Raw genomic sequence first — 72089 nt, 5'->3', positions numbered from 1 at the left:
CTTACAAGAATAATTTACAGAAGAATGTAAAAGAAAATTGAGTATGTGCTAGGTGAAGATCAGTTTGGCTTTCGAAAAGGTAAGTGCACCAGAGAGACAATTCAGACGTTGCGGTAGATAATGGAAGCAAGAATAAAGCCAAATCAAGACACATTCATAGGATTTTGGAAAAAAGTTCAACAATGAAATATGGTGCAAGATGTTAGAATTTCTGAGAAAACTTGAATTAAGCTGTAGGGAGAGACAGGTCATATACAATATGTACAACAGCCAAGAGGGAATAATAAGAATGGACAACCAAAAACCAAGTGCTGGTATTAAAAAAGGGTGTAAGACAAGGATGAAGCCTTTCGCCCCTACTGTTCATCCTGTACATCGAAGAAGCAATGATGTAAATAAAAGAAAGGTTCAGGAGTGGTATTAAAATGCAAGGTGAAAAGATGTGAGTGGTACGAATGACTAATGATGTTACTATCCTGAGTGAAAATAAAGAAGAATTACGTGATCTGCTGAACGGAATGGACAGTCTAATGAGTTCAGAATATGGATTCAGAGTAAATGGGAGGAAGACGAAAGCAGTGAGAAGTAGCAGAAATGAGAACAGCGAGAAACTTAGAAGCAGGATTGATGATCACAAAATGGATGAAGGAATTCTACTACCTAGGCAGCAAATTAACTAGTGAGCAAGGGGACTAGCACTGGCAAACAGAGAATTACTGGCCAAGAGAAGTCTCCTAGTATCAAACATATGCCTTAATTTTCGTAAAAATAGAACGTCAGAGACAGAGAACCTCGTGTCCCTGCTGCAAGTAAGATGAGTAAACCGTTTGTTTGTTATATATTTTTACGATCGTCCAACAGGAGCGGCTGCAGTAATGGATAGGAACTGTGGTTGCTGTATACAGATGCGAGCAGAGTTGGCGACCCATTGCTCACAGCTCCAGGCTGTGTTAGCTTGAGACTGCTGCCTAGGGGCATCACTGTAGGGGGTCGGACGCGGGAATGCGATGGACGTCGTGTTCGTTCCATGTGTCCACCGATCGGTCCACTGCTGTGGCTGTGCCAGGTGGCTGTCCCTGCACTGATGTTGACCCCTTACCTGTGGTCGAGTGGGAGGTCATTCCAAAGTCTGGCAGGCAGCGAAACACTTTCCAAGGGGCCGAACGTAGAGCCTCCCCAGTTCGTTTGACGAACAGAGGGTGGGTTTGTTGGTAGGTGGGAACTACAACGTTAGGCGCGTAAAGGTGTCCCTTAGGAACACGGCTGTCAAGGAGAGGGAGGACCTCAGTGTCCACTCTGGGGGGAGCTATTCCGGATGTGGAAAGGGTGCTTCCGGATGCAGTGAAGAGTACAGGGTGCAGCCAACTGCCGATAATGATTCATGTTGGTACCAATGACATGTGTCGTTTTGGATTCGAGGAGATTCTCTCTGGTTTCCGGCGGCTAGCGAAATTGGTAAAGTCTTGCTTCCAAGATAAGGCGGAGCTCGCCATCGTCAATAGAACCGACTGTGGTCCTTTGGTGCAGAGCCGAGTGGACGGTCTGAATCAATGTCCCAGGTGGTTGTTTTGTTAGGTGGCTATAATTTCGCACCTTACAAGCATTCATCTACATACTTTGCCGTGATTTACTATCGGAATTAGGTATCATTTGATAAGTTGTACATCGTATATATGAATATTTAAAGAAGACTGACACTGTCACGTTGTTGTTGTTGTTGTTGTTGTTGTGGTCTTCAGTCCTGAGACTGGTTTGATGCAGCTCTCCATGCTACTCTATCCTGTGCAAGCTTCTTCATCTCCCAGTACCTACTGCAACCCACATCCTTCTGAATCTGCTTAGTGTATTCATTTCTTGGTCTCCCTCTACAATTTTTACCCTCCATGCTGCCCTCCAATACTAAATTGGTGATCCTTTGATGCCTCAGAACATGTCCTGCCGACCGATCCCTTCTTCTAGTCAAATTGTGCCACAAATTTTTCTCCCCAATTATATTCAATACCTCCTCATTAGTGATGTGATCTAACCATCACATCTTCAGCATTCTTCTGTAGCACCACATTTCAAAACCTACTATTCTCTTCTTGTCCAAACTATTTATCGTCCATGTTTCACTTCCATACATGGCTACACTCCATACAAATACTTTCAGAAATGACTTCCTGACACTTAAATCGACACTCGATGCTAGCAAATTTCTCTTCTTCAGGAACGCTTTCCTTGCCATTGCCAGTCTACAATTTATATCCTCTTTACGTCGACCATCATGAGTTATTTTGTTCCCCAATTAGAAAAACTCATTTCGTAATCTAATTCCCTCAGTATCAGCCGAGTTAACTCTACTACATTCCATTATCCTCGTTTTGATTTTGTTGATGTTCATCTTATATCCTCCTTTCAAGACACTGTCCATTCCATTCAACCGTTCTTCCAGGTCCTTTGCTGTCTCTGACAGAATTACAGTGCCATCGGCGAAACTCAAAGTTTTTATATCTTCTCCATGGATTTTAATTCCTACTCCGAATTTTTCTTTTGTTTCCTTTACTGCTTGCTCACTATACAGATTGGATAATAACGGGGATGGACTATAATCCTGTCTCACCCCCTTCCCAACCACTGCTTCCCTTTCATGCCACTCGACACTTATAACTGCCATCTGCTTTCTGTACAAATTGTAAATAGCCTTTCGCTCCCTGTATTTTACCCCTGCCACCTTTAGAATTTGAAAGAGAGTATTCCAAATGGTTCAAATGGCTCTGAGCACTATGGGACTTAACTGCTGTGGTCATTAGTCCCCCAGAACTTAGAACTACTTAAACCTAACCAACCCAAGGACACCACACACATCCATGGCCGAGGCAGGATTCGAACCTGCGACTGTAGCGAGAGTATTCCAGTCAAAATTGTTGAATGATTTCACGAACTCTACAAATGCTAGAAACGTAGGTTTGCCTTTCCTTAATCTATTTTCTAAGATAATTCGTAGGGTCAGTATTGCCTCAAGTGTTCCAACATTTCTACGGAATCCAAACTGATCTTCCCCAAGGTCAGCTTCTACCAGTTTTTCCATTCGTCTGTACAGAATTCGTGTTAGTATTTTGCAGCAATGACTTATTAAACTGATAGTTCGGTAATTTTCACATCTGTCAATATGTGCGTTCTTTGGGATTGGAATAATTATATTCTTCTTGAAGTCTGAGGGTATATCGCCTGTCTCATACATGTTGCTCACCAGATTGTAGAGTTTTTTCAGGGCTCCCGGTAGTTCTAATGGAATGTTGTCTACTCCTGGGGCCTTGTTTCGACTTAGATCTTTCAGTGCTCTGTCAGTCTCTTCACACAGTATCATATCTCCCATTTCATCTTCATCTACATTCTCTTCCATTTCGATAATATTGTCCTCAGGTACATCGCCCTTGTATAGACCCTCTATATACTCCTTCCACCTTTCTGCTTTCTCTTCTTTGCATATAACTGGGTTTCCATCTGAGCTCTTGATATTCATACAAGTGGTTTTCTTTTCTCCAAAGGTCTCTTTGATTTTCCTGTTGGCAGTATCTACCTTACCCCTAGTGATACATGCACCATTGTCACGTACACCTCGTAAATAGTTGTTAACGCTTATTGCATGAAAGTTGACGGAGTGTCTTTTTATCAAAACGGCGTAATGATTGATTACATATACTAGTAGAGGATGGAAAGCCAGTGGAAATGAAACGGCAGGCGTAACTCAAGCTCTGGGTGGAAAATCCCGCACAGGTGTGTCGGTCCTGCTTGACACAAGAATTAGCCAAGAAGGAAGGTCGGGGCACCTGAGCGCTGAAGCACAATACAGCGGCGGCCGGCCGGGTTTTTGTGGCGGGGCCAGAAGGATAACAGGATAATACTGCGGAAACTCTGAAAATCTTTGACGCAGCAGAGAGGAACGAGGAAGTGTTACCTCGGAAATTACGCAGGCTGGGTTATTTCCGAGGATTTTTACGCTGAGAAGCGTACCATTGTATGTATTCCTAATTAACGAGGATAGGTATTTCATCGCAAACTTTCCACACTGGTCGACAAAAGACGAAAATATGGTTGGTCGGCGTTCGGAAGAATCTGTACAGAGAGAGAATATTCTGTGCTTTCGAGAATATGATTCGTCTTCTGCGGTTACGATGGAGGGGAGCCGAGCTTTGCTGGGAAGCCAGGGGTGGAGAGAAAGTAGTCTTCCGTTTTGAAGGCCCGTGTTTGACAGTCGCTCAGTATCAGCTTTGTTTGGTACAGACGGATTTGCTGTCTTTGCTCTCGGGATATTTTGTAGCTAGAACGGTTAGGCACTGTAGTGTTGCGAACTTATACGATTCTGGGCTACGCCTCCGGGTAGGCAGTGGTCGTTGGTGCGCAGCGTTCAATGATTGAAAGCACTTCTTCTGCCTATACTCACGTTGAGACGTTATCTGAACTCCGTCCTTGTGGCTGGGAGTTCGCGTTTCTCGTCTGCAGAACACAGAGAGGAGAAGACAGTATTAAATTATACTAGTCAGCGGACCACGTTCTGCCACCCTAGTGTTTGAAAGAGTTTTTTTATTTTGTGGCTGGCGTTCTTCCATCGTCGCAGACGTGTACGAGAACCATCACTCCACTGCACCGGACGCAGTACATACGGTGATATTGCTAATTGCTTCCGCTTATTAGGCCTATGAAGCTAAACAGGTGTGATTACGTAGGTTTTATTTCCACTGAGGTTGCACACCGCTGTAGATCGTTTTTGAAAGTATTGTTTTCTAGTGTCTGGCACGTAGATGATGTCAGTCATCTCGCGTTATTTATATTAGATCGCGTAGCCATAAAGAGTGGCACATTTCGGCAACTGATCAGTAATATTAGTTAGGAGATTCATTTGTGTCTGTTTATGTTCACTGGGCATTTATATATAAACATTTGTAATATATACAAGAGGTTTTAATCTACATTAAATGTATAAGCAGAATCAACATTTGTCATTTTGTAGTTACTAGTTCTCTTAATCATTCATTTATGTAATTTATATGTTACAGAGCAACACTGAGGAAATAATATCACCATTAAGAGATCCAAAGATCTGCTTCAGAGTGTAGTCAGACAGAACCAAATCTTCATTTTCGCATTCAGTATTTTCCGTTGCGCACATTCATTTTTACACCCGCCCGGAGCAGATTTCTTGACTTCCGCCATCGGGTGGTGGGTTTCCGGGTTCCGCTAAATACGTCATGAGTTCATTACACACAGGAAGCAGCTACACGGGTAGCGCGGGCTGTTTGGAAGGGACTGGGCGGTCTTTTAGGTTAGAGGGTCTTAGGGAACCACAGAAAGGGTATCCATCTAAAAGGGCGCAGGTAAAACCCAGTAAGGTAGTTGTAGAAACGATCGGCATTGTAGTTGTAAATTGTCGTATCTGCGTTGGGAAAGAACGAGAGCTCCAAGCCTGAAGCTCAAATAGTTATAGATACAGAAAGCTGGCTAAAGCCGGAAATAATTTCAGCCGAAATTTTTCAAACGATCTAACAGTGTTCAGGAAGGATTGATTAATTACAGTTGGTGGTGGAGTATTTATTGCTGTCAGAAGTAGTATGCCTTGTAGTGAATTTGCAGTAGATAGTTCCTGCGAAATAGTATGGCTAGAGGCTATACCTGACAATCGGACTAAACACCCAATTGGATCGTTTTACCGACCGCCCCCCCCCCCCCCCCCTCCTAAGATGTAGTTGCTGAACAGTTCAAGGAAAACTTGAGTCTAATTTCAAATAGGTACCCAACTCATACAATTATAGTTGGTGGTGATTTCAATCTACCCTCGATGTGCTGGAAAAATTATACGTTTAAAGCCGGCGGCAGGCATAAAACGTCATCCGAAATTGTACTGAATGCTTTCCAAGAAAATTATTTTGAACAATTAGTTCATTAGCGCATTCGAAGCGTAAATGGTTGGGAAAGCATACATAACCTCTTAGCAACAAATGATTCTGGACGAATAGCGAGTATCTTGAAGAATACGGGGATTAGTGACCACAAGGCAGTTTCTGCTAGTATATCTATTTAAGGTGATAAAAATGCACTTAACGCCTTTTTAAGAGACAGTCTTCACTCCTTCCGATCTGATCATGTAAGCGTAGAAAAGTTGTGGACGATTTCAAAGAGATGGTATCGAAAGCAATTGAGAGATATATACTACATAAATTAATAAGTGAGGGTACTGATCCCCCATGGTACACAAATGGGTCAGATCGCTGATGCAGAAGCAGCTAAAAAAGCGTGCCAAATTTATAGGAGCGCATAATCCCAGACACTGGCAAAGTTTTGCAGATGTTCGAAATTCAACACCTTCAATGCGAGATGCTTTCAGTAATTTCCACAACAAAATTCTGTCTCGAAATCTGGCAGAAAACACAAAGAGATTCTATTCATACATAAAGCACACCAGTGGCAAGCCGTTATCAATACCTTCATTGCGCGATAACAACGGTGGAGTCACTGATGACAGTGCAACTAAAGTAGAGTTTTTGAACAAGGTTTCCCGAAACTCCTTCACCAAAGAAGACGACGTAAATATTCCTGAATTCCAATCAAGGACAACTACCAAGATGAGAAACATAGAAGTAGATATCCTCTGTGTTACAAAGCAGTTTAAATCACTTCATTAAGCCAAGGCCTCCCGTCCAGTTTGTATACCAGTCAGGTTCCTCTCACAGTATGCTGATACAATAGCTCCATATTTAGCAATTATATACAACCGCTCGCGCACATAAAGAGCAGTACCTATAGACTGGAAGATTGCTCAAGTCACACCAATAGCCAAAAATGGAAGTAGGAGTAATCCGATGAATTACAGACCCTTATCACTAACGTCGATTTGCAGTAGGGTTTTGGAACATATACTGTATTCGAACGTTATGAATACCTCGCAGAAATCGTTTTATTGACATATAGTCAGCACGGATTGAGAAAATACCGTTCTTGCGAAACACGACTAGCTCTTAATACTCATGAAATAATGAGTGCTATCGACAGAGGATGTCAAATTGATTCCATATTTTTAGATTCCCAGAAGGCTTTCGACACCGTTCCTAACAAGCGTCTTCTAACCAAACTGCGCGCCTATGGAATATCGCCTCAGTTGTGCTACTGGTTTCGTGGTTTCCTGCCAGAAAGGTCACAGTTCGCTGTAATAGACGGAAAGTTTCGAGTAAAACAGAAGTAATATCCTGCGTTCCCCAAGGAAGCTTTATAGTCCCTCTATTGTTCGTGATCTACATTAACGACACAGGAGACAATTTGAGAAGCCGTCTTAGATTGTTTGCAGATGATGCTGTCATTAACCGTCTTGTAAAGTCATCAGATGACCAAAACGAATTGTAAAATGATTTAGATATGATATCTGTATGGTGCGAAAAGTGGCAACTGACCCTGAATACAGAAAAGTGTGAAGTTACTTACATGAGTGCTAAAAGCAACACGCTAAATTTCGATTACGCGATAAGTCACACGAATCTGAAGCCTGTAAATTCAAATAAATACTTAGGGATTACAGTTACAAATAACCTAAATTGAACGATCACATAGATAATGTTGTGGGTAGAGCAAACCAAAGACTGTGATTCATTCACAGAACACTTAGAAGGTGCAACAGGTCTACTAAAGAGACTGCTTACACCACGCTTGTCCCCTTATTCTGGACTATTGCTGTGGGGGTGTGGGATCCGCGTCGGTGAGACTGACGGATGACATCGAAAAAGAACAAAGAAGGGCAGTTCGTTCTGTATTATCGCGAAGCAGACGAGATAGTGCTACAGACATGATAAGTGAATTGCAGCGGCAATCATTAAAACAAATGCATATTTTTCGTTGCGACGGGATCTTATTATGAAATTTCAATCACCAGTTTTCTCCTCCGATTGCGAAAACGTTCTGTTGGCACCCATCCACATAGGGAGAAATGATAATCACAATAAAATAAGAGAAATCAGGACCCGCACAGAAAAATTTAAATGCTCGTTTTTCCTGCGCACCGTTCGAGAGTGGAATGGTAGAGAGACAGCTTGAAGGTGCTTCATTGAACCCTCTGCCAAGCACTTTATTGTGAATAGCAGAGGAATCACGTGGATGTTGATGTTTATTTGGGGAAAAAATTTCTGAGAATGTACGTTTGGAGTACAGCACTGTATGGTTGTGAAACGTGAGCTGCGGCAAAAGTGGAACAGAAGAGAATCGAACCATTCGACATGTAGTGCTACAGACAAAATTTGAAAATTAGGTGGACTGATACGTAAGGAATGAGGTGGTCCTGCGCAGAATCGGAGAGGAAAGGAATATGCGGAAAACACTGAAAAAGAAAAGGGACAGAATGATAGAACATCTTATAAGACATCAGGGAATGACTTCCATGATACTAGGGGGAGCTGTAGAGGGCAAAAACCGCAGAGGGAGAAAGAGATTGGAATACATCCAGCGGGTTTCTCAGGACGTAAGTTTCACTTGATACTCTGAGATGAAGAGGTTGACAAAGGAGTGGAATTTGTGACAGGCCACGTCAAACGAGTCAGAAGACTGATGAACCCCCCGCCCCCCCCCCCCCCCCCCAGAAAAAAAGTAGTATACAGATTGAGGACAAAAAAGGAACAATCGAAAATAACCGACTTACAGAATAACAAAATGTCCCCAGGTAGAAAGTCGACATGAAATTACCCAACATCCTTCGACAAAGTTCAGCTGGTGTAAAAACATTGCTTTAGATTTGAGGAAAAACCTACGGAGATAGTAAGTCTGGAGAATAATGGAGTGCAGATGCAAAACACGGAGAATAAGTAACTACGAAAGAAAAAATGTGAAGTTTTGATAGGTAGTGTTACAGAGTGATACTGCTAATTAAATACGCAAATAATATACCAAATATGGAGTTTGCTAGGAGAGAAAGGAAGGAGACCATATTTAATGAGAATACTTAAGATAATAAATGAGAAATTAGTGGATGGGATGGAAACATATGCAAGAATTTTTAAGTTATTACCACAAATATAAGTAAAGAGAAAACGTTTTATGGGCACGAAAAGAGTATGTTGGGATCTGGGAAATGCGACCATTCTCAAGTACCAAATCGTCCGAAGAAGAGATCGAAGAAGGCCGGGGCGAAGTTATCCACTGCGAACAATGTACAGGGTGTTTCAAAAATGACCGGTATATTTGAAACGGCAATAAAAACTAAACGATCAGCGATAGAAATACACCGTTTGTTGCAATATGCTTGAGACAACAGTACATTTTCAGGCGGACAAACTTTCGAAATTACAGTAGTTACCATTTTCAACAACAGATGGCGCTGCAAGTGATGTGAAAGATATAGAAGACAACGCAGTCTGTGGGTGCGCCATTCTGTACGTCGTCTTTCTGCTGTAAGCGTGTGCTGTTCACAACGTGCAAGTGTGCTGTAGACAACATGGTTTATTCCTTAGAACAGAGGATTTTTCTGGTGTTGGAATTCCACCGCCTAGAACACAGTGTTGTTGCAACAAGACGAAGTTTTCAACGGAGGTTTAATGTAACCAAAGGACCGAAAAGCGATACAATAAAGGATCTGTTTGAAAAATTTCAACGGACTGGGAACGTGACGGATGAACGTGCTGGAAAGGTAGGGCGACCGCGTACGGCAACCACAGAGGGCAACGTGCAGCTAGTGCAGCAGGTGATCCAACAGCGGCCTCGGGTTTCCGTTCGCCGTGTTGCAGCTGCGGTCCAAATGACGCCAACGTCCACGTATCGTCTCATGCGCCAGAGTTTACACCTCTATACATACAAAATTTAAACGCGGCAACCCGTCAGCGCCGCTACCATTGCTGCACGAGAGACATTCGCTAACGATATAGTGCACAGGATTGATGACGGCGATATGCATGTGGGCAGCATTTGGTTTACTGACGAAGCTTATTTTTACCTGGATGGCTTCGTCAATAAACAGAACTGGCGCATATGGGGAACCGAAAAGCCCCATGTTGCAGTCCCATCGTCCCTGCATCCTCAAAAAGTACTGGTCTGGGCCGCCATTTCTTCCAAAGGAATCATTGGCCCATTTTTCAGATCCGAAACGATTACTGCATCACGCTATCTGGACATTCTTCGTGAATTTGTGGCGGTACAAACTGCCTTAGACGACACTGCGAACACCTCGTGGTTTATGCAAGATGGTGCCCGGCCACATCGCACGGCCGACGTCTTTAATTTCCCGAATGAATATTTCGATGATCGTGTGATTACTTTGGGCTATCCGAAACATACAGGAGGCGGCGTGGATTGGCCTCCCTATTGGCCAGACATGAACCCCTGTGACTTCTTTCTGTGGGGACACTTGAAAGACCAGGTGTACCGCCAGAATCCAGAAACAATTGAACAGCTGAAGCAGTACATCTCATCTGCATGTGAAGCCATTCCGCCAGACACGTTGTCAAAGGTTTCGGGTAATTTCATTCAGAGACTACGCCATATTATTGCTACGCATGGTGGATATGTGGAAAATATCATACTATAGAGTTTCCCAGACCGCAGCGCCATCTGTTGTTGAAAATTGTAACTACTGTAATTTCGAAAGTTTGTCTGCCTGAAAATGTACTGTTGTCCCAAGCATATTGCAACAAACGGTGTATTTCTATCGCTGCTCGTTTAGTTTTTATTGCCGTTTCAAATATACCGGTCATTTTTGAAACACCCTGTATAAGTCGACTGTGGTAATCCTTATAAAAATTCCACGTGATACGGAATATCGACAAATTGCCAATGCTTCCTCTCCAGACGTTTAGTGGACGCATACATGCATGTGGTATGCAACTTTCGCAGCAGGCGTCAAATTCGTAGATGTGGATGAAAACCTACTAGAAAATTGATCATTATAACATTAAAGAGCTGGACAAAGGGTTATAGACAAGTAGCTGTTGACACAACAGAATTTGAATAAAATAAAAAACTGCCGGAGAAAATAGCACACCCTTTCAGAGGTTTCCAATTCATTTAAGACCCATTGTTGCAACAGTGCATATGGAGTATATTAAATTCTTACAGTTACAAATCAATAGCACAAGCGAGTCTGAGGAATCACGTATCGACTCATGGTGAAATACCTCTTTTAGCACGTTGGTGTAGCTTCCTCTGGCAGCAATGCGGGTGCTGACTTAGGCATCTACTCGATCGCACAGATGGCGAATACTATCCTGGGACACGCTATGCCGCGCCAGCTCGACCTGTTCCTGTAGTTTTGTGAGAGTTGTTGGCCGATGAGTCACACGAATCACTTCTTGTCCCACCATATCCCACACGTGCTCGACTGGAGACAAGTCAGGGAGGTTGCTGCACATCTTGCGGAGGACGTTGAGATTCATGAGCAGTGTGTGGGCGAGCATTATCATGTTAGGACAACACATAACCTTTCTGTTGAAAGAAGGGCAAAAGAACAGGTCGAACAACGTTCCGCACGTACCGAGCGATGGCTAGCGTCCCTTTCAGAAACACTAACGGTAAACGAGAGTTGAAGCCTATCGCATCCAGGACCATAAGGCCTGACGTGGGGGTAATGTGTCATGGAGGAATGCTCTCTATGAGACAGAACTCACCAGATCTTAGGGCGTATGAGAAAACTATCGTCACTTGGGAGCAGGCAGAATCTGCTTTCATCGCCGAAGATCACGGCGCGCCATTCCATCTTCCAAACGATCTTCTGACGGCACCAATCGAGGCAGGCACGTCGATGTCATCACGTGAGTGGAAGATGGGCTAGAGATGTGCGTTCCCATAGTCCCACAGCTAATATCTGGTTCGCAACAGGTCGTGTTGACACGTCTATGCTCACAAGCCTTCGTACCTCTGCTGTGGTAGCTGCCCTTACAATACGAGGAACCTCGTCTATGGGTGTCAGAATATTCACGTGACCACTGATACCAGCAACGTTGCACAACTGAGCCAGTACGTCCAACTTGTGTGGGTAGTAATTCCCCGAAAGGACCATCCTGCCAGTCGGAAGGCCACAATTTGAACTCTTTCAGAGCTGCCCAGTTTGCTGTAGGACGCACGAGTGTGTCTTCGTGGCATTGTTGCCTGCGTGCTTCACACGTTTGCACCACACAGAGCCTTCTGGCTGTGAGTATTCCCTATTAAAGGATAGACACAGATGGAGCCCTGGTAGTTATGCCACTACGCTCTCTGTTGACGGACGACGCTGAAACCATTATCAGTACACTTACTATTCCCGCGGTTTCACATACCGTCTTCGAATCAAAACTGACGTCGTCTTTCCATGGTACTAATTTTTTTCCGGCAGTGTGGAATCGTTTGGGAAAGGATTTTAGCAACAAACAACCTTCAACTTGCCCACGATTTGCGTACTTCGAAGAATACAGAGTGGAAATTATCAACATCGCGCCTATCATTTTTAAGCTAGTCTTCATCTACGCCAGCGAATTATCCAGTGCTGTGCTGTGCAGCGAATTATCAGGCGCAGTGCTGTGGTACTGTAATTCCCACACCATGGTGTTGAGATTACGTCAACTTCAATTCTATCATATTTTGGACTGCTGCAATATTCATGTCAATCGTGTCTCAGGTCTCCAGTAACTATTGCATACTAACTTGTGAGCTGGAATACTGTTTTATTTCAGTTTGAATGCTGCCACTGTCATTGACATGTTACCTGTCTTACGCGCGAGATATTGTTTCCCAGACGACTGTGGACCATCTCTCTTGGGTATGAATGCCTGTGAGCACCTGTTTACAACAGATACTCACCGTTGGGTTGAAATTGGGAGATCCTGTCTAGTGACCGGAACGTTTGTCGAATGTGACTGAAAAGCACATATTCCTATGGTCTTGCATGAAGTCGTTGGCATATGGAACCCAAATATAAACTGTAGAGAATTTGGTTTGTAGAATCTAGCTGCTTATTACATCATCGATATCTCAGTGAGGGTGGCAAAATTTTATACTTTGATCTTACACATGTATTGAGACTGGGAGATATTCACTTTTTGCAGTTGTTACAGGCTTAGGTTGTTAATGCAAGATGCAAGTTGTTGCAGAATCCTCTACAATGCATACAGTTTTTATGCTTGAAAGTTGTTTGTTATATTACCAACTTTCATGATTTAAGTTTCATACGTCTGTTACCCACGAGCCTGTAACATCTGCACGCACTAATTGGTTATCTGTGCAGTCGCAATCGTTCTGCTACGCTGATGTATCTTACCTAAGATCTTTGAGGCAATTGGGGCTCGGCCAGTGAAATTGTAAGGCGCCTGTTGAGGGAAAATGGCTTGGAAATTTGAAACATATAATGTTTTCCTTGTTCGTTGTTGATGGTTCTGTGTTACAATAAGAATAAGACTACATGAAACATATTGAGAATGAAATAGTAATATAAATGTAGCCAGGATTTGTATCATTGATGATAGTAATAAAACAGTTCCGAACTGCATTTCCTCTGCAGACTACTGGCATAAACCAGGTAATACTGCAGCAGTTTGCAAGGTTTGCGAACAATGTTTGAAATGAGCAGTTCCTTCTTCAATCCAGTAGTGGTCATATATTATGAGGCTTGCAGTTTTCAATTCACCTGGGCCAGTCTCGCGTATTCTATGTCGTGTATTCTTTCGTAACCTAAACGAGTAGAAAAGTTACCATCCATCCGGAAAGTTGCCGCTTTTTGATGCTTTCAGAAAGCATTTGTAAACGACGTCTTTCTTTGACAGTGATGAAGGAACCACGTGGTTCATATAAAACTCATTTTGATGTTCTACGTAAAGAAACTGTACTCTTTTATCTTTAATAACAAGAGTTTAATTTCAAAGCTTCGATCATTTATATTTGTTCCCTCGCCAAATTAAATGAAATCGTACTTGCATTGATGCCTCGTGTAGATGATATTGGAGCATGGTCTTGTGCCCTGAACACGACATTCACTTCGATGAGAGCAGCTTCTCATGTTGTACAAATCATAAACATTATCAAATCGATTGTTGTCAGTTTGTCGGAGATAGTTTCGTCTGGAGAACTTTGGACCAGCAGTTGTTACGCAATGTTCCATAACGCACCATATTAGCAATAAAATCTTTCCTTGCTTGATGTTTGATTTTCACCATTGCGACCCAGTCAGCCTGTATACAGAACTACTGATTGTTATAACAATGGTCGTCTACCTGCTGAATGATTTTATGCCACACTTATAGTATGCTACATATACAACCATTATGCTTATTGTGAGCATCTGTATCGCGTTATTCTTCAGTGCAGTCAGATCACGTCATGACACATTTTTGGGGCCACTATTCATATTGTGTTGTGGGCACCTTTCATCGGCGACAACCTATGTACAACTTTTTTGTCCACTGGTTTAAAATTTATAATGTACGGACACCATACACGCTTAAGGCCTGGGAGATCCTGTACGTGAAATCCCTACCCGACACTGCCTTTCAATGTGATTAACAAGTGAGATGCTGTCTACGGCAGCTCTGCAAACAATTAGAGAGCCGCTGGACCGGACTCTCCAGTGTCCGCTGGAGGAGGCAAGGTCGTGTGGAGGGTCGCCGGGCGTGGCTCTGCAGGTATATAAACCCGGGCCTTCCTCTGGTCTGCACAGTCTGCACTGCCGACACAACACACGCAACATGTACAAGCTGGTGAGTCGCAGGCAGCCTCGTCTCCTACAGGCTTCATTAGCTTTAATTCACTTTCATATTACAGATAGTCGCAGGCGTGCACGTGAATCGCAATACTAATCAACATAATGCCGACAACGCCTATTATTACCAAGCAGTGAAATGTTCGTTAAATGTTTTGGTCCCCTATTGTAAAATACATTGTAAAAGTTAGATTACTTGGGTCTTATTTGCGTCATAACGGCTCTTGGAGGACTGTCAAATTGAGGAATGAGATAGAACAGTTTCTTTTTTTAATGGTGCTTTCTTTTTTCCGCTTCAGGAACATACTTTTTTTGAGAACGTGCTCTTTAGCGACCGTTGCTATATACAAGGTGGTCAGAAAATGTGTGAAACGCTTGTGGGGATGTTACAGGGCAGGTTGTACTGAGACATAAATCTTAAGAAAGAAATTCGATACGTTGCTCCGTTTCGGAGTTATTTAGCATAGAAGTTAGCCAATCGCGGCGTCGCGCACTCGCATTCAAGCGGCCTGCCAGGGGCGGTGTTGCCCAACGAGTGCTTTGTCTCGTTAGCTGAAGCTTGAATTTACGCGCGCGACGATCTGATAGGCTAACTTCAATGCTAAATAACTCGGAAACGGCGCAACGTATCGAATTTCTTTCTTAACATTTATGTCTCAGTACAACCTGTCCTGTAACATCCCTACAAGCATTTCACACATTTTCTGACCAACCTGTACAGTCAAACTTTCCCTAGTATGTGATTGAGATGCAGTGTAGTTTTATAACTTGACTCTTCGGTCACTGTTGCAACAAAGGCGGAAACGATGATTGATAAAAATCCATGACGACGTGCTCGCATACCGAGAAAACCTTGACTGAATACAAATCTTCTTCATCTAGAAAAATTTTCACTTACCATCTTTACATTAACAGATTATCAAATTGCATAAAAATGAATCTTGAAGGAAACGCTCACCTGACTCGTTTCTCATTTTGTCTTGCTAATGATACGAAAAATTAAACAGAAAGAGCACTAGCAATCTGATATTGCCTCACATTTCTTTCTTCAAATTCTCTTAAAGTTGTGTGTGTTATTATGTTACGGTGTTTACAAGCTATTTCCTCCAAACGTGAAAAATAAAGGCATTCTTACAAATGCCTCGAAACACTCAGGCAATTGATTTATTTGCGTTTGCTCATGTGTGATCCTACTTAACTGTACCACTCACATATTTCTCCCTGAACTACAGAGGTAGCAAAATTATTCCTTTATGTATCACAGCCACACAAAGTGAATAGGTTCTTTGCAGTTAATTTTCCTGGAATTATGAAGTTATTCTAACAACAGAATCGACGCAGTTTACAAATAACCATAGGCTTCCTAGTATTGCACAATTTTTTTAATTTCCAGGAATTTTTTTTTCACAATGCCAACTGTACAACAATTTTGGAACACAACGACGTGAGACGTGTGCTGTGTGCTTACAGGTGATCCTGCCCCTGCTGTTCGCCGCCGTGTCGGCCGGCTACCTGGGAGGCGTGGCCGTGGCGCCAGCGGCCGTCGCCGCCCCCGTGGCCTACGCCGCCCCCGTGGCCTACGCCGCCGCCCCCGCCTTGGCCGTAGCCCCCGCTCTGCGCGCCGCCCCTCTGGCTGTCGCCGCCCCCGCCATCGCCGCTCCTCTGCCCTACGCAGCTGCGGCTCCGATCCTCAAGATCCACTGATCGACAGGATTACTGCAGACGTAGAACCATTTGTAAATACGTAAATAATACGAAATACATAACCAAACAAGTCTAATTTATTTTGTGTTCTTTTTTACAAAATCTCCTGAAAAACATGGTTCTGAGTTTCAGGGAAGAATACACACTGTAGTGAAGTTTCAACAATAAGTTGTGAGCTATCACTTTCAAAGATTAACTCTGAAGCTGAATCGCTGACTCATCTCTCACCTTACAGTCGCATGGATGATAATCATTTGAAAAGCCAGAATAATATTTTATCAATATTATTGACACTACTTGTCTGCATATCTGGAAAAATCGTCGCACCACGGCAGAATACAAACAAATACTCGAAAACTATATTATATTTACGCTGCAATTTGGAGGTCGCAAGAAATTTTAACCAAAAAAAAAAAATCAAATCGCTCTCAGGCATTTACCTATGCATCATAAAGTGTTGCCGATGGAGGAAAACGTCTTTTTGAGGCGGAAAATTGTTCTTCATAGAACTAGTTACCTAAAACAAAACCTGAAGGAACAGAGTAAAACATAGATACAGATTATTTGACTCTAATTACCGAAACTGCAGACATGCAAAACCACTTCCTCACCGTGTATAAGATACTCGTACATTTCACAGGTATTACTTCACTGTTCGTCGAGACCTCTCTTAGTTCGGCAGAACTGTGGTGTCAGCCCTGTTTACTCTTTGCTTTTTGTTTGTGGTATGAAGGTTATGCATGCAGTGGCTGTTTGCACAAAAGAGGCAGGCTAGTGTATAGCGTTTACACGTAGAAAGGTTTGATCTACAGTATCTTAGTCCTCAGTATTGTCTAGTACTGTAAAAGTGCTGATTAGATATTCCTTTAAATTTCGACGTTGCAGATGGCGTGATCCCAAGCGATGTGTGGAGTTGTAAGACACGGAACTCGTACTCGTTAGAGGGGCATTTCTAATTCCCTCTGGCCACACAGATGTATCTCTCCTGTTATTTAAGCCAAATCACCGAAAGCAATTTCAAGTAATACGAATTCGACTATCACTAAACAATACCAAGTCTTTTGCTTAGTAATAATCTAATTACAGAGTTGGACTCAAGATCTAGATGTTTTTTTTTTTTTTCATTTTCTCATTTTAAGCTGTATCTGGCTCCTTAATCGTTACACATCAACTACAGAAAGTCTTATACAAAACATGTGCAACTATTTAAGATCAACACAGAAATGAGGGGGCAGTATTACTACATTTTTTTAATTTTTCCGTATTTACAGATACATTTTGCCTTTGGACGTCTGCCCCATTGTCTTCCATGCACTAAACCTTTCCATACTTCACGGCTCATTGTTAGAATTGACTCTGCTTTCTTCAGTTACACTTCTTCCGCGCCTTCTCTATCGCTCCACCAAAGGAAGAAAAATTCACCCCTGTCCTTTGTTGTCCCTGCTTCTTACGTCATATGTAGTTCTCTTGCTACCATGCGAAATCACTTAGTCAAATCGGCTAAAGTACTGTTTCAAACTATATCATCAACTACATGGAAAGTCAGCTGTCATTATGTCCTCTGCCATTGGTTCTGGCGATTCGTACCATCACTCAGACTTGCCCTCTCATGATCACTGCATTTATTAAGGATCATTATGTTGTAGCTAGTATGCGTAGCACTCGCTTCACAGGTAACTGCAGTTACGTTTATTCTTCTATGTCGATGAATGTGGAAGGACTGGTTGAGCGCTTCCGTGCTGACCTTGTAACTGTGGAGCGGCTATAGTGATAAGCATTTAGACAAGCACGAGCCATCGAGGCGCTACAATTTTACGTATGAAGGGAGGTCTGTTTGAGCACCTACTCTGAAGAATATGTACGTTTTCCGAGAAAATTATTGTACTTGATAATCTAAAATTGGCCAGCCACAAAATGCGAGACTTCACGCGTGCATCGTATGCGAGCTGCCTGCCGGTCAAGGCCTGGACTATCCCTCGGCTTTATTTGGGCTTTCCTGGAAGTACCCGGAGCAGTCCGACATTGCATTTAGCATTGCTGTGCGGTATTTTTCGATGGCAGAACTCTCTTTTTTCGGCAGAACTGTGGTGTCAGCCCTGTTTACTTTTTGCTTTTTGTTTGTGGCATGAAGGTTACGTATACAGTGGTTATTTGCACAAAAAAGGCCCGCTAGAGATCCATCGTCACTGGCCTTTAAAATGAATGGGCCTGACAGAAGAGGGGAATGAGAATTCTCTATTCCCATAAGCGACGCGTACTGCTTATTTGCTACGAAAGAACATCATAATACCATGAAAAAAAATTACAATGAAAGTGAAAAAAATTACGACGATCATCAGATATGATTCATTGTTCTGCACATCAAGCAGCAATTTGTGCTAAATTTGCAGACCAGGGGCACTGGAACAAACTAGTGGTACCACTAGTAAAATTTCTGAAGTCACCAGCATTATTCCACTGTCAGTTGGAACACTTTTCAGTAGAAATGAATGAAGAGTATGGAGGCTTCATATATTACAGCAAAGTATGTTGGTTATGTCAAGATTCATACCTGGAACGATTTTTAGATTTCAGACTCGCTGTTGGTGAATGTATGAAGAAAATGAAACTCTAGGAACGAAAATTAAATCATCCGGAATGGATTGCAGTTTCGGATTTTAAGTGGACTTGACTGCACACGGTCCACAGTAAAACACTGCAAGATAACTTTTTCTGGTTTGATGGGGACGCATTTAAAAAGAAATTCGCGTTGTAGAAGGGACACATTCTAATAGAGACATTACAATTCCCTAAGTTCATTGCCGTTCAGGCGACGTGTGAAGGCGTCACTGTGGCCTTAAAAGAATTACTAGTAATGTTTTACAAGGAATTTGGGGACACTGTCAATCTTACTTGTGTTTTCAAGCTCTTTTCGAGACCGTTTATGTTGAAAGCGCCCTGTTCATCGTAATTCCAGTTTTAATGACAGATCTCTTAACGATAAAACTGTGCAGGATGTCTATATTTCATTCCTCAGGTGGATTTTCCATATCTGCACAATGAGATTGCAAAAGTGCTACAATACTTCGATCGAGATATTTGTGCAAAAAAACTTTTTTCGATTATGAAACTAAATAAGTCCGATTAGCAACTTGAGCGTGAAAGGCTGTGAAATTGTTTGCGTCTGTTGTCCGTATACCGACAGTTTGTGCCATACAAAAATTATAACACGTCCTCAGCGTGCAAAAAATAATTAAATAATAGAAAAATTTGTTTTTTTATGATCTATGTTGTTGCTGGATGTGAAATATGAAACCAAGTTGTAATCAGAGCTGCTTCACTGCCATTAAAGACGGCGCGTAAAATATTGAAACGATCTGCTCTTACTGAATGTGGTATCTGTGTTTAACGTCTCTACGTTAAGTTTTGTAGTTATTTCTGCCCAATGATAGATAGCTTACTTGAAGCTCATTATCACACTTAATGGATATTTCTGACGTATTAAAACAATGATTGCTAAATTAAACGTTAAAACTGTAGTTATAGGATATATATCATTATGATATTTAATCAAGATATTTGTCATACAACTGATTACTATGTTGCTAAACTGAATTCCTTCACCGTGTATTTCCTATGGATAGCGGGCATGCGACGAACTATTGTTAGTCTTTTTCAACTGTTACTGTGCAAGAAATCGCTCTGTGGTGTCTACTGTTTGTTTCACCTTGTGTAGTAACACCTTAACACATGGAATTACTTGGTTTCATTGGTTTTCCAGAGACAATGTTTTTATTTGAAAACGTGTCATGCAATAAATGTCGTAGTGAATGACAACCTTTACGTTTGTCATTTGTTTTAGATGAGATTTTTATTAAATACTACTAGTTACCTTGGAGAAGCAGCCATTCTCAAGTGCCCAAGATACGTGGATGTATCATCCCCGTAAACACAATAAAACAAAAAGCACAATGATGGTGTATCCAATGCATCTTATAGGTGGGAGTGAGTACATATTCGAAACTGCTCACCAGTACGTAATAGAGTTCTTAGATAAAATTATATGTTGTATCCTGGAAACGATGTTTTCATTTTAATTTGTCGAAGATGTGGCGTACACCAAGCGACTACTCGCTTGACAAACTACCAGCATAGCTGAATAAAATTAGACGTTGTATCCTGGCAACGATATTTTCTTTTTAATTTGTCAAAGATGTGGCGCCCACCATGTTACTACTCGCTTGACAAAGTACCATCATAGCTGAAACTTCCGTAACTAGCACTTAATGTGCGGAATTTTAGTGCTGTACACGTAACAAAGTTAATGTATTGAGATTTGACTAAGAGATTAATAAGGCATATCACATAATTGACTAATAAAATGTGCGAAACTGAAGTGAGAGGATCGGAAAGCCCCTGTCGCAAATGAGTGAAAAGGCAAACTTATAATTTTCAGAGTACATCGATTCGTCAATGGAAAGGATTCTTCGTACAAAAAAAAGTCAGGTATGGAGATTACACAAAGAAGAGCAGCGCAAATGGTTGCAGGTTTGTTTGCTTTTTAGGAATGGGTTTCGGGGATTTTGATGTGGTGGTGGTCGTGGTTAGTGTTTAACGTCCCGTCGACAACGAGGTCATTAGAGACGAAGTGCAAGCTCGGGTTAGGAAAGGATTGGGAAGGAAATCGGCCGTGCCATTTCAAAGGAACCATCCCACCATTTGCCTGAAACGATTTAGGGAAATCACGGAAAACCTAAATCTGGATGGCCGGATGTGGGTTTGAATCGTCATCCCCCAGAATGCGAGTCCAGTGTGCTGACCACTGCGCCACCTCGCTCGGTAGCTCACAAGGAAAGGTCTTGTTACTGACCATAAAGGAAAAATCATTTTAAGGTTTTAGCTGCTATGCTACACCGGTATTGACGGGAAGGAGGAGCAGGTGCGGCAGTAATCGATTTCAATTCTCTACTAACGCCCTCCATTTATGTATCGCTCTGCACGCAACGCCGTGTTACAATACGTCCGGACTGTGTTTGTTATTAGAGTAGATCACATTATCTTTGAGGTCTGGAAGTATGTTTACAAAGTTAGTAAATGTTCCATGCTCGAACTTGAAGGCGCAATACTTTGTTGTTGCAGAAGATGTACCAACAGTGCGTATTATTTGTGAAGAACGAAAGCAACAGTTGACAGAAAAAATTCAAATGGCTCTAAGCACTATAGGACTTAACATCTAAGGTCATTAGTCCCGTAGACTTAGAACTATTTAAACGTAACTAACGTAAGGACATCGCACACATCCATGCCCGAAGCAGGATTCGAACCTTCGACCGTAGCAGCAATGCGGTTCCGGACTGAAGCGCCTAGAACCGCTCGGCCAAACAGTTGACAGAAGGTGACGCTGTAATAGCAGAGATTACTACACTTTTAATAGATGAAGAAGCATTAGATGAGGAGGCACCAGATGAAGGAAGTGATAGTGTCGTGGCTGAGAGATGAAGCAATGTTACCAGTGGCGGATTTCCAGGGGAGCAACGGTTCATCTTATCGGCCATCACCTCCAAGGAAACTAACGAAGTTCCCAGTAGGATATCGGGCTGATATGTATAAGATATGTTCAAAATAACCAAGGGAAAATATGGAAATCTTGATCATCCTGGTCTGTGTCGTCCTAGCTTAGCAGTTGATATGATAACGCACCTGAAAATTACAACAGATAAAGAGAATCATTGTGTTACTAAACTTCGAAAACAGACTAAAAACATCATTCGTCAAAGCAGAAAGTTTTTCAGGATATGATAAATCGTGGATTACGTGACCGTTTCATAGCAAAGAGACAAGAAAACGCAATAACAAATGAGCATTCATTGAGACATTGGGTTTCACCCATCACAATTCAAAGCTTCCTACTGATGGGGAAAGAAATTGAGAAGTAAGAATAAATAATGCAGACGCAGTGGTGAGAAGTTCGCTCATTAAAAAGTAGTAAATAAATCGGTAGTTCTGCATAAGGGATTTCTGGGTCTCAATAGTAACAGTCAGTTATCTGTCAAGGAATGGCGTTATTGCTCATATGAAGCTTTTCGGAATTAGCCATCATCAGGCGTCCATGGAATATTGCTGCACGTATGTATACGTTTCCAGTTGTACGTAAACAAACATTCACAGATTAGTAGCCCGAAACGCACCATATGAGCAATAAAGTTATTCCTTGCCCGATATTTGACTTTCACCATTGCGAACGAGTCAGCTTGTATGCGGAACTACAGATCACTGTAACAATGGTTGCCTGCCTCCTGCATGATTTTATGCAACATTTATATTGGTAGCAAGTTATTTCAAAAAAAAGGTCCAAGTGGCTCTGAGCACTATGGGACTTAACATCTGAGGTCATCAGTCCCCTAGACTTAGGACTACTTAAACCTAACTAACCTAAGGACATCACACACATCAATGCCCGAGGCAGGATTCGAACCTGCGACCATAGCGGTTGCGCGGTTCCAGACTGTAGCGCCTAGAACCGCTCGGCCACAACGACCGGCCATGACACTTCTTCGGCGTCACTATTCATGTTGTGTTGTGGGCACCTTGCATCAACACCTCGTATGTGGAACTTTTATGTCAAGTAGTTTAAAATTTTTTATGTACAGACACCACATTTGCTTAAGACCTGGGAGATCCCATACGTGAAATCCCTATTCGACTTTGCCTTTTAATGCGATTAACAAATGTGAAGTTGTCACCGGCAGCTGTCCGGACAATGGGAGAGCAGCCGGACTCGGCTGTCCAGGGTCCACTGCAAGAAGCAAGGCCGAGCGGACGGTCGGCGGGCGTGGCTCTGCAGGTATATAAACCCCGACCCTCCTCTGGTCAGCACAGTCTGCACCGCCGACACAACACACGCAACATGTACAAGCTGGTAAGTCGCCGGGGAGAGTCGTCTCCAGCTGGCTTCATTCGCTTTACTTCACTTCCATGCTGCACTTAGAGATTTTGATAGCCGTATACTTTATCGCCAACAATACTAATCAACATAACACCGACAACTATTATTACCAAGCAGAGAATTGTTAGTTATTTATGTTGTTCCCTGATTGTAAAATATGTTGTATAAGTTACGCTACTTTTATATTATTTATATCAGAAAGGCCATTTCAAGGGCGCCAAATTCACAAATGAGAACGAACTAATCCTTTTTCAACGGCGATTGCTTTTTCTCCTCATCTAGGAACACATTTTTGTGCGAAACTGGGCTTCAGCGATCGTGGTTGTGGTCATGTTACAACAAAGGCGGAAACGTTGATTGACAAAATTTTACGATGACATGGTCACACACCAGGAAAACCTCGACTTAGCATACATTTTCTTCCACTAGGAAAATTCTAACCTCCAAGCGTTACACTTATTGAACACTGCACTGCGTAAAGACTAGTTTTGAAGCAAACGTTCACGAAACTCGAGTTTCAATTTGCAACAGTTCGTTGCAGAGGACATGGGGAGTTAAACAGAAACCGCATGTGTAACTTGATGTTACATTAAATGTACAAATTCACTAGATTTTGAATATTTCTCTGAAAATTTTGTCTCTGTCATTATGTTTCTGTGCTTACATGTCACTGCCTCCCAGAGCGAAAAATAAAACATTGTTATAAATGTTTCGAAACAATGAAGCCTGCCGCTCATACGAGATGTAAGAATTATATTTAACGTTACGCCGAGGTTGACATCAGTAAAGACAAAACAGTTTACCCGCGTAGGACAAGGATGCGAAACGAAACTGGAAGAGTCAACAGCATAGGAGCCATCGTGACTTTAGATTTAGCAATTTAGGGAAGGAAGAAAACGTAAACCTCACGCATGAGTGAGCTATCTGAATGCTTTGGAGCGATGCTGGAACACAGCGATGTGAGACGCGTGCTGTGTGCTTACAGGTGATCCTGCCCCTGCTGTTCGCCGCCGTGTCGGCCGGCTACCTGGGAGGCGTGGCCGTGGCGCCAGCGGCCGTCGCCGCCCCCGCCATCGCCGCCCCCGTGGCCTACGCCGCCCCCGCCATCGCCGCACCCGCCTTGGCCGTGGCCCCCGCTCTGCGCGCCGCCCCTCTGGCTGTCACCGCCCCCGCCATCGCCGCTCCTCTGCCCTACGCAGCTGCGGCTCCTATCCTCAAGATCCACTGATGGACAGGATTACTGCAGACGTAGAACCATTTGTAAATACGTAAATAATACGAAATATATAACCAAACAAATCTAATTTATTTTGTGTTCTTTTTTCACAATTTCTCCCAAATATCGTCCTTCTGGGATTCAGGGAAAATATATTCGTTGTAGTCTAATTTTACAACAAGATCACGTGAGCTATCACTTTCAAAGATAATCAACTCTGAGGTTGAATCGCTAAGTCAACTCATCTCTCACCTGACTCAGAATATATAACTGTGATTACCTAAACTGCAGGGCTTGAAATACCACTTTCGCATGCTATATCATATACATTTCACAGGAATTGCTTCATAGTTCAGGGAAATCTGGTACAGCGCAAGCGTTTTGCCGTATGGAAAGGTTTAATCTATGTTAGTCGTCTGTATCATCTAGTACTTGGAAAGTGCTGATTAGATACTTTTAAATGATCAACAGTGCTCATATCCTAATACCAAGCGAGGTGCGGAGTGGTAAGACACTGCACTCGTATACGTGAGAGGAGCATTTCTAATCCCCTCTGGCCATGCACCTCTCACGTGATTTACCCTAAATCCCGAAGGCAGATGCAGGTAATATGAATTCAACTATCACTAAGTTTTATGACGTCTATTGCGTTGTAATAATCCAATTAGAGAGTTCGATTCCAGATCTAGCTGTATTTTTGTTTCATTTTCTAATTTTAAGCTGTATCTGGGTCCTTCGTCATTATATTTTTTGTATATCTATCTTTCTAGCTGAAGGTCTGAAGTTCTGAAGTACTACGGTCGTTCACTTATGTACTGAACTGAACACCTACAGTCGTTCTTTCGATGTTATTTATTATATGGCGACCAGTTTCTTGATTCAGAACACAATCTTCCGTCCTTTATTCACTCTGAAAGGGTTAACTCCAGTCTTATACACGATTCCATTAGTAGCCAACATCTGTGAGCTGATGAAATTATGGCTGTTAGCCACGACTGGAGTTGAACCCCTAGGCGGCAGTTAAGGCCTGAAGATAGGGTAGTGAATCACCAAAATTGGTAGTCATATAATAAATAACATCGAAAGGACGGATGTAGACGTTAAATTTTATTACATTCATCACTACACGACTGTTACAGCTAATCTCATACAAAACACGTGCATTATTAAACACCAATACAGAAATGAAAGTACAGTGTTTTTTATTATTCCGCTTTTACAGAAGTATTTTGCCTTTAAACGTTTACTCCACTTCTTCGACGCACAACAAGCCTCCGTACTTCCCAGTGCATTGTCAGCATTCATTCTCATTTCTTCAGTCATATACCTCCCCTTCCGCCCTCCACAACCGTAATGAAAAAAACGTTCCACTCCTTTCCTTCTTTCTCAGAGGTCGTGATCCAATGAGTCACTGAATATTTGTAGATGAAGGGATGTCTGTTTGAGCACCTACTCTGAGCACTACATACATGTAGGAAGGATAGAACACTAATGCATATGGATGGTGGTGTGTTGAGAGGGAATACACCAAAATTATGCCACCACTAAACGCTTTTGTTAAAATGAAACCATTAGCACATTCTAAAAACGTATGTATATTCTACTTGCTCCCCATGTGAATTTTCTTTCAAAAATTGCCAAACTTCTTTAGCACAATAAAAACAATGGAGCAAGCCAAACACGAATGATCATAGCTTTAGTCACGCTTCAGCAACTAGCATATAACCTGTTTGACTAATCTAGACATTTATTCAAATGGAATGTAGATAAAGCTCCAACAACAGTTCTGCTACGTTTGTCTCTTTGTCTGTTAAACTTCGTTTAGTTATACGTTTCTCAAAAACTTTTCAACGGTTGAGATTCACCAAAAACTTAAATAACTAACATTACAGCCGAAACATTTAGAACAGAGAACATTTTTTCACACTTAGTTAAAGTAGTAAGGAACTCATCGTCCAACAAACACACTTACTCCCTCCCGTTACTGACAACAAGTCTCGAGAATACAGGTAACGGGCACGACTAGTGACACCAGATTAATTCAGATTGCACTTAGGGTGGTCAAGACTCACAGGAAAATTGTGAAACGGCCGTAAGCTACCCAGAATTTTTAACAGGGAGCTTTACAACGAATAACTGTCAAGAATTTAGCGTATTGTGTCAAGCCACACAGTTACAAACACTTCCTAGCTCACACTCGCCGCTCTGTGGGCTCAAAATTTAACATACAAAAATACAACTCCTTAAAATTAATCAAACCAGTCATAAGATAATGGCAACAAGTAAGCATCCACGAATAACACGCGCCCCGACTTACTCCTTGCCTGAAGTTCATTCGTGTAAGCTAATCAATCCATAAAACATAGTTAGCCTTGCGTTGTACTGTATTGTATTGTATTGAACTAGGAACCTAGAAACGACGGAAAGGCTTCGTCCCTGACGTAGCCCACAGTGGTACACAACCCCAGAACAGGCTACTGCAGTCCCCTCGCCCCACCGCCACCTCATACCGAACTCAGGGTTATTGTGCCGTTCGGCCCACAGTGGACCCCCCCCCCCCCCCCCATCCCCTGGAACGTCTCACACCACACCAGTGTAACCCCAATGTTTGCGTGGTAGAGTAATTATGCTGTACGCTTACGTGGAGAAAGTATTAGCGCAGCAATGTCCGACATAGTGTAACTCACGGGGAATAAGGGGAACCAGCTCGCGTTCGCCGAGGCAGATGGAAAACCGCCTTAAAACCATCCACTGACTGGCCCGCACACCGGACCTCGACACTAATCTGCCGCGCTGATTCGTTCCAGGGATCGGCATGCCTTCCCACCCGGAAAGCAGTGCGTTGGATGGAAAGGCTAACCGGGCAGGCTTACACTATCTTACTATACTACTGTTGCGATGCAGAATAAATTTACTTCTTCAGGTTTTCCGGGCGAGGCGTTGAAATGTTGAACAGTCGGATTTCTGCCGTTATTCGCCTCTTTTTTGCACGATAATTCAACTGCATAACTCGGAGCCTTGTTCAGGTGCTGCCTGTGTCTGATACTGATTCGAGGCCGAAATGAGTCCGGTATTTATGCCCATGTTGTGCCAGCCGATCCGTCTACGGTACGCGCCGCTTCAGGAGTTCTGTCCGTGCTATGCGCCCACCAATAGTAGCGACTGTTGTGATTTCTTCCAGTCGCGGCAGTCCGAAAGCTGTGCACGTACTTTGTGGTTATTATTCGTTGTAATCTTTCTGCATGAAGTTTTGAATGAAGCACAAGTTGTGCTAGACATTTTATCTTCCGATTGTCGTGATTTAAACATTCCTGTGATTATGACGTTCTGTTAGTGTGGTGTGCCGTGTCAGGCGTCTTGTCCGATGTACATGCCCGCCAAGAAAGGCTGCAGAGTTATTTTCAAGCCGCTGGTTTTCACATTGCCGCCCGAGACTCAGTAGGACGTCATCAGGTATTAAGTCTGATGTGTGTGAGGTACCAATTCACGTGTGTCCGTTGTTATATGTACTGTGCAGTTTTCTCTAAACCATCTTCATAATTGTGTCACTGGATTCTTGATGTTGCCTCTGTTACGTCTTCAGAAGATCGAGTACTGGGTTCCACGGAGAGCTCAGTTGGAAACTGGTGTCATGGCTCTTTGTCAGCTTCATCTCAGACGATTCTTTGATAACGCTGTCCCGGTATCTATATGTTTGAATTAGAGTCTTGGCATCATTATAGTTCATAAAATGACTGAGCTCTGAACAACGCTCAAAATCGCTGACATGGTTGCCTGTCACAGGCTGCTGTGCCTTTGGTGTTCCTTGCAGTTGATATCAACGGTCTTAGTCGTCTGGCAGATGATTGTCATACCAAATTCATATGATATGTGGTAAACACCCGGTTTCTGCAGAACCCAGGTCGTTTTTCACATTCACTAGCAGAGAATTAATCTTGGTGGGTGGCTGGAAGAAGCTCTTGACGCAATGTTTGAGGAGAATTCTGCTGATTTTGGCAGATATTGACCAGACATAAGGCAAACATGCAACCTCTTTCGTTTCTTCTTGTACCTCTTCAGGAACGTCTGACGGCGAAACAGGACGGAGTTCCTTTTGAACACCTCTAGAAGAGTATTCATTTTTATAGACCACAGGTTGTAGGTACCATCTGCCTTCCTCCTGACTAGTACATCTAGGAATGGGAGTAGTACATCGTTCTGCAGTTCTACGGTGAATTTACTGTTAGGGTGACGTGATCTTAGGTGGTCCAAGAAAACAACGAGCTTTTCCCTCTCATGGTACCGTAGAAAAAACGTGTCAACCATGTACCTAAAAAGCATATCGGTTGATCAGGGGCCGCTGTAAGTGCCTCCTTTTCAAATCTCTCCATAAAGAAGTTGGCCACTGCCGATGAGAGATAGCTGCCCATTGCTACCCTTTCCATTTGCTCTCAGAATGACCCCATATAGGAACTACATTGTGATATCTCTGCCTCGCAGCACAGTGGCCGAGGGGGAGGAGGGAGCCGGATCCCCTGTGCGAGCGCCCGAGAAGAGGGTACTGCAGCCATTCTGCAAGCACACTGTGGGGAGCTAGGCTGACACTCTCGGCTCGCTTAAGAAGGAACAGGTTGCGAAGAGCCTGGCTGAAAATGAGAAGGGCACCAAGAACTGATGGACCCCTGCAGCCATTAGGACGGAAGATCAAGAATGTACATGCGAAAACATGTGAGTTCTTCTGGCCTGGCAGAAGTCATTTCACCTAGCTTAGAAAGAAGAAATGTGCCGACAATTCCAGCACTGCATGTGCAGTGGGAGGGGCGTACACAAAGCGTGAAGATTTCGCACAGGGAGGCGTGTGAAAGAATTCAGCCTCCTTAAGATGTTTTTCTCAACATAAGGACGTTCCTTATAAATCACGGATGCCAGCAGACTCTGAAGCGAAGCCCAAATATGAGTCTGTCCAGGCCTCAACTAGAGGTAGCACTTACAAAGAATTGTTCTGTAGCCGCGCGGGATTAGCCGAGCGCTCTCAGGCGCTGCAGGCCTAGGCTGTGCAGCTAATCCCGGCGGAGGTTCGAGTCCTCCCTCGGGCATGGGTGTGTATGTTGGTCCTTAGGATAATTTACATCTACATCTACATCTACATTGATACTCCGCAAGCCACCCAACGGTGTGTGGCGGAGGGCACTTTACGTGCCACTGTCATTACCTCCCTTTCCTGTTCCAGTCGCGTATGGTTCGCGGGAAAAACGACTGTCTGAAAGCCTCCGTGCGCGCTCTAATCTCTCTAATTTTACATTCGTGATCTCCTCGGGAGGTATAAGTAGGGGGAAGCAATATATTCGATACCTCATCCAGAAACGCACCCTTTCGAAACCTGGCGAGCAAGCTACACCGCGATGCAGAGCGCCTCTCTTGCAGAGTCTGCCACTTGAGTTTATTAAACATCTCCGTAACGCTATCACGGTTACCAAATAACCCTGTGACGAAACGCGCCGCTCTTCTTTGGATCTTCTCTATCTCCTCCGTCAGACCGATCTGGTACGGATCCCACACTGATGAGCAGTACTCAAGTATAGGTCGAACGAGTGTTTTGTAAGCCACCTCCTTTGTTGATGGACTACGTTTTCTAAGCACTCTCCCAATGAATCTCAACCTGGTACCCGCCTTACCAACAATTAATTTTATATGATCATTCCACTTCAAATCGTTCCGCACGCATACTCCCAGATATTTTACAGAAGTAACTGCTACCAGTGTTTGTTCCGCTATCATATAATCATACAATAAAGGATCCTTCTTTCTATGTATTCGCAATACATTACATTTGTCTATGTTAAGGGTCAGTTGCCACTCCCTGCACCAAGTGCCTATCCGCTGCAGATCTTCCTGCATTTCGCTACAATTTTCTAATGCTGCAACTTCTCTGTATACTACAGCATCATCCGCGAAAAGCCGCATGGAACTTCCGACACAATCTACTAAGTCATTTATATATATTGTGAAAAGCAATGGTCCCATAACACTCCCCTGTGGCACGCCAGAGGTTACTTTAACGTCTGTAGACGTCTCTTCATTGATAAAAACATGCTGTGTTCTGTTTGCTAAAAACTCTTCAATCCAGCCACACAGCTGGTCTGATATTCCGTGGGCTCTTACTTTGTTTATCAGGCGACAGTGCGGAACTGTATCGAACGCCTTCCGGAAGTCAAGAAAAATAGCATCTACCTGGGAGCCTGTATCTAATATTTTCTGGGTCTCATGAACAAATAAGGCGAGTTGGGTCTCACACGATCGCTGTTTCCGGAATCCATGTTGATTCCTACATAGTAGATTCTGGGTTTCCAGAAATGACATGATACGCGAGCAAAAAACATGTTCTAAAATTCTAGAAGAGATCGACGTAAGAGATATAGGTCTATAGTTTGCGCATATGCTCGACGACCCTTCTTGAAGACTGGGACTATTTGCGCTCTTTTCCAATCATTTGGAACCCTCCGTTCCTCTAGAGACTTGCGGTACACGGCTGTTAGAAGGGGGGCAAGTTCTTTCGCGTACTCTGTGTAGAATCGAATTGGTATCCCGTCAGGTCCAGTGGACTTTCCTCTATTGAGTGATTCCAGTTGCTTTTCTATTCCTTGGACACTTATTTCGATGTCAGCCATTTTTTCGTTTGTGCGAGGATTTAGAGAAGGAACTGCAGTGCGGTCTTCCTCTGTGAAACAGCTTTGGAAAAAGGTGTTTAGTATTTCAGCTTTACGCGAGTCATCCTCTGTTTCAATGCCATCATCATCCTGTAGTGTCTGGATGTGCTGTTTCGAGCCACTTACTGATTTAACGTAAGACCAGAACTTCCTAGGATTTTCTGTCAAGTCGGTACATAGAATTTTACTTTCGAATTCAATGAACGCTTCACGCATAGCCCTCCTTACGCTAATTTTGACATCGTTTAGCTTCTGTTTGTCTGAGAGGTTTTGGCTGCGTTTAAACTTGGAGTGGAACTCTCTATGCTTTCGCAGTAGTTTCCTAACTTTGTTGTTGTACCACGGTGGGTTTTTCCCGTCCCTCACAGTTTTACTCGGCACGTACCTGTCTAAAACGCATTTTACGATTGCCTTGAACTTTTTCCATAAACACTCAACATTGTCAGTGTCGGAACAGAAATTTTCGTTTTGATCTGTTAGGTAGTCTGAAATCTGCATTCTATTACTCTTGCTAAACAGATAAACCTTCCTCCCTTTTTTTATATTCCTATTAACTTCCATATTCAGGGATGCTGCAACGGCCTTATGATCACTGATTCCCTGTTCTGTACATACAGAGTCGAAACGTTCGGGTCTGTTTGTTATCAGTAGGTCCAAGATGTTATTTCCACGAGTCGGTTCTCTGTTTAATTGCTCGAGGTAATTTTCGGATAGTGCACTCAGTATAATGTCTCTCGATGCTCTGTCCCTACCACCCGTCCTAAACATCTGAGTGTCCCAGTCTATATCTGGTAAATTGAAATCTCCACCTAAGACTATAACATGCTGAGAAAATTTATGTGAAATGTATTCCAAATTTTCTCTCAGTTGTTCTGCCACTAATGCTGCTGAGTCGGGAGGTCGGTAAAAGGAGCCAATTATTAACCTAGTTCGGTTGTTTAGTGTAACCTCCACCCATAATAATTCACAGGAACTATCCACTTCTACTTCACTACAGGATAAACTACTACTAACAGCGACGAACACTCCACCACCGGTTGCATGCAATCTATCCTTTCTAAACACCGTCTGTACCTTTGTAAAAATTTCGGCAGAATTTATCTCTGGCTTAAGCCAGCTTTCTGTACCTATAACGATTTCAGCTTCGGTGCTTTCTATCAGCGCTTGAAGTTCCGGTACTTTACCAACGCAGCTTCGACAGTTGACAATTACAATACCGATTGCTGCTTGGTCCCCGCATGTCCTGACTTTGCCCCGCACCCGCTGAGGCTGTTGCCCTTTCTGTACTTGCCCAAGGCCATCTAACCTAAAAAACCGCCCAGCCCACGCCACACAACCCCTGCTACCCGTGTAGCCGCTTGTTGCGTGTAGTGGACTCCTGATCTATCCAGCGGAACCCGAAACCCCACCACCCTATGGCGCAAGTCGAGGAATCTGCAGCCCACACGGTCGCAGAACCGTCTCAGCCTCTGATTCAGACCCTCAACTCGGCTCTGTACCAAAGGTCCGCAGTCAGTCCTGTCGACGATGCTGCAGATGGTGAGCTCTGCTTTCATCCCGCTAGCGAGACTGGCAGTCTTCACCAAATCAGATAGCCGCCGGAAGCCAGAGAGGATTTCCTCCGATCCATAGCGACACACATCATTGGTGCCGACATGAGCGACCACCTGCAGATGGGTGCACCCTGTACCCTTCATGGCATCCGGAAGGACCCTTTCCACATCTGGAATGACTCCCCCCGGTATGCACACGGAGTGCACATTGGTTTTCTTCCCCTCTCTTGCTGCCATTTCCCTAAGGGGCCCCATTAAGCGCCAGACGTTGGAGCTCCCAACTACCAGTAAGCCCACCCTCTGCAACTGCCCGGATCTTGCAGACTGAGGGGCAACCTCTGGAACAGGACAAGCAGCCGTGTCAGGCCGAAGATCAGTATCAGCCTGAGACAGAGCCTGAAACCGGTTCGTCAGACAAACTGGAGAGGCTTTCCGTTCAGCCCTCCGGAATGTCTTTCGCCCCCTGCCACACCTTGAAACGACCTCCCACTCTACCACAGGTGAGGGATCAGCCTCAATGTGGGCAGTATCCCGGGCAGCCACAGTCGTAGTCCGATCGGGGGATGCGTGGGACGAGCTGGCCGTCCCCGACAAACCCCCATCCGGACCCCCACAGTGATGCCCATTGGCAACAGCCTCAAGCTGTGTGACCGAAGCCAACACTGCCTGAAGCTGGGAGCGAAGGGATGCCAACTCAGCCTGCATCCGAACACAGCAGTTGCAGTCCCTATCCATGCTAAAAACTGTTTTGCAAAGAACGTCTGAACTAATTTACAGAGAGCGCAAACAAATCGACAAAATTTAAACGGTTATTAAAATACAAGATTGCCTAGTAAATGCAGTAATGCTGCTACTTGTGCACTGCTGACACTGCTCGGCGGCGGAAGGAGACTAAGCGAAATTACACTATTCAGGTACTAAAACGCGATGCTACACTCTCAAATACTATAATACGCCCGAAATTTATGAATTAAACAATGCAAGTACCAAAAACACGCAAAGAAATTAAGAATTAAACTATGTAACAAATGAGTGAGCTAGGAGTATACGACTTGCTGCTCAGCTGCTTATCCAACGGCGGCAGGGAGCACACTGACTGTGACCAACCTACACTGGCCGTTCAAAACAAAAACAGTAGACAAACGACTACGCGAATTTACACTATTCAGGTACTAAAACGCGATGCTACAACTCTCAAATACTATAATAGGCCCGAAATTTATGAATTAAACAATGCAAGTACCAAAAACACGCAAAGAAATTAAGAATTAAACTATGTAACAAATGAGTGAGCTAGGAGTATACGACTTGCTGCTCAGCTGCTTATCCAACGGCGGCAGGGAGCACACTGACTGTGACCAACCGACACTGGCCGTTCAAAACAAAAACAGTAGACAAACGACTACGCGAATTTACACTATTCAGGTACTAAAACGCGATGCTACAACTCTCAAATACTATAATAGGCCCGAAATTTATGAATTAAACAATGCAAGTACCAAAAACACGCAAAGAAATTAAGAATTAAACTATGTAACAAATGAGTGAGCTAGGAGTATACGACTTGCTGCTCAGCTGCTTATGCAACGGCGGCAGGGAGTAGTGTGTAAGCTTAGGGACTAATGATCTTAGCAGTTAAGTCCCATAAGATTTCACACACATTTGGACATTTTGAATTGTTCTGTAGGTGCTCTCACAACAGCTTGGAAATGCAGAAAAACATCGTAAGAACATGAAATCTTGATAAAGGTGCCAGTACCCGGGCCACACACCAGCCACGGCAAGATAAAGTTTTTCTTACCTGCAACGGGATAAGTTACGTGGTCCTGAAACTGCCATTGGACTGCATTCGAAATTGAGTCCGCCAATGACAATGCCCTAAGAAGAGAATTTTTCCAGGAAGACTTGAGCTGGGAAATGGATGAGGAGATAAGAGTTAGTCAGTGATTTGGAGCGGGAATGGGCGTACATGAGGTCTCTTCCATCTGTCGCCAACATCCGCCTTCCGACACCGTGATATCACAGCTTCGGCCACGCAACCTTCAACGGGCAGACAACGCGGGGATCGTATCTGGGCCTCGCCGCAAAGCCGCCATTGCTGGTGAGGGCAGCCGACTAGCACCACACAACTCCGAGGAGACGAGGCGCCTGCCGCCGACAGCACTACACGATGAACAATCTTCCCCTTAATAAATGAGTAGTGTACATACCAAGTCAAATTGGCCCTTAGATTTGCAGTTTTGGTTTTGTTTGTGAAAACAGTACTGAAATAAATGTATTTATATTCATGCTTTAATCATCTAAGCAACCTGATCCGTTCATACAACAACCCAAAAGCCCAGGAGAGCGCCGTCCAACTTGTTTGGCTCTGAGAACTATGGGACTTAACTTCTGAGGTCATCAGTCACCTAGAACTTAAAACTACTTAAACCTAACTAACCTAAGAACATCAAACACGTCCGTGCCCGAGGCAGGATTCGAACCTGCGACCGTAGCGGTCGCGCGGTTCCAGACTGTAGCGCCTAGAACCGCTCGACCACCCTGGCCGACGCAACTTGATTCCAACCAAGTGAATCAATCAGTGGTATGTGGGTGAACAGGGAGCCGACGTCGAAGTTGACCATGATGTCAGAGTTTGTGATCTGTAGATGCCTGATGCATTCTAAGAAATCCAATGTGATGAGCACACTTCCCCACATATGGGGAGAGCATCTTCTTAAGGTGTTGAGCAGTAAGGTAGGTGGTTGCGAAAATCTTGCTGACTACTGGACGTACAGGAACCCCTTCCTTGTGCACCATCGCCAGTCCACAAAGTCTGGTTGGTACTGGTGCTTTTGCCCTCAGCTGCTTACAGATCTTTTCTGGAAGTCCGGTTTTCCTTAGAAGAGCCCTTGCGTTCTTATCCACCTTGTCTGCGGAATTCGTTTCTACTGGCTTGCATGCCCGGTTATTCAAAAGTTATCTCATCTTACTGTTACAATCTATCTTCTGTAGGACGATTGTAGCATTCCCTTTATCTGCTGGTAGCAGAAGGAAACCGACGCAACCACCTTGAAAGTACTGAGAAGGTCTTAATTTCTCAGTTAGCTTCAGAAAAGTTCCTGTTTTGGTCTTCATCAGTGCAATGGACATGTGGCTCTAAAACTTCCTGCCAGTGAGCCTGAAGATGTCGACGTGCAAGGCACTCATAAAAATCAAGTTTCCCAATTCAAAAGTCTCAAACAACTCCAGCACAATGGTGTTACCAGCACGACGAAGGCACTGTATTCACAACAACTGTCATCCTAGGCCTCATTCAGCAGTGTCCATCTGTCTTCGACAGCGCTAAGGTGGTAGCTGCACTGGGTCATCGCAGAATGCCTGGGCGGGAAGCGCCTTTCTCGTCCCACCACCATCTGCACTGCACGCGGCCGTGGTACTCACCTGCTGCAGTTACGTCATGGTTCGCTGACGAGGCGTCAGCAGTGCTTGCTGCACGTGGGCTTGGGCCCTACTGAAGGCTGCAGCCCTAGATGTGCCTATACATTTGTACATTCGCCACAATAGACAATTGTTGTTACAAGTACCGCTGTATCACTGACGCATCCGAGCATGGACAGAACCACTTACACTCCTAATCAGAGCTCCACTACCGCATGCGCGTCACAACATTGGTATCAGAATTGTTCAACATGACAACGTCTCGTCGGTAAAGCCTGAAGAATTAAATTTATTCTGCTCCGCAACAGTAGTGTAGTAAAGTAACGTATATAGAAAAAGAGGGAGCAATTTCACATGTAGAACTTGTAGGCGATTTAGGCATGTGGTACAGAATTGTTCTGAGACTCTGTGAGGGACGATACGGCAGAAAGAACAGCGTGTAGTTATCGTTTATGTATTGTAGTAAAAGTTCTTCTATTTTTATTTATAGTTGTAAAAGACAGTAGTAAATTTTGTACAATGGCAGACACACATTCTGCTGGTATTGTTCCCAATTTGATGCAACATGTACAAATACTGTCAGAGTTAAATTTCAAGCAACAGCAGGAAAATCATTAAACACGTGGTCAGGTAAAAGTTTTAAAAGATCTGGTTCAGCAAAGAGAATCAGGGTCTAGGCAAACCAAGACAATAGTTTGTGTAAACTCCCCTTCCTCTTTCGATCCTTCACCAGCTACGTTAACAACATATATCTTTCCTAGCAAGTCAACATATGTCGTAACTACATTCATTGACAATGTTGGAGTTACCGCCGCAATGAGCTGTTGGCCTGACGAGATTACTAACTCTGTGGCTAATTTACGATTGATAGCCGAAGCAAGTACTTAGGTACTGTACCACGAAGGTCTCTGTAAGACGGAAACAAATCAGCAGACAGCTGATGGGTCATAACAACGTTATCAAAAACAGAACAGCACTTCTGCATTTACGGAAAAAATCGAATATCTTAACACAGAAAAGTAATGAGTCTGTGAAAATATTCTCCTATCGGAGTACAAAAAAGGCGAATGTGCTACTGAGACTCTGACTGTATGGTGGGGTACGAGCTGTCTCATTCTACCTTCTTCAGCACGTTTAAAAATAGCCTAAAAAATTCGAGCATGCGAACATATTCGTTATCTTTTTAAAATGTAATTCATCTCTCACCAAAAAGCACCTCTAACTGTAACTCGCTCGCATCCTCTAATCCATCACTGTAGGTTGGTCATGTCAATCCACTCACACTTGCCCATTCTCACTCATTCAGCAATTCTCATTGTTATTATCTCTTTGTGTCTTTGAGTCATGGCTCCTGTTTCAAAAGCACAGTTTCCGTCAGTCTGTCATACTATCACTGTCTCCATTCACTGTCACTTTCGCCTTCTAGCTCTCTCTCTTATTGCTACCATCTCATTCATTTCTTCCACTGCTGCTGTCTCTTCTCACTGCCATTATATCTCTCTTCCTCGCTGTCATGGACTCTCTCTTTCATTGCCACTGGCTCTCATCCATTTCCACCACCTTCCTCTCCCACTGCAACTGTCTGCTTCACTCGTTTCCTAGCACAGATCTGTCACGGTCAACCATGTTCCACAGCCACTGTGTCCCTCTTTTTCTCTCACACTGCCATTGTCTTCTTCGCTCTTTCTTTATTGCAACCATTGTTAACTATCTGCTGGTATTTATTACTGTTCTGTCTCTTTCCCACCGCCACTGTTTTCTTCTCTCTCAGAATAAAGAAGGGCGAGTATGTTCACATACCATTATTGTTGGTAAAATTTTTGAAGGTGCTGAGGAAGGTAGAGTGAAGCAACTGGTATTTTTTTGTGCTCTGATAGGATCATTTATACTCTGATCCCTTGTGCAGTCGACGACTCCGCCGGTTGTGAGACAGGGTCAACCAACCCTAAGTCACACCCACGCCGCTTATCTTACAGATTCGCCAACTGCAGCCTGGTGAGCGGGGAAGAACTAAGAGAGAAAACAGGTTGTTACTCAGCGCCAGAAGACTCCAGTCTGCAATGTACTGGAGAAGAAATGATTTTAATGCCCTACTTATAAGTGAATAACCATACTGTTCGAAACGAGGGAGTTTTTAGTCCGACAAGGTACCATACAGAACAACCTGCATCACTCGCCTTTGTACTGAACCGAATTCGTGAATGTATTCTGACATCTAGAATACTTAATTGTCAGATGAAGAAACCACTTTCCCTATGGCAGCCAGATTATGTTTCGAAGCAACTGTTACATAAAATGGCGTCCAAGTTGCACTGAGGTGAATAGAAAATGTTACACCATGAAATACCAGTCCGATATTTATCAAACTTTTGGAGATGTTCATCGAATAACAAGTATTAAACGATTACACTTTCATGCAATTCGGAACGGATGTCCATCGTGAATATACGAATCCCAACGGACACAATACACGATTTTTCACTGTGCTACGAAAGCAAATATCCTCAGAATGTCATCTTAAAGAATTTGTCGTCATGTCTGAAATTCATGCTGTATCATTTTGTGAAGATTGATGCGTGGAGGGTGGTATGAAAGTGTACTTGTGTTATCCTGCTAGAATATCCCATTTGATACCATGTTCAGGAATTGTATGATAACAGAGTTTCTTTTTCTTGCCACATACTGACTATTATTGAGTCTCTACTCAACATAAGCCAAAAAAATTCGGTTGTCATTTCTTATTGCTCTCCATACATTGTTTTGGAATTGGAGAGGTACGGGTGTCGAGAACAGGCGGTACCTGTAACCCTACACCTTACACCAGGTACCCCAGGACATTCTGGCACCGATCTGACCGCCACAGACAGATGGGAGGCTCAGCGCCAAACACCACAGAATGTCACTCAGTGTCCCAGTTGACGCTACCTCCACGTGATCTAAACATAGCAGATTGAGGTCTCAGCCTTCATCCTGTTGTCTGTTCCCAACGATTCATGGTGACAGTCTTCCAGTAACCACTGCACACATTTCGTCACACCTATTCCAATATTCCACCAATTTTATGATGATATAATCCCCCTGGAAGGACCCGTGACGCATCATCATCAAGGTAGTTAATTCATTATCGACAAATGGAGAAAGTTAATTTTACGCGTTACAACTGATTACTGATTCTCTTTGGACTATTTTTTTCCATTTGGGCCACAAATGTGTTTTGTTAAAATTCAGGTATTGTACACGTGCTTGCGGCAGGAGCACAACGTCTACTCTTCACAAGAGTCTACTTGTTGTTGTTGTTTTTGTTGTCTTCAGTCCTGAGACTGATTTGATGCAGTTCTCCATGATACTCTATCCTGTGCAAGCTTCTTCATCTCCCAGTACTTATTACAACCTACATCCTTTTGAATCTGCTTAGTGTATTCATCTCTTGGTCTCCCTCTACGATTTTTACCCTCCACGCTGCCCTCCAATGCTAAATTTGTGATCCCTTGATGCCTCAGAACATGTCCTACCAACCGGTCCCTTCTTCTAGTCAAGTTGTGCCACAAACTCCCCTTCTCCCCAATTCTATTCAACACCTCCTCATTAGTTACGTGATCTACTCATCTAATCTTCAGCATTCTTCTGTAGCAACACATTTCGAAAGCTTCTATTCTCTTCTTGTCCAAATTATTTATCGTCCATGTTTCACTTCCATACATGGCTACACTCCATACAAATACTTTCAGAAACGACTTCCTGACACTTAAATCTGTACTCGAGAGTCTAGTTACGCATTTTAAAATATATTGACTTATTTACAATGAATTAGATACGAATCGGCCCTGTATCTTTCTGCTAACAATTATACTTGTAGGCTCCTGTAGTAAATTAACTTACGTTGCCTCAACTATACGCAAACATCACTGTATTATTTGATGTCATCAAACCATTAAATTGAAAATTTGTCTTCATGCTCCACCTTTTTCGAAAATGCTGAAGATGCTTGAGCTTAGTGGGTACTGATATATGTGACAGGGTAAACGAATTTAATAAGTTATCAGTCGGAGCACTGTGCGATAGCTGCAGGTCTCTAGTAGGCACACAGGTAAAATGGAAAAATGGCGAAACTGTGGAGCTGTGATGGCTGGTCGTGAGCTGCGCCTTATCCAATAACAGCACTGCCAGCGAAAAACGAAGTTTCTAGTCAGATTATCGCCCTTCCATAGAGCTTTTAATCTTCCAGGAAATCCAGAAGAACGTATACTCAGCTGCAAAGTGAAAGATTTAGTTATGATTACGACGAAGGACCCGTCGCAATTGTTGACTGGTGGCCAATGCTAAATAGAAGCATATAAGTCACAGCAGGTTCATCTCTGATGAATGTCGATAAGGTGCTTGCTGCATGGTCTGTATCTCCAACGACTAAAATAATTTGAAGTCGTTGGTAAAAAATAATATATATTGTACTTAACTGCTTGAACAGGATTCTTCTTGGCTGCATACATATAATTACAAACAGATAGCTATTGAGGCCTCACTTAGGCCATGCGTTACTAAGCGCCTTGTTAGATGTTGCTTCCTATCAGCTGAAGGCTATGCTACTTTACTACTTGACGTCCCGAGCAAGAGTGGGCGAGAGCTCGCTAGAAACTTGATACAAGCCGAGGAGCGGTGCTAGCGGCACTGGTCCCTACTCGCGGGTCAAACGTTACTAATACCCACCGCGGTCATTAACTGCAACCCCTAACAAGTGTGGTATCAAACGTTGGTACCACAGATTTATTGTGAACTAAAGAGCTAATTCCACAATGATTAGCTACACTATACTGGCTGTAATGTGAAATAATAATCTGCCTGTTTCAGCCGGTAAAAACAAGCTAGAACAACCACATACTGAAAAATATATCACTCGTAGTGGAAGTTTATCGAGACTGCTACCTAAATAGTGTGCCTGATAGGCAAAGCTACAAGTCAAATGAATGCGTAAAGCGAACAGAAGCCACGTTTTACGGTTCGTAGATGAGATTGTTACACTACTTAAAAAAAAGGATATACTACAGTTTAGCTGCCAGCTCAGATACAGAAGATTCACAGCGTAAACACAGGTTAAGGCACATCAAGGAACAGACGAAAATAATCAACTTACAGAGTCGTAAAACTGGTGATAGCAAAGTGGAACATGCAAATGAGGGAAACAGTTAATATGAAATTACCCAACTTCCTTCGACAAAGAAGATCTGCTTGTGTAAAATACCACCTTAACATTGAGAAAACAACCTTAGCAAATAGTACGTCACGAGAACGACGATGTGCAGATGCAAAACTCGGAGAACCAGGAATTAATCAAATGCGTAAATAATGTACCGAATGAGAAAATTCAGGGGAATACACTCCTGGAAATGGAAAAAAGAACACATTGACACCGGTGTGTCAGACCCACCATACTTGTTCCGGACACTGCGAGAGGGCTGTACAAGCAATGATCACACGCACGGCACAGCGGACACACCAGGAACCGCGGTGTTGGCCGTCGAATGGCGCTAGCTGCGCCGCATTTGTGCACCGCCGCCGTCAGTGTCAGCCAGTTTGCCGTGGCATACGGAGCTCCATCGCAGTCTTTAACACTGGTAGCATGCCGCGACAGCGTGGACGTGAACCGTATGTGCAGTTGACGGACTTTGAGCGAGGGCGTATAGTGGGCATCATGGTGTGGGGAGCGATCTCCTACACTGGGCGTACACCACTGGTGATCGTCGAGGGGACACTGAATAGTGCACGGTACATCCAAACCGTCATCGAAACCATCGTTCTACCATTCCTAGACCGGCAAGAGAACTTGCTGTTCCAACAGGACAATGCACGTCCGCATGTATCCCGTGCCACCCAACGTGCTCTAGAAGGTGTAAGTCAACTACCCTGGCCAGCAAGATCTCCGGATCTGTCCCCCACTGAGCATGTTTGGGACTGGATGAAGCGTCGTCTCACGCGGTCTGCACGTCCAGCACGAACGCTGGTCCAACTGAGGCGCCAGGTGGAAATGGCATGGCAAGCCGTTCCACAGGACTACATCCAGCATCTCTACGATCGTCTCCATGGGAGAATAGCAGCCTGCATTGCTGCGAAAGGTGGATATACACTGTACTAGTGCCGACATTGTGCATGCTCTGTTGCCTGTGTCTATGTGCCTGTGGTTCTGTCAGTGTGATCATGTGATGTATCTGACCCCAGGAATGTGTCAATAAAGTTTCCCCTTCCTGGGACAATGAATTCACGGTGTTCTTATTTCAATTTCCAGGAGTGTATATCTGATTAGAAAACTTACGATTATAAATGAGAAATTATTGGATTGTTCGCAAACACATACAGGAATTTTTTACTTACTACTGCAAATGTAAGTAAAGAGAAAGCACTGTAGGGGTACATAAAGAACAGAATAGCCAGGGGATGGGAAGTGGGACAGTACTCAAGTACTAAATCTGTGGGTAAGCAAACTATGATAATCCTTATAAACAGCCACAGGATGCAGAATATCGACAAGTTGCTAATACCACCACGCCAGATGTACAATTCGAGCACGTAGGTATATGGTGCGCACGTTTCGCAACAGGAATCACATTTGTAAGCTTGAATGGATTCCTGCTAAAAAGTTGGTCATTACAACACAAAAACTCTACCAAAGGGTTCTCGACTAATAATGGCTGACACAACAGAATTTGTATTTAATAAAGTTCAGTCCTGTGGAAGATAGTATTTAGCAATAAAAGACCTTCGACTTCCCGGTGATGTGCGTATTTCGTAGAATACAGAGTGGAAAATATCATCAGCGACAAGCAGGATTTCCGAGCCGAATGAATTTTGCTCTAGATTTCATCTCAGTCAGCGAATAATTCAGCGAAGAGCTGCGATGACGTGGAAATTGTTGACGGATTGCGCTAATATCAACTATGATCGAATTTTCAGCTGCCGCAGTTTTAATCTTTCAGGTGAGGAAAAACTATATGCCATCCTTGCCTCACATCACGAGGCACGACTCCCTACTAATTTGTGAGATAGAAGACTGCCTTATATTCTACCATGCTGTTTGAACGCTGCCACAGTAATTGGAACTTCCAGCACTTGTTGCCCGCTAGAGATTGCATTTTACAAACGTCTGTACTACAACTCTGTTCGATATAAAAGCCTGTGAATACCTGTACAACAGATATACTCACCGCTAGATTGGAAATGAAGGCCCTGGCTCGTGACCAGAGTGATTGTCGGATGTCATTGAAAAGAATATCTTCCTATGGGCATCCTTGAAGACCTTGGTGTATTAATCCCAAATATGAACTGACGAGAAACTGATTCGTAGAATCTCCTTGTCGTATCAGAGATATTAGAGAAAGGGTGACAAACCATTACACTCAACTGATATAAAAGCATTGAGACTGGGATGTAGTCACTTTCTACGCTTGTGATGAACCTAGGCTGTTGCTGTAGAACGTAACTTGTTGTAATATCCTCTTACATGTATATAACTGCGATCCTCAAACGTTGTCTACTATTTGGTCAACTTTCATGATTTAATGAATACAACGTAAAACCAACTACAGTGAATTTGCCACTTTGGCTGGTTTTCGTTTTACTGATTAGCCGAAGTTGATGACCTGCGATTGTTTCACTATGCTGGAAGTTTCTTACATTATTTAAGTTTCACGCATCTGTTACTTGCAAGCTGCTGTAATATTTGTGCACACTAATCGATTATGTGTGTAGTCACTCCTGTTCTGCCTGGTATTCTCCAACACTGGTTTATGTTACTTAAGAACTCTGAGTCTAGCGGGGCTCAATCAATGAAATTCCAAGACGGGTGTGGAGACAGCATAGCCTGCTAGTCTGAAACACACAATGCTTTCCTTGTTCGTTATTGATGGTTCTATCCTGTGGTTTGTTGAGGAAGATGGATGGCATGAGAATACTGAGAAGGAAATAATGATGTATAACTGCAGTTAGGGTTTGTGCCAGTGATGACAATAGTAGAATTCCGAACTGCATTTTCTCTGCAGATGAGTATCTTAAATCAGATAATCCTGCCGGATCTTGCAAGCTTGGCGAACCACGTTTGAAAAGTATATTTCGTGTTACGCTGAGGAGCTTGCAGTTTTTAATTCACTTGGGACAGACTCGTGTTTTCTATCTCGTATACAGATTGGGAACCGAAATGAGTAGAAAATTCTCATCTACCCGGAATTTTCTTGCTTTCAAGAAAAATTTGAAACGACTTGTGTGGTTGATAGTGGCGCAAGCGCCATGTATTTCTGAAAACACTGATTTTGATGTTCCATGTAAAGAATCTGTACCCTTTGCACTCTAATAATATAGATTAATTTCATATCTTCAATCATTATTTACATTTCATTACTTCATCAAATTAAATTAAATTATACTTGAACTGATGCCTCGTATACCAATGACAAAGAAGCATAACTTCATGCCTTCAGCGTGATACTTACTTCTGTGACAGCCGATTCTCAATTCTCTCACAAACACTTACGAAACAACAAAGTCATTAAGTGTAAACCAAAGGGGATCACTGCTGTCAACAGCTGACACTAGTGCTCCCCTTCAATTTACATTTAAAGTCTCACAGCTGTGGATTCTGCGTGATCTCTCTCCTTCGGACACTTTGGAAAGAACAGACACATGTAAAAAAATCATTAGTACTATTTAAATAAATTGTTTTCTGTTTCGCAGAAGGTAATTTTTTTCTATCGGAAACTTCCGACCAGCAGTTCTTATCCAATGTTCCATAAAATGTCTATGGAAATACTTTATTAAGAGCTTTTACAGCAAAGAATTCTGAACTATAGTGGAGAGCCCACTCGTAGCACATTTTCTTTACTAGCCGTAATCTAGAAATAGTTCGTGAGATAAATGAATAGAATAAGTGGTAAGAAGTTCTCTCATTGAACACTAGTGAACTGTTTCAGGTGTGAAAATATGTCCATTGAGTGTAGTATGATTGTAAGTATAAAGTTGGACTTCAAGGGACAGACAGATCAGGTCATGACATTCCCTTTTTGTGTGCGCTACTGATAATTCAAAGTGGGCATCTTTAACCAGGGCCATCGTATGTGGAACGTTTGTGTCCACTTGTAAGTTTTAACGTTCTGACAGCATATACGCTTAAGGTCTGGGACACCCTGTATGTGACATCTCTCATGGCCTTTGCCTTATGATATGAATTAGGAGAGTGACGTTCTCTACAAGTGTGCGGCCAGTAGGTGCACCGCCGGACTCGGCTGTCCAGGGTCCGCTGCAAGAAGCAAGGCCGAGCGGACGGTCGGCGGGCGTGGCTCTGCAGGTATATAAACCCCGATCCTCCTCTGGTCAGCACAGTCTGCACCGCCGACACAACACACGCAACATGTACAAGCTGGTAAGTCGCCGGGGAGAGTCGTCTCCAGCTGGCTTCATTCGCTTTACTTCACTTCCATCCTACACTTAGAGATATTGGAAGGCGTGCGTATCACTCGTCCCAAAAACTTCTTACCAAGTAGTGAAATCTTCGCTACCTATTTTGGTCACCGATTGTAAAATATGTTGCTTAAGTTCGCTATCTGCATCTTATTTATGTCGGAACAGCCCTTGCAAAGGTGTCAAATAGATAAATGAAAATGAAGAGCGCTGGGAATTTCTCTGCTTCAGAACATACTTTTTAAGCGTACGTGGGTTTCAGCGTCCGTTCCGTGTTCAATCTAACTTTTACGAGTATGTGTTTGAGTCACGTTGTTTTATAACTTATCGTCTCCGCAACTGTTGCAACAAGGGCAGAGCAGTTGACTGACGACGTAGTCACATACAGAGAAAACACAGATTGAAAATACAGTTTCTTCATCGAAAAAAATTTTAACGTATAATCGTTCCATTTACTGAGTGCCAGACTGCATAAGAACAAATCCTGAAGGAAACTCTCACTAGTCTCACTCCTCATCTTGCAACAATTTTTGGAAATGATACGAAAAGTTAAAGAGTAAAGAGCACTGTTAACTTGGTATTGCCTCGCATTTTGTTTTTTCAAATTCACTACATCTCGCAGCATTTCTCTCAGTTTTTTGTCTGTTATTATGTTTCAGTGCTTAAACGTTACTGCTTAAAATGTGAAAAGTGAACCCATTGATAGAAATATCTCGGATCACTGAGACAACTGTTTCATTTCCGTTTGCTCATTAGGGTCCTACTTGTCTGTAAAGCCCCTTGAACTTCAGAGGTAGCAAAATTACAGCTTTGTTTGTGACGGACATGTAAAGTTAATATATTCTTCGGAGCTCATTTTCCTGAACTTGTCAGTTATTCTAATAATAGAATCGATGTCTTCTACAAATAACCATACACTTCCCACTACCTCTCGATTTTCTTTATTTCCATGGGATTTTCTTTTTGATTTTATTCATTTTACCATGGCAGCTGTAAAACTGGAATGAGGCTGGATACAAATGTTGTTATAGTACTTTCTGAATCAAATCATAGTATTAAGCTACATAGTGAAATTTCGAAATAGAGATTCAGTGTAATATGCTTATGTGATGTCAATGTGATACTTGTATACTGCAGTGCATAATCGTTCCTTACGTAGTTGCTGAGACTCTTCGTAGCGGTGTTAGATACAGTCGATGGAACTTCATAAATATTTCATCCAAATAACAGATGGATGATATAAGCTGGTAGAAACTTCGAGAGGACATCATTGCTCACTATGGGTCCCTGACTACAGCGTACTATGCTGCCAGACGCAAAGAGGTTGCCGGATGTGAAGGTGCAAAATTTGTTTCACAGGCATGATGAATATGCACGGAGAGATGCATCTGCCAGGATGTTACGAATCAGCGCTCACTCCACTGCAGAATTAAGATTCTTTGTGCGGATACGACATAAACTCATTAAAGTTTTCTGCCTGATTCTTGCATTTTCGCTCATATTCGCTCAAGACAAAACATTTGCCCATACAGGACAAGGATTGGAAAGGAAATCTGGCGTGTCCACATCAGGGGAACGATCACCTCTTATGCTTTACACTATTTAGGGAACAGAGGAAATCATAAATCTCACGCATACGAGAGGTGTCTGAATCCACGAAACGGTGTTGGAACACAGCGACGTGAGACGCGTGCTGTGTGCTTACAGGTGATCCTGCCCCTGCTGTTCGCCGCCGTGTCGGCCGGCTACCTGGGAGGCGTGGCCGTGGCGCCAGCGGCCGTCGCCGCCCCCGTCGCCTACGCCGCCCCCGTGGCCTACGCCGCCGCCCCCGCCTTGGCCGTGGCCCCCGCTCTGCGCGCCGCCCCTCTGGCTGTCGCCGCCCCCGCCATCGCCGCTCCTCTGCCCTACGCAGCTGCAGCTCCGATCCTCAAGATTCACTGATCGACAGGATTACTGCAGACGCAGAACCATTTGTAAATACGTAAATAATACGAAATACATAACCAAACAAATCTAATTTATTTTGTGTTCTTTTTTCACAACTTCTCCTAAATATCGTCCTTCTGGGACTCAGGAAAATATACACACTCTAGTCTAATTTTACAACAACAAGATCAGAGCTATCACTTTGAAAACTAATTAACTCTGAAGCTGATTCGCTGACTCAACCTATTTCTCACATTGTAGACGAATGAGTGATAATCATTCAAAAAGCCAGATTAATCCTCTAGCAATATTATTCACACTGGATGTTTACAAATCTGCCTCAGGCTGCATGACAATAATTACCAAAACTGTAGACTTGCTTAATCACTATCGCACGATGTATCATATACATTCCACACGTATTACTTTATAGTTCAGGGTGATCTGATACAGCTCCTGTAGTATGTTGTATGGAAATATTTAATCCGTATTTGCCCCAATATTATCTAGTACTATAAAAGTGCAGTATAGATGTTCTTTGAAACGATTGTCGTTGCTCTTAGCCCAACACAAATCGTGGGTTAGAGTGGTAACAAACAACACTCGTATTCGAGGTAAGTCTTTTCTATTCAGCTCTAGCAATGCAGATTTACCTTCCAGTTCTTTTACCTAAACATCCAAAAAGCTGTTGCAAGTAATAAGAATTCGACTACCACTATAGTATCGGAAGTATTTTGGTCGTAATAATCTAATCAGAGAGTTCGATTGTAGGTCTACATGTTTTTTTTTTGTTTTCTAATTTTAACAAGTATCTGTCTCCTTAATCGTATACATCAGTTACCGGATATATACAAAACACAGAAATGAAAGTACTGAATTTTTAATTATTCCACTTTTCCAAAGGTATTTTGCCTTTAAAAGTTTGCTCTGCTATCTTCCACACACTACACCACACCATTCTTCACCTTCCGTTGTCAGCTCGACTCCCATTTCTTCAGTTATACTACTTCCCCCAAAAGGCCCCCCTCCCCCATCCACAAAGGGAGAAAAATTGCGCCTCTCCTTCTTTTTCTATCCCTCTTTCTTCTATTCTAGGTAGTTCTCATGCGACAGTGCACATCATATGGTCAAATCGTCTAAGTGTACTGTCGAAACTACTTCATCAGCTGCATGCTAACGCTGCTGTTATTATATACCCCCTGCCATTGGTTCTGGTGATTACTATCAAGAATCAGACTTACCGGTGTCCCTGTTATGTGCATTACATTTCTTTAGGACACCTCGCAACCAGTAGGCCTAGCATCTACTTCACAGATAATTAACGCTCTCATTTGCGCTTATTCTACTCCATGTATGAAAGCGGAAGAACTAAGTACATCCACCTTACTGTCGTAACTCCGGAAACAACTATGCTCCGAAAAGCTCAGAGAAGCATGATTCAGTGAGTCGCAAAATGTTTGCAGACGAAGGTAGGTGTGTTTGACCATCTACTCTTAAGACTACGAACGTTTTCTCGAAGGCTCATTGTCGCTGTTAGTCTATTCAAAATATAACAACTGCTGCACTTTGAATGTGCATGAGGTACAGGCTGTGTTTTTTTTTATGTTTGGTAGTACGGAGTGACCTGATGGTCAACTAGTGATCCTAATCCGTGTCTCTGGTTGAAAATGGGCAATAGATGGGACGGTAATACGTCGAACTACTAATCCATACTATCCTTTTATCACATCCATTGGTGATGGTGATGGATGGATGGAGATGGTTGTATGGACGCACGACGGCAAGGTCTTCAGCGCCCGCTCAGTAACAGATTGAGTAGTGTGTCAAGAAAAGACTCAGAACAGTAAGATAAAACTGAACGCAAAACACAGGTAACAAGCTTAGAAAAATATGGGCCTACCCAAACCGAAGCGTGGGACGAAGCATGCCGCCAGCAGTAAAACATAACATCACAGGAAGAAAGTGGAGGAAGTTAAAACAGTATAGAAGATGGAAGTGGCTGATTGACCGTAATAAAAAAGTGAGGAGCCAGCCACTGTGCAATACACTAATACTTGCAGCCTAAAAGTTTAGGCCAGAGTCCAGACACATTACAAAACTTTAAAACCCTAGACACACACGTCTCATCATTAGCTAGAACACAGGGCAGAGCTCATCAACTTCTGCTTCTGCCCTTGCATCACGGTATAAAATGCAGTCTGTTAAAATGTGGCGGACAGAGATGTGCACACCACAAGCATCACAAAACGGGGGATCCTCCCGCCGTAATAGAAATCTGTGTGTGGGAGGACAGTGCCCAATCCGAAGACGCGTGTGGGTCACTTCTTCCCGCCTGAGAAACCGGCAGGAGGAACGCCACGACCGGGTTGTTGACTTCACCAACCGCAGTTTATTGGCCGTCACCGCCGACCATTCTTCCTCCCACAACTCCATGCACTTCTTGTGGAGTACAGAAATTTCAGACTGCATGGGAATAAGACACTGGACCACATCCTGCTCTCTGCAGGCTTCCTTGGCAGCCCGATCGGCCTGTTCATTGCCCCATATTCCTACATGACCAGGCACCCAGCAGAAGGACACCTCCTTACCCCGCCGTTGGAGCAACCACAGTTGGTCATATATCAGCTGGACCATCTCCTCAGCTGGGTACAGATTCTGCAATGATTGTAAGGCACTAAGAGAATCGGAGCAGAGGAGAAATCGATCGCCCTGAACACGATTCATCCGCTCCAGTGCATTCAGAATCGCGTGGAGCTCCGCTGCGAAAACGGTATATTTATCAGGGAGGCGAATCCGGTTAACATGATCAGGGAACACTACAGAACACCCAATGAAATTCTCCAGTTTAGAGCCATCAGTGTAAACAACGGTAAAAATGTGATGCACATCTAAAATGTTAAAAAACAGAGAATGGAATGTAAGATCTGGTGTACTATCTTTCTTAAAATTGGTTAAATCTAAAATAAGTCTGGGTTTCCGGAGGAGCCAAGGTGGGAATCTGCTCCGTCGTCCAAATAAGTGCAATGGCCACAATATGGTTAATTAAAGTAGGAGGAATTACTGCCCTGAAAACAACTGAAATAACTTCTTCATCCCAACGCAATAGAAACAAGCAGCATGCTGTAGCTTTAGGGAGATATACGTAATGTTTTACCAAGCCTCATATGTTTTCTTACTGCTAGTACTACTAATTCACAGCTACCTTCATCATATAATGAGTTACCCGCATTACTGACTTCTTCTCGTTCTTCTTTAGCTCTTCCAGGTCATTTTAAGGTAATTGTTATTATTATTATCATCATCACTTTTCTCTCCCGATGCTTATCACTAAAACGAAGAATTGCGCACCAACATTAATTTAATAGTTAAAGTAGCTACCTCTTTACTCGGGAAACCTTCCTAATAAATCACTTCCTTCATTCCATATACAAGATGATCGATACCTATTTGTTTGACATGCTTACTTCGTTCATGTTTACATTTACCCTAGTTCTTTCTTTTATCTCTTTCTTCCCACACCAGCACCCCGCACACCATCCTTCCTATATCTGTGTTTCTTTAGGTTTCCAGATTTAACTATTTCAATGATTTACTTGCTTAGGCTGTGAATGACTTGAACTTAGGTGAACACATACTTGTTCTTTTTGAATATGCAACATCTTATTGGGTGAGTCTAACAGAATTCCATACTTCACCACCAATCCATTCCTTACAATATTCAAACATTAGTGTCAGCTATTAGTAATGTGAAATGTATCAGTGGGATACCTTCAGTTGTGAACGTAAAGGAAATCTCCTCTTCAACATTTCTATTTTTGGTTCCCATGAAACCCACGACCGGCTCATTACACGGAAAGGTCAAGTCTCCACTTACTTCTATTGCGTTCCCATATTTCTTTCTAAAACTAGCTTATTTGAATTCTCGAGTCGAAAATAAATAATGAGTCTCAGAATACTCTTTTTCAACTCTCTTTGTGATACTTCTTTCCCGTCTTCTTTCTTTATAAACAGTTCGTCCTGTACTGACTGCCACCCATGCTGTTTAAGAAAACATTTTTAAAATAGTTATAAGTTTGAGACATTCTTGGCACAGGCATCATTTGAGCATTCTGTGTGATCTCTATAATACAGCTATGTCCCTTATTGGATCTGAACCCTCCTGACTACCACGATCCTGACCGTTGTTCTTCCTAATCCTGTTATTCCCATCGGTATGGTTCGCTTTATGATAATTACTAGGGTTAAGAGTATTATTATATTCTTATTATTATTATTAAAATTGTCACTATGATATTGGTGATCATTCCATGCCCAACTGTTTCTCATCTTGGAATACTTTGGATTACTATGCCCACTGTAATTTTTCCCATCATCCTTTTGTGCAATCTTCCTTCTTTACTGGATTTATTTCCATTGCCTTTATCTTCCATTCAGTTAGAGGTTCACTTTTCGGGTTTATCTTTGTCTTTAATCAAATAATCTATCCGGCCTAACAACTCTAATAGGGGCTGGACCTGCGTAAAGGTTTCACCCAACAATTGTTCTCTAACCTTATCACGTAAGCCTGTCATTAAGAGCAAATACATTTCATTGACTGGCTCATCCAAGAACAAGGCTTGGTTCAAATAATACTCAACTAATAGCGCTGTGACCGAATAACTCTACCTTCTTTTTCCGTTGAGCCTTGTCCGATCAGTACTTGGCCTTATACAGGGTGTTACAAAAAGGTACGGCCAAACTTTCAGGACACATTCCTCACACACAAATAAAGAAAAGATGTTATGTGGACATGTTTCCGAAAACGCTTAATTTCCATGTTAGAGCTCATTTTAGTTTCGTCAGTATGTACTGTACTTCCTCGATTCACCGCCATGATTTCATACGGGATACTCTACCTGTGCTGCTAGAACATGTGCCTTTACAAGTACGACACAACATGTGGTTCATGCACAATGGAGCTCCTGCACATTTCAGTCGAAGTGTTCGTACGCTTCTCAACAACAGATTCGGTGACCGATGGATTGGTAGAGGTGGACCAATTCCATGGCCTCCACGCTCTCCTGACCTCAACTCTCTTGACTTTCAAAGCTCTTGTCTACGCAACCCCGGTACCAAATGTAGAGATTCTTCGTGCTCGTATTGTGGACGTCTGTGATACAATACGCCATTCTCCAGTGCTGCATCAGCGCATCAGGGATTCCATGCGACGGAGGGTGGATGCATGTATCCTCGCTAACGGAGGACATTATGAACATTTCCTGTAACAAAGTGTTTGAAGTCACGCTGGTACGTTCTGCTGCTGTGTTTCCATTCCATGATAAATGTGATTTGAAGAGAAGTAACAAAATGAGCTCTAACATGGAAAGTAAGCGTTTCCGGACACATCTCCACATAACATATTTTCTTTCTTTGCGTGTGAGGAATGTTTCCTGAAAGTTTGGCCGTACCTTTTTGTAACACCCTGTATCCCCTGGCGAAATCTTCAACAGTGGGAAATCGACTCCCACTGCGAAGTGTCTTCTTCTAAATGGATTATTTTTTAACCCGTATGCTTTTATAATTCTCCTCTAACGATTTCAAAGTTCTCTGAAAAGACTTTAGGATAATCACATGGACCACTGAACCCTTCGGTTTAAACTGTGATAAATAGCGCCTACTAGACATCATCCGTAATTTTAATTCCTCCAAAACATCCCACCGACTAGACTTTGACCATTGCGTCTGAGCATGACTCACGTTGTTTTTGGATGACTAGTTGTTGATATCAGATTCCCTGTTCGAATTAGTTCTTTTACACGACAAAATCACTCCAGTTAAGCTGTAGTATCAACTTCTCAGTCAGCCTCTTTGGGTCTTCTCTATTCTAGATACCATCTTTTCCCTAGATCATGAATCTGGGCTTGAAACCCATGTTTATTTTCAGACATCTTGTAGTTAACGTCCTTCAGTAAAAGGCCTATCGGCATTTTTATACTCTGTGGCCTTTTTTCGTATCACTGAGAAGTGTCGCCATTTCTGATACATTTAACGCTGTAGTAGTTACCACCTTGTCACCCTAAACGTCTATGTTGTTTAACTTTCTCTATGCCCTTTAGCCTCCTACAGGCCATTTCCGATTCCGGTTTTTAAATCGTCCTGGCCCTTCTTTAACTCAGTTTTTACTGTGGATAAAAATGACTTTATTCCATCTCCGTTTCTTAATTATTTAACAAGTGAGACAAATACAGAAATACTACGAATGCCCTCAAAATAGTATCACAACTAACAATAAATCACTGTTAGGAGAATAATGATCAAAAGACAGCCTTGAATGTGACACCCCACACACACAAGACACAAATAATAAAATCCCTTCTACTAATACGGTAGTATTTTAAAGTCTCTGATACTGATGTCTAATAGACCGTATAGTTTCAAGTTCCTCTATGATACAGATTGGAGACTAGCAGGCTGTATTTCGTCTCGAAGTTTCGCTTAAATTTTTGCTTCTCATCCTCGACGCTGCAGTGTCCTGTTGTCAACCTGCACACACTTTCAAATAACTTAGACTAATGTCGACTCCCTCAACAATCGTAGACTCTTTCTGCCGTCGAGTGATTATTTAATATTCAGTTTAATCAAAACAAATATATATTAACCAATTTTCTTACTCTAACAATAATTTATTTAATAATGACTATATCAGAAACAAGGTGGTAATCTAGGCCAAGCACAATTATTGCGTGTTGGTATCAAACAGCCACTACAGATTTTCTCCTATTCGATTTATTTACGGGTTAAATTGCCTAAATACATCCTGGAATCCCGAGTCACCACTTGCTGTATTGCAGCGAATGTAAACGGTTTATAAAAATAGTTCAAATGGTTCTAAGCACTATGGGACTTAACATCTGAGGTCATCAGTCCTCTAGACTTAGAACTACTTAATCCTAACTAACCTAACGATATCACACACATCCATGCCCGAGACTGGTTCAAATGGTTCTGAGCACTATGGGACTTAACAGCTGTGGTCATCAGTCCCCGAGAACTTAGAACTACTTAAACCTAACTAACCTAAGGACATCACACACATCCATGCCCGAGGCAGGATTCGAACCTGCGACCGTAGCAGTCGCGCGGTTCCGGATTGCGCGCCTAGAACCGCGAGACCACCGCGGCCGGCTCCCGAAGCTGGATTCGAGCCTGCGACCATAGCAGCAGCGTGGCTAGGGACTGAAGCGCCTAGAACCGCTCGGCCACAGCGGCCAGCAAACGTTTTATAAGCATGCTAATTAACACACGGATGAGGAATTAAGCTATCAATGGCAAACAAGTATGATCAGTGATCTATACGTCTCATAATAAGACCAATAAAATTTTAAGATTTTAACTTCATCAGGTTACCCCATAGCTGTTTAAAATTACCGTATGTATCTAAGGAATCACTCTATGGCGTCTGTTTCGCCCTGCGTAGTAACACCTTAGTGGACAGAATTACTTGTTGTTGTCGGTTTTCCAGAGATAATGCTGTTATCTGAGTACGTTTCATCGAATCCAAATTGTAGTGAAAATTTGAAGAGCGGCATCGTTCCCATCTAGTTATTTTAAATAATTTAATTTTATAATATCACTAGTTACTTTCAAGCACGTAGTCATTCTCATGTGCATCATTCCTGTAAACAAAATAAAAGAGAAGTCGCGATGATGGTGTATCCACATGCAACTTGCACTCGGTGGACACGAATTTACAATTATAGGTCACCTAATAGAAATCCGTCGTTCTTCAAATTTTTCGACACTGTGGCAACTATCAAGAAGTAGTCAATCCGAGTAGAGCTTGATAAAATGCCAGCGTACTCGTTGAAACTTCTGCGATTAGCCCTTAATGTAGAGAATTTTAATGGTGCACACATAAAGAAATGTGATAACTGTGTGTTTCATTAACAAATTAATGCACCATATCACATAAATTGTTGGGTAACAGTATGGGAAAATGAAGTGCAAGGAACAAAAAGCCACTGGCGCAGGTGAGTGAAGAGGCGTCTTGGTATATAGGTTCGCCAATGAAAAAGAATCTTCGTGGAAAAAACACACATCGAGATTGTACAAAGAAGGGCAGTAGAAATAGTTGCAGCTTTACTTTCCAGAAGTCGCTTTCCGAAATTTTGAATGATCTCGGCTAGTAGATACACGAACAAAGACGTTCAACGCGTTAAACCATTATAACATACACCACTAACTGGTTATCGGGGGAAGCCATACGAATACTATTCTCTGTCTCTCACAACATACCCGTCCAAGGCGTTTGGTGCAACGTTGACGTCTTATGTAATCTGGGAAGTGGTTCTTGTTGAAGTCGAAATGTCTTACTGCTATTAATTTGCCTACTGACATTTATGACTTAGTGACGAAGTAACGACATTATTGTACCTTAGTCCCATCTCATCTTTAAGTCAAACGAAAAGTTCTGGCTCTCTTGTGACGATGAGAATCAAAACACCAGACATTAAGCACTGAATCTTCGTACAACGACTCTTCAATGTACTGATGGGAATTTGACGATGCACAATGGCTCCTGTCACTCACCCAAGCGAAATGATACAGAGAAGTACTCGGTAGAGAATGTGTGAGAGATGCGTGCGGGCGTGTGGCAGCAGCCGTCTGGTGCATAGAAATGTCCGTTACAGCACTTTTTGGGTTGGGCAGCTCTCCAGTTCAGGAACGAGGGTCATTTGTGCGTCAGTTTATAAATATTTTCCCAGACAGTTTAATTTTGACCGCACTGCGTCTTTCATTTGTAGCAGCAGTTATCCAATTAGGCATTCTGTTTTAGGTAGGAATCAAGAAGTCAACTAATACATGTCCGCTGATACAGTGAAATTCTGCTATATTGTACGTTTAACATTTATACTCTCTATTATAGTCTGCATATTCCCAATGAAATAAAAAAGTTCATTACAGCAGATACACAACTTCACGTTGTAATTTACACCCATCACCATCAACACCAGTTAAACCGTTCTAGGTTAATGGAGAAAATCTCGTTTTACATACTGCAATTGATTATTAATTTATATATTTCTGACAATTTTAGTGTGGGGGCCATCTGCAGTGTATGGTAACTGAAGAAAACTTCACAAGCTAATATCGCTACAGAACCTTTTCATTGAATAACTTATTTTGACAGACACACTGTCCGTTGGTGTAGTAAGTCATACTATATCACATAAACATATCCAGTAATATCACTATCACCCGAGACCGGCACGTCAAATGTAATATTACTATGAACAAACAGAAACATAACTGCTTACGCCGATTACAAGTATTCATGTTCGTCAATATCTGACGACTGACAAAGAAGAGCTGTAAACACAACGACCACCTCGTACGTTCACCAGATGGCACTGTGGCATTTGCCTCGTTCAAAATATGGATATATAATTCGATACAGTTATTAATATACTAGTAGCGAACATTTTAATTGCTTTGAAATATAATCCAAATCAGAGAAGTATAGAAATTTTATGAATAATTTAAATGTGTAAAATTCATATATTTTGTAGGATAAAAATATTTATGTCATACATCAGGCAGCAAAGAAATTACTGGGCTCGTAGTATGTTGAATGTAGAAAAGAACTTAAAAAGAAAGTTATCTTCAAGGTAGGTGAACATCAACAAGGTGGGTGAACAGTAACAAAACTTACATTAAATTTCACACAAGTATTTCTTCATTTTGAGTCATAAAACTATTTTGTAAAACTTCAGGTAAAGTACCCCACAATACTAAACGCAGTATCGCTGTTTCGCTAGGTACTAAGTAAACATTACAGATCTACAGAGGTGTACACTGTAATACACTGCCATGCGAGACAGCTGGGCGCCAGGTGTTGCAGGTCCTGCAGAGCACTCGAGTCGGAGCTCGTTGACTCTGCCTTGCGCGTGCCGTGAAGACACCGGAAGGCAGACACCTGAGGGCCACTCTGTCACATGGACGACGCGTCTGCCATCACGAGACGTCTAGGGTCGTCGCCGCTTGAAGTAAATCCACTGTGAGGCTTCGTGGTAGAGAGCGATGCCACATAGGTCACTTAAGACTTGGTTTCGAATCGCGGCTGCAGTCACTAGGTGTACGTTGCATATGCTACCATTATATGACGATCAGTGGAGCGTGACAATGAAACGTGATGTGATCTTCAAACAATTTGCGAAATATCCTGTATATTTTGAACAGTAAAGGCCGTATAACTTTTCATTGATGTACCCCGGAAAATACTTTCACGTGTGAGGACATCTCTCATTTAAGAACGACAGGTTGTCTTCTGTTTAGTAAAAGAGTAGCTGTACGACGCATGTTTACAGGCTATCTTAGTGCATCTCATACATATTCGTCGGACTACAACAACACCTGCCAGAAGTGGATACGTTTTCATACATGCGTACGTATAGTACTGCGATGTAGTATTAACCCTCTCAGGAGTTCTTTACTCGTACGACAACTACATATATTTTCTTGTTTCTCGTTTTTATTTCATACCTTTCCTGCCTCTCTTTTTTCTTTGTAAATAAACCCGTAGGAATTATACCAAAGATTAACGTAACCCTGATTACCTTCTGCAGATCATTTGGCTTTAATTTCATTCAGTTTATAATATCTTTGTGGCTATTTTAACTCATTTCAAGCACCATCGCTGAAGGGCAGCTAGAAAGTGAATAACAAAGCATTCCTCAAATTTTCTTTCTTTTCTTTCTTTTTATTTATCTTTATTTCATTTTTGTTACATTCATATTCGTATGGGTTCATAGAAATACTTCTTTATTTTCGGAAATTAAAGTAACAAGCCAGGACCCTATTTATTCTTTTTATAAGCCCACATCAAATGTGGTTTATTTTTAAAAAATACCCACATATAGATAATGCGTCCCTGCGTACATGAGTCCTTCTTCTCTGAAACATATTACTTAGCTGGCCTACCCAACAAGAGAATAAATAAAAAAGTATTAATTTGCCAATGGCACTTTCACTCTAAATGAAACAGACCTGACCAAAGCTGTCCAGGACACGATATCTTGTAGCGCAAACTATGTTCATAAGAAGCGCAGGTAGTAGAGCAACAAGATACACGTACACCATAAAAAGTTTTAGCTGCTATTGTCGATTAGAACAGGAGATACCATATGTAAAACTACGATGAGGATCCTGTTAGTATGAATTATTTATTACACAAATTGATTGTTTAGGACAAGTAGTCAATAACATGCTAAGAAACATCCTATAACAGAGTTTACTTTCTTGACTACACTATGGGAGATAAAAAATATGCAAGTCAGCAATAACAGCCTGGTCAATGCATTTTTAAATAAATTTTACAAAATTTTTGTATGGACCGAAAACGAAAACGTTGGAAGGTTGCACAATGTCTGAGCACTCTGTTGGAATCAGCTTCTTGATGAATTCAGTCCCATCGGGATCTGTAGAGTTGTATAATTTGTCATCTGTATTGACTCTCAAGGAGTCAACCAAAAGTTTTTTCTCGTGCATCTGGACACATTAGTTGTTCTAGGAAGACCTTTAAATCGTATTAGCAGATTTGCTAGCAAACGCCTTGATGTTCGGTAAATTTATATTCATACATGCAGGAAAATAGCTGGTGGGCTCCGATATGAGGACATGCAAGTGGAACAGCAGGGTACCATCCAGCACAATCCAAGGCATTATCATATATTATTCACGCTATGTATCCAACTGCAATAAAGATATGCTTTCCTCCCTTCACTGTGAGAGTCCCTCCGGATCGCAACCCTTCATCAAATCTTCATTGGACAGCATTAATTACTTGATCTGGTGACAGACTTCATCCTCAGTAAGAGAACTGAAATGGAAAATGGAAATTTGTGGTAAGTTCTATGGGACCAAACTGCTGAGATCATCGGTCCCTAGGCTGACACATTACTTAATCTAACTTAAACAAAGGACAACACACACACCCATGCCGAAGGGACGACTCGAACCTCCGACGGGGGGAGCCGCGCGAACCGTGGCGAGGCGCCCTAGACCGCACGCCTATAAGAGAACTGATTTCTGTCACAAACTGATAATCTCTTTGTTTGATCGGCATCACCTTCAACGACCCACTTGTTAACTTCCTGAATTATTTTGCGGTAGTCGGACCTATTCTTACTTTTAGGTTCCTTTCCCCACGAGTTGGAAGCCTTGAAGTGTGAGGGTGAATTCTCTTCTTTGTTTTCACTACGCGAAGTCTGACTGTACGGCCGTGTACTATTGCGTTTTCCCATCTCCTTGCTATAAAGTGATGTAGTTTTTAGCCTGTTTTTAAAGTTTTGTAACACGGTATTTCTCTTTACGTTGTTTTCTTGTGCTAACACTGTTGTAATTTTTAGGCGCTGTGTCATATCAGTTACTAATCCAGGACGATACAGACCGGGAGTATCAACATTTCCATAATTTTCCCTTGCTTGCATTGTCCGCATCTTATACGTATCAGCCATATATCCTTCTGGCAACTTTATTCTTTTTCTTGTAGCTGATGGCCGATAAGATGAACCGTTGCTCCCCTGGAAATCCGCCACTGGTGAAATTGCTTCATATGTCACTGCCATCACACTACCATTTCCTTCATTTGGTGCCTGTTCATCTGATGCCTCTTCATCTAATACCTCTTCGTTTATTAAAAGTGTAGTGACCTCTGCTATCACAGCATCATCTTTTGTCAACTTGCTTTATTTGTTCAGAAATTACACGCTCCTCTTCGTAGGTACACCTTCTGCAATACCAAAGTATTCCGCCAACAGGTTCACAGTTTCTGCCTCTCTCATTGACCAGCACAAAACACTTACTAACCCTGTAAACACACTCCCACCCAACAAAGACATTATGATCTACCTTAACAGCAAACACAAACTTGTCTGACGTATTGTGAACATGGCGTTGCATCCAGAGCGATAAATAATTGGAGTGATTTAGCAGAGGCGGGAAATCGATTACTGCCGCACGGTTTCCTCCACCTCCTGTCAATACTGTTGCAGCATCATAGCTAAAGCGTTACGAATTACAGGCCCGTATCATTAACGGCAATATCCAACAGGAATTTGGAACATATATTGTGGTCGAACAATATGAATTACAGCGAAGAGTGCGGACTATTGACACACAGTCAACACGGATTTAGAAAACATCGTTCTTGTGAAACACAACTAGCTCTTTAATAGGATGAAGTTTTGAGTGCTATTAAGAAGGAACTTCAGATTGATTCCGTATTTCTGGATTTTCAGAAGGCTTTTGACACTGTATCCCACAAGCGGCTTGTAGTGAAATTTCGTGCTTATGGAATATTGTCTCAGTTATATGACTGGATTCGTGATTTACTGTCAGAGAGGTCAAAGTTCTTAGTAACTGACGAAAGTCATCGAGTAAAGCAAAAGTGATTTCTGGCGTTCCACAAGGTAGTGTTATAGGCCCTCTTCTGTTTCTTATCTATATAAACGATTTTGGAGTTAACCTGATGAGCCGTCTTAGGTTGCTTACAGATGCTGCTGCTATAATGTCATCAGTTGTCCTAAAGTCATCAGAAGATAAAACAAATTGCAAAACGACTTAGAAAAGATATCTGTGTGGTGCGGAAATTTGCAATTGCACCTCAGTAATGAAAAGTGCGATGTCATCCACATAAAGGCCAAAAATAATCCGTTAAGCTTCGGTTACACAATAAGTCAGTCAAATCTAAAGGCCGTAAATTTTACTAAATACCTAGGAATTACAATTACGAACAACTTATACTGGAAAGAACACGTAGAAAATATTGTGGAGATAGTAAACCTAAGAATTCGTTTTATTACCAGAGCACTTAGAAAATGTAACATATGTACTAAAGAGACTGGCTACACTACGTTTATCTTTGCTGCTTTGGAGTACTGCTGCGCTGTCTGGGATCCTTACCATAAGAGCTTAATGGAGTACATCGAGAGACGTCAAAGAAGAGCAGTATTTCTTGTATTGTTCTGAAATAAGGGAGAGAGTCCCAAGGACATGATAAAAAATTTGGGATGGACATCATTAAATCAAGGCGTTTCTCTTTGCGGCGGAATCTTTTCACGAAATTTCAGTCACCAACTTTCTCCTCAGAATGTGAAAATATCCTGTTGACGCCGACTACATATGGAGAAACCATCATTGTAATAAAATAAGGGAAATCAGAGCTCTCACGGAAAAGTATAGGTGTTACTTTTTCTTCGTGTTGTTCAAGATTGGAGTAATAGAGAATTATTGTGAATGGGGTTCGATGAACCCCCTGACAGGAACATAAGTGTGATTTGGAGAGTATCGATGTACATGTAGCTGCAGATGAAGAATTTTCCTTTCTAGTCAGTAACAATACAAATACATAGTTTTGCTCTATTCTCCGCGATATCTACCGTGACCTTCACTTCTAATGATCTTTATGGGTCGGCGTCTACTCTGTAACACTTTTCCTAAGCTATTAAGTTTATATGTACATTCGCCGTAGATATTTTCAAGAGGGTACTAACAACAATCGTCGTGGTTTCTTTAAGTACAGTATTACTCAGTTAACGAGATAAGATATCGTCAGCTAGTGGCCTAACAACGAGGTATTGTGAAGCCACATGGTTCTACTACGACTTACCTAGTGTCTGCCCACCAAATTCAGCACAATGCCTCATCTTTTGATCACTCAGCTACGATATACCGCAGTCACCGATAAATCGAAACCTTGCTCTCTAAGAGAGTGTTCACAGCAGGACACTAGCTTTGAAAACTTCAACGGAATCGGAAACCAAGGCAAACCCAAGGCGACACGTACTCACAGAACTCTCCATAATTGTCTCTGTCCACAACTGCGCTTCCGTTACAACCATAGAGTAAGATGGCAAAAGTCAGGGGATACCGGCTGACGTCATGTCACAACTCCTTTTCCCCAGTGCACTGCAGCAGGTCCGCGTGGCTTGGACTCGACAAGTCTTGGAAGTCCCTGAAGAAATACTGATCCATACTGCCTCTGGAGCCACCCACAATTGCTGTAGTGTTTTCGGCGTATGATTTCGTGCACAAACTGACTTCCTGATTGTTGTTGTTATGGTCTTCAGTCCAGAGACTGATTTGATACAGCTCTCCATGCTACTCTATCCTGTGCAAGCTTCTCCATCTCCCAATACCTACTGCAACCTACATCCTTCTGAATCTGCTTAGTGTATTCATCTCTTGGTCTCCCTCTACGATTTTTACCTTCCCTCCGCGCTGCCCTCCAATACTAAATTGGTTATAGTTCGATGTCTCAGAATACGCCCTACCAACCGATCCCTTCTTCTAGTCAAGTTGTGCCACAAATTTCTCTTCTCTCCAATTCTATTCAATACCCTCTCATTAGTTATGTGATCTACCCATCTGATCTTCAGTATTCTTCTGTAGCACCACATTTCGAAAGCTTCTATTCTCTTCTTGTCTAAACTATTTATCGTCCACGTTTCACTTCCATACATGGCTACACTCAATACTAATACTTTCAGTAACGACTTCCTGACATTGAAATCTATACTCGATGTTCACAAATTTCTCTTCTTCATAATCGCTTTCCTTGTCATTGCCAGTCCACATTTTATATCCTCTCTACTTCGAACATCATCAGTTATTTTGCTCCTCAAATAGCAAAACTCATTTACTACTTTAAGCGTCTCATTTCCTAATCTAATTCCCGCAGCATCACCCGATTTAATTCGACTACATTCCATTATCCGCGTTTTGCTTTTGTTGATGTTATTCTTATATCCTCCTTTCAAGACACTTACCATTCCGTTCAGCTGCTCTTCCAGGTCCTTTGCTGTCTCCGACAGCATTACAATGTCATCGGTGAACCTCAGAGTTTTTATTTCTTCTCCATGGATTTTAATTCCTACTCCGAATTTTTCTTACGTTTCCTTTACTGCTTGATCAATATACAGACTGAAATATAATAACTTCGGCGATAGGCTACAAACCTGTCTCACTCCCTTCCCTTTCATGCCCCTCGACTCTTATAACTGCCATCTGGTTTCTGTAAAAACTGTAAATAGCCTTTCGCTCCCTGTATTTTAGCCCTGTCACCTTCAGAATTTGAAAATGAGTATACCAGTCAACATTGTCGAAAGCTTTCTCTAAGTCTACAAATGCTAGAAACGTAGGTTTGCCTTTCCTTAATCAATTTTCTAAGATAAGTCGTTGGGTCAGTATTACCTCACGTGTTCCAGCATTTCTGCGGAATCCAAACTGATCTTCCCCGAGGTGGGCTTCTACCAGTTTATCCATTCGTCTGTAAAGAATTCGTGTTAGTATTTTGCAGCCGTGGCTTATTAAAATGATAGTTCGGTAATTTTCACATCTGTCAACACCTGCTTTCTTTGGGATTTGAATTATTAAATTCTTCTTGAAGTCTGAGGTAGTTCGCCTGTTTCATACATCTTGCTCACTACATGGTAGAGTGTTGTTAGGCCTGGCTCTCCCAAGGCTGTCACTAGTTCTAATGGAATGTTTTCTACTCCCAGGGCCTTGTTTTGACTTAGGTCTTTCAGTGCTCTATCAAACTCTTCACCTATTTCATCTCCATCTACATTCTCTTCCATTTCTATAATACTGTCCTCAAGAACATCGCCCTTGTATAGACCCTCTATATACTCCTTCAACCTTTCTGCTTTCCCTTCTTTGCTTAGAACTGGGTTTCCATCTGAGCTCTTGATATTCATGCAAGTGGTTACTTCCTGATTACGTCCCATAAATGTTCTATCTGGGAGGCCAAATCATTCGCTCGAACTGTCCAGAATTTTCTTCAAAGTAATCTCGAACAATTTTGACCCGGTGATATGGCGCATATTCACAATAAAAATACCATCGTTGTTTTTGAACATGAAGCCCATCAATGAATAGAAATGACATCCAAGTAGCAGAACACAATCATTTTCAGTCAATAATCAGTTCCCTTGGCCTAGAAGACCCAGTCTATTCCATATAAACACTTCCCAAACCATTATGGAGTTGCCATCAGCTTGCATAGGCCTTATTGACAACGTAGGTCCACGGCATTGTAAGGTCTCTGACACACTCGAACCCTACCATCAGCTCTTACCAACTGAAATCTGGACTCATCCGACCAGGCCACGGTTTTCCAGTCATCTAAGGTCCAACAGATATTGTCACCACCCCAGGATAGCAACTGCAGGCGATGTTGTGCTCTTAGCAAAGACACTCGCGTCAGTCGTTTGTTGACATAGCTCATTAACGCCAATTTTCGCTGCATCTTCCTTCAAGGAAACGGTCGTCGTACGTTCCACTTTGATTTCAGCGGTGATTTCACGCAGTGTTGCTCGTCTGTTAGCACTGACTACTCTACACGAAAACCGCTGCTTTCCATGGTTAAGTGAAGGTCTGAAATTTGGAATTCTCGGTACACTACTAACCCTGTGGATCCGGAATGCTGAATTCCTTAACGATTTCCGAAACAAAATGTTCCATGCGTCTAGCTGCAGGAAAAATTCCGCGTTCAAAGTTTCTTAATTTGCATCGTGCCGACATAATCACGTTGGAACCCTTCTCACAGAAATACCCAGAGTGCAAATGACAGCTTCGTCAATGCAGTGTATTTTTATACATTGTGTAGACGAAACTACCGGCGTCAGTACATGTACATATTGCTGTCCCATGACTTCCGTTACCTCAGTGTATGAAAACATTTTGGAAGCACTAAATATAATAACATTAGGCCACTTTTAACAATGTACAGATGATTAAATTCAGCTTCGAAAATACACTCCTGGAAATTGAAATAAGAACACCGTGAATTCATTGTCCCAGGAAGGGGAAACTTTATTGACACATTCCTGGGGTCAGATACAACACATGATCACACTGACAGAACCACAGGCACATAGACACAGGCAACAGAGCATGCACAATGTCGGCACTAGTACAGTGTATATCCACCTTTCGCAGCAATGCAGGCTGCTATTCTCCCATGGAGACGATCGTAGAGATGCTGGATGTAGTCCTGTGGAACGGCTTGCCATGCCATTTCCACCTGGCGCCTCAGTTGGACCTGCGTTCGTTCTGGACGTGCAGACCGCGTGAGACGACGCTTCATCCTGTCCCAAACATGCTCAATGGGGGACAGATCCGGAGATCTTGCTGGCCAGGGTAGTTGACTTACACCTTCTAGAGCACGTTGGGTGGCACGGGATACATGCGGACGTGCATTGTCCTGTTGGAACAGCAAGTTCCCTTGCCGGTCTAGGAATGGTAGAACGATGGGTTCGATGACGGTTTGGATGTACCGTGCACTATTCAGTGTCCCCTCGACGATCACCAGTGGTGTACGGCCAGTGTAGGAGATCGCTCCCCACACCATGATGCCGGGTGTTGGCCCTGTGTGCCTCGGTCGTATGCAGTCCTGATTGTGGCGCTCACCTGCACGGCGCCAAACACGCATACGATCATCATTGGCACCAAGGCAGAAGCGACTCTCATCGCTGAAGACGACACGTCTCCATTCGTCCCTCCATTCACGCCTGTCGCGACACCACTGGAGGCGGGCTGCACGATGTTGGGGCGTGAGCGGAAGACGGCCTAACGGTGTGCGGGACCGTAGCCCAGCTTCATGGAGACAGTTGCGAATGGTCCTCGCCGATACCCCAGGAGCAACAGTGTCCCTAATTTGCTGGGAAGTGGCGGTGCGGTCCCCTACAGCACTGCGTAGGATCCTACGGTCTTGGCGTGCATCCGTGCGTCGCTGCGGTCCGGTCCCAGGTCGATGGGCACTTGCACCTTCCGCCGACCACTGGCGACAACATCGATGTACTGTGGAGACCTCACGCCCCACGTGTTGAGCAATTCGGCGGTACGTCCACCCGGCCTCCCGCATGCCCACTATACGCCCTCGCTCAAAGTCCGTCAACTGCACATACGGTTCACGTCCACGCTGTCGCGGCATGCTACCACTGTTAAAGACTGCGATGGAGCTCCTTATGCCACGGCAAACTGGCTGACACTGACGGCGGCGGTGCACAAATGCTGCGCAGCTAGCGCCATTCGACGGCCAACACCGCGGTTCCTGGTGTGTCCGCTGTGCCGTGCGTGTGATCATTGCTTGTACAGCCCTCTCGCAGTGTCCGGAGCAAGTATGGTGGGTCTGACACACCGGTGTCAATGTGTTTAAAAATGATGTTGGGCTGCAAGTCTTGTATCTGAGGGTACACAAAATGCTCTAGTATGTCCACAGACTGTAGTGTAACGACGTAAGTTTTTATAAATGATTTTCTTTTGACATATGACCATGTGTAGACTTCGTCACCTACGTCAGTTACAACACACTTCAAAATTATTTATATTCTTTTTAAATTGTCTCAGAATGGTTTTTGAACGAAACTGTAAAACATCATTTGAGTCGTATGCACAGAATTACGTCACTCAGTCCAATTGGTTTGCTCAAACTTTTTTCAATTTAGATGTCGTTTGTTTCTCCTCAGAAATTATATTAATGCACGTTATCTGATTTAATAAATATTAGAACCACATTGAATAAACTTTCGAGATTCAAACTCGCGATGAACGTTGTCAAAAATTAATAATCTTGTCAAATATATTATTAATTCATTCACATAATTCTTCATAAATAAATTCTCGGAACACGTATTTCAACTTTAGTAGCATCCACTAATTTATTATCTTACTACATATAGACGTGAACCTGAGCCTTGACAATACAGAACTGAACATTTTCAACATGATTAACTTTCTATGACGTCATTGTTGTACAAACATTACAAATTCTTATTTTTTTCCATTTTTTAGAAGTACGACGCAACAACTCGGTTTCAGGATCTTCTGTTGCTCTTTGGCTGTCGACCCGCGACGTATAGTGGCCAGCAATTTTCTCTCTGGTCCCGGCAGTGAAGATGCTGTCTCCGTTCGTTGCGCCGCCCTCTCCGTACATGAAACATAAAAAATAAATACAAAACTTTAGACAATTCACAACCATTACAAATATTACAAAAATACATAAGAAAAAACACTAAATTAAACTTATATTCACCTGCAAACTGGGCTGACACTGGTGGATGGGTGACGCTTCAATTTCGCGTCCCACTACAAGACACATTCACTGTTTATTCCGCAACGGTCCAACAATCCTGTCGTGCGTTAGCCCTACCAGACATTTAATTTAGGGATATCACGAACGTGTTCAATGACAACGTGCGGATTTTGCGAACCCAAATCCGAACATTATGCCTATTAACTCTTCCTATAAGATGAAAGGTCGCCTCATCTGAGAAAAAACTTCGTTCCAGGAAGCTGGCATCCATATCAATACGCTGCAGCATATCCGCGGCAAATTGTTGTTGGCGTGATTCGTAGTTCGGCGCCAGATGTTGCAGAATTTGCACTTTGTAAACACAGATACGAAGACGCTTATGAACTACACAATGCAATGTTGATCGAGGTACATCAAGTTGCCTAGATGCTTGACGAATTGACTTACGTGGGCTTCTGCGAAACGTTTGTCTGATGTCCTCCACTGTCTCTTCTGAAACTCCGTAATGTGCACTCTGCCGTGGGAATATCAATTTGTTGAGATGCTCTACAATGGGGCGCATTTTTCATTATCGTTTCTACTGAGGTTTTTCTCTCCTGGGTCCTCTAAATCAGAGAGGTCTGAGTGGGACACCCCGTACTGTTGCGAAGCAGAATAAATTTAATTCTTGCCGACGAGGCGTTGTCATGTTGAACAATTCTGACAGCAATGTTACGACATGCGTACTGGGTGGAGTTGTGATTAGGAGGACGAGTGGTCCAGTCCATGTTCGGATGCATCAACAATACAGCGGTATCTGTAATAACAATTGTTTATTGTGCAGTCTGCAGAAGGGCGTGAGCTCTGCTGACGTCTCGTCAGCGAACCATGACGTAGCTGCAGCAGGTGAGTACCACGGCCGCGTGCAGTGCAGATGGTGGTGGGACGAGAAAGGCGCTTCCCGCCCAGGCATTCTGCGATGACCTAGTGCAGCTACCATCTTCACGCTGTCGAAGACACGATGTTGTGTACTCAGGTGGAGAGCTGAATGAGGTCCAGGATGCCAGTTGTTGTGAATACAGTGCACTTGTCGTCCTGGTAACACCACAATGCTGGAGTTGTTTGAGAGCCAACATCTCATCACCAGAGGTGTTTTATTTGGGAAACTTAGTTTTGGTGAGCGCCCTGCACGTCGCCATCTTCAGCCTCACTGGCAGGAAGTTTCTTATTCACCTGCTCTACTGCACTGACGAAGGCAGCAACAGGAACATTTCTGGAGCTAACTGCGAAATTAAGACCCTTTCTCAGTACTTCCAAGGTGGTTGCGTGGAGTTCCTCCTGCTACCAGGTGATAAGGGGAATGCTACCATCGTCCTACAGAAGATAGATTGTGACTATAAGATGCGCTAGCTTCTGGATAACCGGGAATTTAGGCCAGTGGGAAGGAATCCAACAGACAAGGTGGATAAGAACAAAAGGGCTCTTCTGAAGGAAAACGGACTTGCAAAAATATCGTTATGCAGCTGAGGGCAAAAGCACCAGTACCACCCATGTTTTATGGCCTGATTATGGTGCACAAGGAAGGGGTTCCTCTACGTGCAGTAGTCAGCAACATTGGCGTAGTCACCTACCTTACTGCTTAACATATTAAGAAGATGCTCTCGCCATATGTGGGGAAGTGTGCTCATCACATTGCAACTCAGAGGATTACTTAGAATGCGTTAGACTTCCACAGATCACAGACTCTGACATCATGATCAATTTCGACGTGGTCTCCTTGTTCACACATGTACTACTGAATGATTCACTTGAGTTGATTGGTGAAAAGTTGGACGGTGCTCTCCTGGACTTATTCAGGCACATACTGCCCTCGACGTTATAGCATACTCGATAAATTGTTAGTGATGTCACATAATATAAAATTTACCAATGAGATCGTTACACACTAGGAATCAGCAATTAATTGATATCAATAATTAAATGAAATCAAAGACAAATAGTTATAAGGTGAAGGGGTTGATGTATGGATGGATCATACTGCTCAGATAATTAAAGCATGAATATAAATGTATTTATTTCAATATTGTTTTCACAAACCAAAACAAAACAACAAATCTCTGGGCCGATTTGATTGGGCATGGACACTACTCGTTTATTAAAGGGAGGATCATTGATCGTGTAGTGCTGTCGGCGGCAGGCGCCGAGTGGGTACGGCGCGTTGCCTCGGAGCTGTGCCCTCACCAGCAATCGCAGCTTTGTGACGGGGCCCAGATACGATCTCTGGGTTGTCTGCCCGTTGTCTGTTGCGTGGCCGAAACTGTGATATCGCGGTGTCGGAAGGCGGATGTTGGCGACGGATGGAAGAGATCTCATGCATTCCCGTTCCCGCGCAGTCTCACCGACTAACTCTTCTCTCCTCACCCATTTCCCAGCTCAAGTCTTCCTCGAAATTTTCTGCTCTGACGGCGTTGTCATTGGCGGACTCAATTTGCAATGCAGCCCAATGGCAGATCGACGTTTCAGGACCACGCCACTCCTCCCATTGCAGGGAGGAAATACTTTACCTTGCGTGGGCTGGTGTGTGGCTCGGAAACTGGCACCTTTATCAAGATTACACGTTCTTACGATGTTTTTCCGCATTATGAAGCTGTTGTGAGAGCAACTACACAACACTTCTTTGTAACTGCTACCTCTACTTGAGGCACGGACAGACTCATGTTTGGGCTTCGTCTCAGAGTCTGCTGGCGTCCATGATTTATAAAGAACGTCCTTATGTTGAGAAAAACTCGTTCTTAAGAAGGCTGACTGCTTGCACACGCCTCCTGCACGACTTCTCCAGCTTTGTGTGCGCTCCTCCCTGTGCCCATGCAGTGCTGGAATTGTCGGCACCTTCCTGCTTTCTAAGCCAGGTAATATGACTTCTGCCAGGCCAGAAGAACTCAGATGCTTTCACGTGTATATTCTTGACGTTCCGTCCTAACGGTTGCAGGGTTCCATCAGTTCTCGGTGCCCTTATCGTTGTCATCCAGGCCCTTCGCAACCTGTACCTTCTTAAGGGAGCCGAGGGAGTCAGACCGGCTCTCCACTGGCTAGGAGAACGGCTGCAGTGTCCTCTTCTCGTGTGCTCGTCGCAGGGGATCCGGCTCCCTCCTCCTCCTCGGTCACTATGCTGCGAGGCAGAGATATCACAATGTACTTCCTATACGGGGTAATTCTATGAGCAAACGGAAGGGGTAGTAATGGGCAGCACTCTCTCATCGGCGGTGCTCAACCTCTTTATGGTGAGATTTGAAAAGGCGGCACTTACATCAACCCCTGGTCAACCGAAATCCTTTTTAGGTATATGGTTGACACGTATGTTATATGGCCCCACGAGAGGGAAAAGCTCGATGTTTTCTTGGACCACCTAAGATCACGCCACCCTAACAGTAAATTCACTACGGAACTGGAGAACGATGCACTATTCCCATTCCCAGATGTACTAGTCAAGAGGAAGGCGGATGGTACCTTAAGTCACCGTGTGTACCGCAAACCCATCCCCGCTGACTTATATCTGCAAGCCAGCAGTTGGCACCATCCACAGCAGAAAAATGATGTACTCAGAACTGTGGTTCTTCAATTACGAATGTCAGATCCTAATAAGTTGGCGACTGAGACAGAACACCTACAATATGTGCTCTATAAAAATGAATATTCTTCACGAACAGGACGCCTGAAGCGGCGCTTACCGTAGACGGAGCGGCTGGCGCAACATGGGCATAAATACCGGGCTCGTTTCGCCCTGGTATTAGTACAAGACACAGGCAGCACCCGAAGAAGACTGCGATGCATGCAATTGAAATATCGTGCAAGAAAGACTCGAATAACCGGCAGAAACTTGATTATTCAACATCGCCCTGAAAGCCTGAAGATGTAAATATATTCTGCTACGCAACAGTAGTGTAGTAAGGTTGTGTAAGCCCGCCTGGTTAGCCGTTCGGTCGAACCCACTGATTTTCGGGCGGGAAGGCCTGCCGGTCCCTGGTACCAACCAGCTCGACGGATTAGTGTCGAGCTCCGGTGTGTTAGCCTCTCTGTGGATGGTTTTAAGGCGGTTTTCCATCTGCCTCGGCGAATGCGAGCTGGTTCCCGTTATTCCACCTCAGTTACACTACGTCGGCGATTGCTGTGCAAACACTTTCTCCACATGCGTGTACACCACAATTACCACGCAGACATTGGAGTTACACTCGTCTGATGTGAGACGTTCCCGATGAGCGGTCCTCTGGGAGCCGAACCGCACAATAACCCTGGCTTCGGTGTGTGGTGACCGTGGGGTGAGGGGACTGCTGTAGCCTGATGTAGGGGTGTGTACCACTCCGGGCTACGGCTGGTCGAAGCCTCTCCTACGTTTCTACGTCCCAAGTTGCATAGAATACAATACAATACAAGGTAATGTATATGGAAATAGAGATAAAAAATTATACTCGATTTCTAAGAGTGTATCTGTAATAGAAG

At 43.1% G+C, this 72089-nt stretch overlaps 3 protein-coding genes across 3 annotated transcripts; all 3 read left to right on the top strand.

Moving 5' to 3' along the window:
• Positions 1-14631: 14631 nt before the first annotated feature.
• Positions 14632-16451, top strand: LOC124787802 (cuticle protein 38-like). The gene is made up of 2 exons (XM_047254725.1): positions 14632-14669; positions 16142-16451. Exons 1-2 carry the CDS (start codon positions 14658-14660, stop codon positions 16373-16375), a joined length of 246 nt encoding a protein of 81 aa, XP_047110681.1. The 5' UTR covers positions 14632-14657; the 3' UTR covers positions 16376-16451.
• Positions 16452-23234: 6783 nt separating this feature from the next.
• Positions 23235-24604, top strand: LOC124787801 (cuticle protein 38-like). The gene is made up of 2 exons (XM_047254724.1): positions 23235-23273; positions 24286-24604. The coding sequence occupies exons 1-2, from the start codon at positions 23262-23264 to the stop codon at positions 24526-24528; spliced, it is 255 nt and encodes an 84-aa protein (XP_047110680.1). The 5' UTR covers positions 23235-23261; the 3' UTR covers positions 24529-24604.
• Positions 24605-45537: 20933 nt separating this feature from the next.
• LOC124787800 (cuticle protein 38-like) lies at positions 45538-47630 on the top strand. Its single transcript, XM_047254723.1, has 2 exons — positions 45538-45575; positions 47321-47630. The coding sequence occupies exons 1-2, from the start codon at positions 45564-45566 to the stop codon at positions 47552-47554; spliced, it is 246 nt and encodes an 81-aa protein (XP_047110679.1). The 5' UTR covers positions 45538-45563; the 3' UTR covers positions 47555-47630.
• Positions 47631-72089: the final 24459 nt, after the last annotated feature.

This window comes from Schistocerca piceifrons, chromosome 3, assembly GCF_021461385.2.
Source record: "Schistocerca piceifrons isolate TAMUIC-IGC-003096 chromosome 3, iqSchPice1.1, whole genome shotgun sequence".
Lineage (NCBI taxonomy): Eukaryota > Metazoa > Arthropoda > Insecta > Orthoptera > Acrididae > Schistocerca > Schistocerca piceifrons.
The sequence above is the reverse complement of the archived record's forward strand: the minus strand, read 5'-3'. Positions and strand labels throughout refer to the sequence as shown.